The sequence below is a fragment of the Vigna unguiculata genome, chromosome 4 (assembly GCF_004118075.2).
Source record: "Vigna unguiculata cultivar IT97K-499-35 chromosome 4, ASM411807v1, whole genome shotgun sequence".
NCBI classification, from domain to species: domain Eukaryota; kingdom Viridiplantae; phylum Streptophyta; class Magnoliopsida; order Fabales; family Fabaceae; genus Vigna; species Vigna unguiculata.
This window is the reverse complement of record NC_040282.1, coordinates 28,316,012-28,388,100: the sequence shown is the minus strand read 5'-3', so window position 1 is coordinate 28,388,100 and position 72,089 is coordinate 28,316,012. Positions and strand designations below refer to the sequence as shown.

Below are 72,089 nucleotides of genomic sequence, written 5' to 3'. Positions count from 1 at the left end.
TTTTATGGTCACTAAAAACTTCAAACCTTGCTCCATACAAGTAATGTCTCCATATTTTCAATGCAAACACCACTGCAACTAATTCCAAATCATGTCTAGGATAATTAAGCTCATGTTGCTTGAGTTGTCGTGAAGCATAAGCTGCAACTTTTCTTTCTTGCATCAACACACATCCTAATCCTTGTCCACATGCATCACAATATACCTCAAAATTTTTTGTAGGGTCAGGAAGGATTAAAACAGGTGCAGATGTTAATTTTTTCTTCAACTCTTGAAAACTAAACTCACATGCTTCATTCCATTCGAAAGGTTGTCCCTTACGTGTTAACTTAGTCAAAGGCAATGCTAATTTAGAAAATCCTTCAATGAATTTTCTATAATAGCCTGCTAATCCTAAGAAACTACGTATTTCTGTGATATTCTTTGGTTGTTCCCAAAGCAATACCGCTTGAACCTTTGAGGGGTCAACTGCAATGCCATTTTGTGATATCACATGACCCAAAAATTGAACTTCTCTCAACCAGAATTCACACTTTGACCATTTTCCATACAATTGTCTTTCTCTTAGAATTTGTAACACAATCCTCAAATGTCTCTCATGTTCTTCATGATTTTTGGAATAAATTAAAATGTCGTCAATGAAAACAACCACAAATTTATCCAAAAATTCATGAAAAATACGGTTCATATAATCCATAAAAATGGCAGGAGCATTGGTCACACCAAAAGGCATTACCAAGTACTCATAATGACCGTATCTTGTCCTAAATGCTGTCTTTTGAATATCTTCCGCCTTGACTCGAATCTGATGATAGCCAGATTTTAAGTCAATTTTGGAATATACCACAGCTCCTCTCAATTGATCCATCAAATCATCAATCCTTGGTAGAGGGTATTTGTTCTTAATGGTGATTTTGTTAAGCTGACGATAATCCACACACAACCTCATTGTTCCATCCTTTTTCTTGACTAACAATACTGGTGCACCCCAGGGAGAAACACTAGGTCTAATGAATTGTTTATCCAACAATTCTTCTATTTGTTTTTTCAACTCTGCTAACTCTAGAGGTGACATCCTATAAGGGGCTATAGACACAGGTCTTGATCCTGGTACCAAGTCTATAGTGAATTCTATTTCTCTTTGTGGAGGTAACCCAGGAACATCCTCAGGGAAAACATCAAGATACTCACAAACAACAGGAAACTTATTAATGTCTGGAATTTCCTTGACTTTTAAAGAAGTTAAGATCATGTATACTTGAGATCCTTTTGGGATTTCATTGTGGTTGGTAGTACTCTCTTTTAATTCTTTTGAGTCAAAAACTTCACCTATGTGTGATTCAAAAATTAAAGTCTTATCGTGACAGTTTAGGAGAACATGGTTGGAAGATAACCAGTCCATTCCAAGAACAATATCCAAATGAGACAAGGGTAGACATATAAGATTTACAGAAAATTTTCTATTCCCTATAGAAATATGACAATTTGTGCATGTAAGTGAAGTGGTGATTGGAACATTGGTAGGAGTAGATACAGTTAAGTCATATGGCAAATAAGAGACATGTAACTTTAAATGTTGGACACATTCATGTGATATGAAAGAATGAGTAGCACCTGAATCATATAGTACATTAACGAGGTGACCATTTATGATGCATTTACCTTGGATTAGATCTTCAGATTGAACAGCTTCAGTACCATTCATCGTGAAGACTCTCCCGGTTGTCTTTGGTCTTCCAAGTTGATTATTTCCTTTGTTGTTGCTTCCCTCACTTCCTTGCTCCTTAATTAACTCTTTGCATTCATTACGATAATGACCCAACTTCCCACAATTGAAGCAAGTTATAGTCCTTGTGGTGCAGTTTCTTGACAGATGAGGTCCTCCACAGTGGAAACATTTGATATGGTTGGTTATACCTGAATTATTGGCAGCAGAGGAATGTCTTTGTCCTGAAGAATTCCACGAAGCATGAGATGGACGTTGGTAAGGTTTCTTATTATTAAAATCATTTCTTTTGTGCCTCAAAGGCCCTCCTTGTCTCCACTGAGTTTGTCTTGCCTTAGTATCATCCTCATAAATCCTACAACGATTTACAAGAGTGGGAAAAGAAGAAGTCTCTAAATAACCAACTGCTTGTTTAATATCAGGTCTTAGTCCACTTTCAAACTTGGAACAACGGGAACGTTCATCAACTCTATCATGAAAGTAAGGACAAAACTTTGACAACTCGTCAAACTTTGCTGCATATTCTCCTACAGACATGATTCCTTGACGAAGATTAAGGAATTCAACTTCTTTCCTCCTCCGAAGATCCTCTGGAAAATATTTTTCCAGAAACTTTTGTTTGAAGGCTTCCCAAGTAATTTGTCTCCCTTCATCCTCCAATTGTTGTTTTGTAAATCTCCACCAGTTTTCAGCTTCTTCAACGAGCATAAATGTAGCAAATGTGACTCTATTTGCATCTGCACACGTCATTGCGATGAAAATTTTCTCAATTTCTGCTATCCATGATTGAGCACCTTCAGGATTAAATCCCCCTTTAAATTTTTGTGGATTATTCCTGCGAAAAGTTTCTAATCCTTGATTTTCCATGGGTTCAACATTTTGTTTTTGACTCATATTTTCCAGGACAATTGTCATTCTTTCCAACAATTCATTGCTAATGTTTGGTCCGTTATCCATCTTTTCCTGAAAGAATGAACAATTTCCTTAGTTTTCTTTAGATTTTTTTTTAACTATTATTAAAACTTATCCTTACTACAAGTATTAATTGTTGTTATTACTTACTTTTATTAGTCTACTTATCTTGCATTTCTCTTTTACAAGAAAAATGTAAGAACAAACAACTTGCACCTCTACTTACTAGTAGAGACTACAAACATGGAAGACACCATACCCAAGGTCTTGACAAAAGGAACTGCTCTGATACCACTAAATGTGACACCCCGACTACTACACTAAATAATTATTATTTGATAAAAAGATATGAAATTAATTTTTTTTTCCATAAGATTATCCTTGAGAGAACGTTAATAATAACATAACTTCATATTCATATATATAGTATACATCTCTATAATTGTTCATGAAATGTTACAAAAATATGTATTTGTAAAATATTAAGAGTTCTACATCAAAATAGAAGATTTATCTATATCTTTAATATCTCCTAAAGATATTAATAGAAATTATCCATGAGTTAATCTTCAGAAGATCCACCAACAATATCCCGAACAACTCTCATTGAGCAGGTTCCTCTTCTGCTCATGCAACGGGTACATATGAAAGAAAAATATGAAAGGATTGAGGTCTTTATAAGCCTTAAATATCAATCTTAATAAACTCAACAAACAATGCAGACACCGGGGGCCTAGATTTGGACCTATAACCACCAAAATTGATCTTGTTTTACCAGACATATGGATCCATATTCCACTTCTGATGATCCAATCTGAACATCAAAAGTTGCTTTGGGAAGTGATTAGGTAGTTGAGTATTTCTCATAAAATATTGGTACAATCATAATTATTTCTTTCTCGAGAATATTAGCCATTCATCGGCTCACAAAAGAGATATATACTCACTACCTAACCTTGGCGATGCCGAGCAGGTATCGGATAGTCCCAAGTTTGGCCTATGAATATCCTAGTCCAGGGCGCTATTCTAAACTATCCAGATATTCACCTACTTGGTAAAACTTCCTTAGACCCCACCATGGTCCCTGCCTTTCATCCCGCAGTGTACCAAACTGTGACTTCCCAAATACAAACACTTTGACACTGGTTTAATCTCAACTTATTGAAACCAGACTTAACTCTTACTTAACTGACATACTCTTGGATATTTTCAAAGGTCATAAAATGTGATGACTATCAAATCATGTCATTGTATAAACTATACACAAAGAATATAAAACAACGATAAAATGTACATGCAATTTTTCTTCTATCAAAACTCACTAAAAAAAATAATAATAATATTTACTTTCACTTCACATTTTTTTTATTATAAAATAATGATAAAGTAAGAATCAAAGCAAGAACTTTAAATTAGATAAGGATTATAACGTTATAAATAAATAAAATAACAAAATATAAATTAAACGGGACCAGTGCGTAACTGGAGATATATTAATTGAAATAAATAAACAGGACCAGTGCATAACTGGAGATAAATACAATAAAATAAATAAATAGGACCAGTGCGTAACTGGAGATAAATAAAATAAAATAAATAAATAGGACTAGTGCGTAACTGGAGATAAATAAAATAAAATAAATAAATAGGATCAGTGCGTAACTGGAGATAAATAAAATAAAATAAATAAATAGGACCAGTGCGTAACTGGAGATAAATAAAATAAAATAAATAAATAGGACCAGTACGTAACTAGAGATAAATAAAATAAATAAATAAACAAGAACAGTGTATAATTTAAGATAAAATAAAATAAATATAAGAGGATAATAAATGAAAATAAGTTAATAGAATAATATATGAGTCAAAATAAATAAAAGATTAATATAAAACCCATGAGTTTATCAAGATTAATATAAAAAAAGCTTAACCTCACTCCCCCTTACCTTATTGATTGAAGAGCACACTAATAATATTTGTAGAAGACTAGGATCTCTTTGAATCTTTGCTCTAAACTTTCTTTCCTTATTTTTCTCTTTTTCTTTCTCTCTCTTCTTTCTTTCTTTCTCTCTCTTCTTTTCTTTCTTTCTTTCTTTCTCTCCTTCCTTCTCACATTTTCTCCTTTTTTTCTCTCTCTCACGTAACTTCTCATTCCTTACTTGATTTCATCTCCAAATACATGTATTTATAAGCCACACATGTGCTTATCCTTTTGTAATCATCATTACTTTAATTAATAAAGGGATAATGTTTATCTCTTCATCTTATCCTCTCTCTTTTTTCTTTTTTTTTCTTTCTTCCTATCTTCTTATCCTTTCTTCTTCTTTTCTCTTTTTTTTTTCTTTTCTATATTATTTTTTTTATCTCTTTTAGAAAATTCTTCATATATTATTATTATTTTTACACACACCTATTTAATAATATTTTTAATGCTTAAACTACATCATAATAAAATACAAAACGTTAGTAAAAATAGAAGATTTTCTAATTGTTTTATTTAAAATAAATAATATAGTTTATTAAAAAAAAAGGGATGTTACAAGAGTCACACCAGCACAACAAGAACCCTCTTGCAGACTTGGAAAACCACCAAGCATACACATAAAGCTTGAGAAAGATCAAACCTGAGTGGTAGCACAACCCAACCTACCACAAACCACTTTCTCTAAGCTTCAAACCAAGCCAAAAACCTTCAAGAATTGATCCAAGATCAATCTTCAACTGCTGCAAATTGTATGATCACGAAGGAGAGAGTTTCCAAGACAATTTCGCGCTAAAAACTGATCAAATTTTCTCTCTTTCAAAAATCACAGCTTTTATAGTCAAACTGTTACAAAATTCAACATGTTGATTTCCAAATCAATCAGTTGATTTCACTTGACTTAAGTGAAATTAGTCGATTAAAAAATAAATCAACTAATTGAATTTGTTGCAGTTTAAGACTACTGCAGCCAACCTTTTTAACCTGTTAAAAAACCATTCGACAGATTAAAAGAGACATTTTAACCTGTTGAAAAACCATTCAACAGATTAAAAGACACACCTAAGACCAAATACATCTAATTAATGCTACAAGGTCTACAATATGAATTACAAACTTCAAATACACTATCTTAATGATGTAACTATGTGGAGAACACACGTTCCAACCTTGATCAACATGAATACCATCAAATCTCATTTCCTTCATCAATATAGGCTTCATTCCAATGGTAATGGCTTCAAGATAGTTCAAAAGGGCTTCATTAAATCTTCATCAAATCTTCAAGAAACATACCACCTTTGCTTCACATGTCAACACCTTTTATGAGATATATCTTTGTGAGTCTTGAGAAAATTCTTCTCTTGCTTTGGTTCTTATCTTGCAAAGATTTTTCAAGTGGTAAATCCTCTTGCATTTATGTGAAAACACAAGAAGGATGTTTGAATTATATTTTCAATTTTCCATTTCATACTTTTTGCAAATTGTATGATAAGTGATATTTAAAATAGTTTTATGTGTTAAGTAATCAATGGATGATCGTTGCGTCTGATAAATGCAATAGACGTAACCTTATGTCTTAACTAATTTACTTGTGTAAATATTTTTGTTATACTTATTCACGCAATCATCTTCCTTTTAAGTTAGTACATATTAAAATAACATGCAATATAAAAAATATAAAAAGAAAGACAATACACATTATATTCTAATATTAGTTCGTCTAGTTCTTAATCAACTATTTTAATTCCATTAAATAGACTAATGTTACAAAGTGCAATGCAAGTATGCTCTGGGCTCGTAGTCACTTTTGGCTTACTCTTTTAGTATTGTTTGGGCTCATAGCCACTCTTAATTAACCCTTTAAGTATTTTCTTAACAAGTCACTTCTAGTTCAACTTGAGTATTCGTTCGACTCTTAACCACTCTTAGCTAACCTCGTTCAAGTATTCTTTCAACAAGCAACTTTTGGCTTAAACGAGTGTTCCTTGAACAAAAGCTACTCCTAGCTAATAATCGAGTATTCTTTTACCAAACAACCTCTCTTGTCTAAGATGACTAGGTTGTATGAAAAGTGATCAAGGGTCATAGGATTGCTCAATAGAGAGGGTAATTGTATAAGATTTAATGCTCTCTTCTAGCTTGATATGTAAGCACAAAAATAATGTTCTTCTAGGAATAAAACCAAATTTATGTCCTTATCAAAGAGATCTTTTGATGTAACTTGTCATTTGTTAATGAATTTCTTTGGTATAAAAAAGTAATAAACAATCCTTGCAACATAAAATAAACATTTATATGTTTTTCATGTGGTAAGAGGTTAGTTTGCTTCTATGTGCTTATCGTCTGAACATATGTTGTGCCATGTCAAACATAAAACAAGATCGCAGTGTTGTGTCATCTATCAGATAAGACACTTACGTCTTTTAAGACGAAGCACGATCACATTTTATTCTTAGTTGTTTTCACCACTTAATCAAAGTCATAAGATCTTGGTCTTTTGATCCAACAACTTATCCATTAAGAGTCATCTTCTTAACAAGTATGAAGTGTGAAAATTTGTTATCTTTTCTCTATCACATGTTTTTTATGATTTTTGTTTCTATGATTGAAGTTTATTTTCTTTTTTTTAATGCCCTAAAGGGTAGAATGTATGCACAGACGTGTGAAGTTGTTTTGATATTTAGAGCAAGGAGGTGTTGTCATAGCAAGGCATAGTTCCTATACTATGAGATGTTATGCTTGAACCTATGTGTTTGAAGACTAAAATGCAAACAATCACATTAAGTGTAGGTCATCATAAAATAGGGAGAGAATGTTGGACGAAGAATAAAGTCAATAAGTTATTTTTATGATGATGTTTGAATAAAATGATATATTATTTGTTATAACTTTCATTGCATGTGTTTGTAAGTCTTGCACACAAGATAATCACAAGAATTTAAGTTTAATATAACCTAATGTTAACCTTAAACATAAAAATTGTTTTTCGAATAAAATGTGTTGGAAAAGGTTTTAAGTTTGTTTTTTATTGAGTAAGGTTTTATATAATCTACTAATTTGTTCATGATGTGTTTTCAAAATAAAATAATTGATTATTAGTTTTGATAATGGATTAAAGCTAAGAACAAAAAATGTGTGTTTAACTAGTCTTAGAGAATAATCGATTAACACCTTTAATAATCAATTAATATTATTTCAAGTTCTTTTCAAAAATTATGAAGAGAAAAACTAATTGATTAAATGATTAAGTCATTGATTATAAGAGAGAGCCTTTTTACTTGATATTCATCTTGTACCGAGAATAATCGATTAACAACTTAATGTAATCGATTAAATGGATCTGAATAAGTTTTAAAGTAGTGCTTTGGAAACTCTATAAATGAAACCCTCGATTCACTGTTTAATACATTTGACCATGTTTTATATTGCATAATTGCAATCGTTTAAAGAGATATTTTGAGTTATTTTCATTGCTTCAAGAGTGCTTTCAAGATTTTTCAATATCCTTTCAACTATCTCTTGATTATCATAAAGAGTAACAAAGATTATGTATTGCTATTGAATTTCTCTTATAAGTGCTTTTGTTGTGTAACTGGTAATATGCTTTCATCTATATGTTGTTGGATTAACTCTAGTTTGTTTCTTCTTGAAATGTATTTCAAGAATCACTGACACAAAATGTCATCATTTTGACGTTTGTTCACGAAAGTTCTAACGTTAAAAATGTCTGGTGACGTTTTTGTAATTAAAAGGAAAAGATTAATGTCGACCCCTCCTTTGGAAATGACATTTTTTTTCAATTTGACATTAGTCTCCACTGGCTAGATGTCAAATGACGTCAGATTCCCCCCCCCCCCCCCTCAACGTCAAAGCACATTAGATCTCCTCGCCCCAACGTGAAAGGACGTTAGTTTTCCACTTTTTTTACGCCAAATGATGTATGTTTCTCACTCCACCGACGTCAAACGTTATAAAAAAAACCTAGTGGCAATGCGAACTACATTGTTCCTTCATGCTTTCGTTTCTAGTTGAACCAGCACCTCTGTAAGACCCGAAAAAATTAAATAAATAAATAAATATTTATTTAATAAATGCAAGGGCAGGAATCCCTAAGTTAATTAATATGGAAAGAGAAGACAAGGAGCAATGGTAGCTTAAGTGATTAAGAGTATTTGACTATTATGAGAGGACTTGGGTTCGAGTCTTGTGTATGTCATTAGCGAGGAGTGAGCTTGTCGTAGAATCGCGACGAGACGACGAACCAAAAAAGAAAACGTGTTTTAAAAGAGATTTGGAGTCGCCACCATAGTTATTTCTGGAAAACTATGGAAAACCATTAAAATAAGACAAGTCTACGAAAAACCAGATTTTTGGATCCGAGAGTCGATTACGCGTAGGCAAGGTGTACCGCGCCCATCCGAGGGCGGTACCCTTAATTAGACACGCAAGTTGATGTGGTTTTCAAAGTATTAATTTGCCCCAAAAATAATAAGACAAAAATATATAAAAGAAACAAAAATATTTTTTTTTTGTTTTTTGAGCCCAACAAGGATTGACCTTGGTCCTACGTATTCTCATTTAAAATGAGAGATTAGGGTCACGTAGTTCTTAAAAAGATATCTTTGTTTAAATCGTTGATGTTTTTATATTTTGAAATTTTATACTTTTTTGTATTTTTGAATTACTTGAAAACATGTGTCACACGACGCGAACGATCGAACAAACACTAAAAGAGAAAAAAAAACTATTTTGGTATTTTTGAAAACGAATGTCTCACGGTGCGGCGACCGGACATACACAATAAAGCAAAAGAGAACATTTTTCATTTTTTAGATTTTTTATTTTTAATTTTTGTAATTTTTTATAATTTTCAAATATATTTTAAAAATGAAAAAAAAAAAGACACGTGTACAAAAGATGAGACAAAAATAAAATGAAGATAATATATATATATATATATATATATATATATATATATATATATATATATATATATATATATATATATATATATATATATATATAAATGCATGAAAGGTGCATGCATAAAACACAACGAGGTGTAATGAGTAAAAATCTTAAAATAGAGTAAAAATATAAGAAAGGTGTAAATTCTGAATATTTGGGGTGTAGTCAGCAAACGTAATCAGACCCAAAATAAGACCAACATAAACAGAGATGCAAGGTTATCAATTATAGTGGTGCGCGAAGTAAAACATGAAAAAAGTATAGCAGGAGTGCGGAGTTAGCAATTATGGAGGTGCACGAAGAAGTAAATAATGCACCCAAAACACAAAAACAACGCGAGGGAGTGCAGGATTGTAATAAATGGAGGTGCGCAAAGTGAATAACCATCCAACCCATAATAAACTCGCGGGTGTGTAGAAATTAACATGGGGTGCACGAATAAGAAGTGGGCTGAAGTAATTATGAAAACATGAAGGGTCTTTCTTCCTGGACCTCCAAAATTTCTTCTATACCTCCAAACTTTTTTTAAATTCTCAAAAAACCCTTTGACCATTTAAGAAAATCCGCAGACACCACACCTCCAAAATTATGTTGACTTTCCAGAAGTCAAAATATATGACTTCCGGAAGTCAAAATATATCACCGGAAGTCGATTTTCGGAAGTCAAAAATGACTTTCGGAAATCAAAATGTATTACCGGAAGTCGACTTCTGGAAGTCAAAAAAAATTCCCGGAAGTCGACTTCCGGAAGTCAAAAAATATTTGACTTCCGGAAAGTCAAAGAAAAATTCTCCGACTTCCGTAAGGTAAAAAAATATTTTTTTTGAATATTTTTAATTCTTTTTAGAATTTATATTTTTTAACTTTTAATGATTTTTTTAATTTATTATTATATTTATTTTTTATGTTTTCATATTTCTTAAAATATAAAAAATATTAATATCTATATATATAATTTTATTTTTATTTAATATAATAAAAAATAAATATAAATATAAAAATAAGTAAAATTAAAATAATATTAAACTTTAAATTAAAAATAAAAAATAAAAAAAATCTGCTTCATTTAATTTTATTTAATATTTAAATTCATTTTAAAATATTAAAACTTTAAATTAAAAAAAAAAAATATATATATATATATATATATATATATACAAAAATAAATAAATAAATATATATATATATATATATTTGTTTTTTTAATTTTAAATGTTATTATTTATATATTATTTATATATATTATTTTTAATATGATTTTTTAATTGTTTTTTATTTTTATTAAATTTTTAATAAATTATATAAAAATAAATTTAAATTTAAAAATATAAAAAAATATATAATTGAAAAAAGTTTAAAATGATTAAAATAACAAAACTTTAAAGTTAAATAAAATGAAAATATATATATATATATATATATATATATATATATATATATATATATATATATATATATATATATATATATATATATATATATATAGAAGTCGACTTTCGGCAAAAACCTGAAAACGCTGATTCACGCTACCATCGCAACCATGGCCACACTACAGAGGACTACAAAGCACTTTAGGATAAAATTGAAGAACTAGTTCGTGCTGGTCACTTTTGCCGCTTCATCCGCAGAGATGATCATCCCTCTTAAACTCGTCACCCTCCTCGATCTGACCATAGACACCCTTCCCATGACTCTTGCCACGACAGACGCCCTACTCAACCCACTAACCAGGACCCTCAACCAGCTCGCAGTCAAGAAAGTCCTTGTCGACCAGGGCAGCTCCGTTGACATCCTCTATTGGGCAACATATCAAAAACTCCAACTCTCAGACACTGCCATGGTCCCGTATGATGAACCAATCAATGGATTTTCTGGAGAACAAGTTTCCACCCGCGGCTACATTGACCTTCACACTATGTTTCGTGATGGATCCCAAACTAAAATCATTCTCATCCGCTTCCTTATCGTGGACGCGCCCACATCTTATAATGTCCTCATTGGCCGTTCCTCGCTCAACACCCTCAGCGCCGTCATCTCCACCCCTCACCTGGCCATGAAATTCCCTTCCCCTTCTGGCGACATCCTTACCGTCCATTGCAACCAACGCCTGGCATGCGAATGCTACATGGCCAGCCTACGCCCACAACTCCCAATCCAGCAAACCAACCACATTGAGCGACCACCTGGCTCCGGGATCGCTCTATCGGGCGAAGATCTAGATCCCAGAGTGGGCCGAGATGTTCGTCTCGAACCTGTCGAAGAAACCTCCCCCTTGGAACTTCCGAATGGCCACTCCATCAACCTAGGCACCGGATTAAACTCTGATGAGGGTGTCATCATCACACCTGTTCTAGTCGGCAACACGAACCTTTTCGCTTGGTCAGCCGCTGACTTACCTGGAGTAGACCCTCTGGTAGCATCCCACAAGTTATCCATCTACAAAGAAGCCCGCTACATCTCTCAAAAAAAACGCAAACTCGGCGAGGAACGACGCCTAGCGGCTAAGGCCGAGGCCAATAAGTTACTGAGCGCAGGATTCATTGAAGAAGCTCAATACACCACTTGGCTTTCTAACATAGTCTTGGTGAAGAAAGCCAACGGCAAGTGGTAGATGTGTGTAGATTACACAGATCTAAACAAAGCCTGTCCTCGAGATGCTTACCCCTTACCGAACATTGACTGACTTGTTGACGGCGCAGCAGGAAATAAAGTACTCATTTTCTTGGATGCATATTCTAGTTACAATCAAATCCCCATGGCCGCATCCGACATGAACAAGACCGCCTTCATCACAGACGACGCCAATTATTTTTACAGAGTCATGCCTTTTGGTCTCAAAAACGCCGAAGCAACCTACCAACGGTTGATGGACAAAGTTTTCAGCCATCTGATGGGACAATGTGTCGAAGTATATGTCGATGACATGGTTGTCAAATCTCCAAGCCATCACCAACATGCGCAGGACCTCTCAGCAGTCTTCTCCGCATTACGTCAATACAACCTTTGCCTCAACCCCGATAAGTGTGTATTCGGCGTCGACCACGGTAAATACCTCGGTTTCATGCTAACCCAGCGTGGCATAGAGGCCAATCCTGAAAAGTGCAAAGCAATTATTGAAATGTGTAGTCCCACCAACATCAAAGAAGTCCAACGCCTCATAGGTCGCCTTACAGCCATTTCCCGCTTCCTGCCCAAACTAGATGAACAAACCCAACCCATAATACAACTTCTCAAAAACTCCGCCAGGTTCACGTGGACTGACGACTGTGAACTAATTTCCAAAAACTGAAAACCACCCTTACCTCACCACCTATCCTCCACAAGCTGGAAACTCGTCAACCCCTGCTAATTTACATCACAACCACCGACCACACCGTCAGCGCTGCGCTTGTTCAAGATGTAGGAGACACGCAACATCTTGTTTACTTTGTCAGCAGAACACTGGAAGATCCTGAAACCAGATATCAAATGGTGGAAAAGTTGGTCCTGTCCTTGGTCCACGCAGCTCGCCGCCTACACCCATACTTCCAAAACCACAACATCACCGTCAAAACCGATTACCCAATCCAGAAGATATTGCAAAAACCAGAACTAGTAGGATGGATGTCATCCTGGGCCGTTGAGTTGTCCGAATTTAACATTCGTTATGAGCCTCACGGCCCCATTAAAGCCCAATGCCTCCTAGACTTCGTCAATGACCTCCAACAGACACCCACAGAGGACCAGTGGACACTTCATATAGATGGTTTTTCAAATCCAAAAGGTGCTGGCGTTGGTATTGTGTTAGAAGGCCCCAACGATATCCTCATTGAGAAATCCCTCCACTTTGCCTTCAAAACATCCAACAACCAAGCCGAGTATGAAGCCATCCTCGCCAGCCTTTCCCTTGCCCGCGAAGTTTGCGTCAAAACTTTAACGTGCAAAACCGACTCCAAGCTTACTGTGGGCCACTTGAATGACGAATTCCAGATCAAGGACCCCACCCTTTTACAATATTACCATATGGTCTATGCGGTCATTCAATCCGCTTTTGACCAAGTTCGCATCAAACATATTCCCAGGACCGACAACATCAGAGTCGACATCCTATCCAAATTAGCCAGCACCAAATTAAAAAGTCACCACCGATCCCTATTGCAACAGACACTATCCACACCTTGATGAATGATTATCTTGTTCCTTTTAGAGTTATGAATATGGTGAAGTTGATTAAGAAAGCTAAGTGAAATCCCCACTGAACATTAAGATAGCAAGCTATCTAGATGTGAAGGTTCCTTTCACAAAGCTCAAGAGAAGAAGATGATGGATTGATTCAAAACAAAAAGGAAATGGAAAGCACATAAACCATAGAAAACCAAGAACAATTAAAGGAAGAAGAAAACATAAAATGGAAAGGAAAGAAATGGTAAAAATGTGAGAAGCACACCACTACAAGGCTAGGCTAGAAGCCATGGCAACCTTGAAGATGAGTGGATGTGTGCCGCCACTTGCTATGCAAGATAAGGCTTAAAAGTATTCACTCCCAAGGGAGGAAACTCTCACAAATGGTTGAGACACAAGAGTGTTTTTACTTCAAAATGTTCAACCCTTTTACATGTCTAGGAGCACCCCTTATATAGAAGAGTTTAGAGGCCTCTAAGCAAATAAAAGATACCTAAGGATGTCTCTACAAAAACCTAACCATAGCTTCTAGAAACTAGGTCAAATAAGGTTACAAAAATGAGAGACAAAAGAGCTAACTATGGTGTGTGCAAGGCTAATTTCGTTCTAGCACAAAAGGAGACAAAGAATGTGTCTCATATGTCTCCAAAAAGTGGCCAAAGTGTGCAAAAAACAAAGGAGACCAAAGGTACATAGGTACACTTGTTTTATGCCTTTTACTTTATGCTTTATGCCTTTGCTTTACTCTCTCCTCCACATCATTTATGCTCCCCAATCACCATGCGCCACCTAGCATTGTTTTCTTACTCCTAATTAACCTACAAAGCAAATAAACATAGATTAGCATGTTGGCTTAAGTCAAGTCAACTATAGTCAACAAGTCAAACCTAGTCAAAGGTCAACAAGTCAACTAAAGTTGATTCAACTAAGTCAACTTAGGGAATCAAAAATAACAAACACAAATGAAAGGGATGAATGATTAGTGAACTTCCTTTCTAACATGCTTAGTCTTCTTAAGCATGTGCCTGCATCCTTGGTTGGGGTCAATCCTTCATCACACCTTCCATCACAAATACTTGCCATAACCTAACCCACACCCCACCCGACAACATCACCCATCCCCAAGCTCACAACTGGACCACCCCTTATATCCAATATCTCCAAACTGGCAACCCCCCACCAGATGCTGACAAAACTTGGCTGGCTAAGGCCGCTAGATACACCATGGTAGGTGATGACCTTTACAAACGCGGATATGGCCAACCGCTTCTCAAATGTGTTGCTGTAGAACAAGCGCAATATATCATTAAGGAGTTGCATGAAGGCATTTGTGGCTACCATTCTGGCGCACGCACTATGGCCACCAGAATCCTTCGCGTCGGTTACTTCTGGCCAACTATAGAGGCAGACTGCCAGGACTACGTCAAAAAATGCAAACCATGTCAAAAACTGGCAACCTCATCATCCTTCGCTAAATGGGGAATGGATATCCTCGGCCTCTTCTCCCCCGGCAAGGGCCAAGTAAAATTCCTAATAGTAGCCGTTGATTATTTCACCAAGTGGATAGAAGCCAAACCACTGACCACTATCACAGACCAACAAGTCCATCAATTTGTCTGGAAAGATATTATATGTCTATATGGTGTTCCATACACCATCATCACCGATAATGGCCGACAATTTAAAGATAAGGAACTAGCCAAATTCTACACTGGTCTGGGCATCAAACACATAACCAGTTCCGTGGAACACCCACAAACCAATGGACAGGCAGAGGCGGCCAACAAAGTTATCCTAGTGGAACTACGCAAAAGGTTAGACAACGCCAAAGGCCGATGGCCCGAAGAACTGGTAGAAGTGTTATGGGCTTACAGGTGCACCCCTCAGTCAGCAACAAACGAGTCCCCATTCAGCCTAGTATACGGTGCAGACGCCATGATACTGTCGCAACCGAGATCGCGACGGGACGGAAAAAATAATTTAAAAAAAGCAAAAGAGTCGCCACCATAGTTTATTATGGAAAACTATAGAAAAACCTTAAAAAGAATGGTCTTCAAAACCAAATTTGGATTCGGGAGTCAGTTACGTGTGGGGAAGGTATTAGCACCACACAACGTTCGTCTTAAGACGGTTCCTTCTTTAATTAAGTGTGCAAGATAGAATTTGATGTTTAAAATATTTGTTATTCCCCAAAAAATCAAACAAAATAAAAACACCTACAAAAATATTAAAGATTAAAACAAAATTATCTTTTTATATTTTTGGCCTGACGAGGATTGTACCTCGCTCCTACGTATTTCCATTTGGAAAATCAGGGATAACGAAGTTCTTTGTACAAATATTTGTTGTTTGATATTATTATTTTTTTTTTCTAGATTTTTATGTGTATGTATATTTTATTAATATCAAGAGAATCCGAGATTCTACATGATAAAAGATTTAGTTACCAAGCAAATCTGAGATTTGACATGATATTAAAAATAATTTTGTAATTTTATAATTTTATATTTTTATTGTTATTAATTTCCTTTTAAGAACAAAAATAGCCTAAGAAGAAGTGTTTTGATTACCCAAGCAAGTCCGAGAGTTGACATGGTATGCAATACTTATATCAAAGAAGTAATATAATATTTTTATTATTTTATTATTTTTTGTTTAGAGAGAATTAAAGGCTACGAAAGAAACATTTTTATTTATCAAGATAAAAATAAAGGAAAAGAGAAAGGTTAAGCACATCAACGACAATTCCAAAATCATTTAACATGAGAACCCCGGACACATTTAATCATACAACAATTCAAACAATCATTGATGTTATAAGAGAATCATGAAAAGCATTAAGAGCAAAGAAAATTTACCTCTTAAGATGACCCCTTTTGTGTGTGTGCTATGTGATAAAAAGGAGAGGGGGTTTTCCCTTTTTTTTTCCTCCTTTTGCATTGAAGAAATTTTGTGCTTATATAGGCCTCTTGGGTACCACTGAGATCCTAGTATTTAATTATAATAAAATATATGGGGAAAGAATTGGTCTTGTTATATTGTTGCATAATATCCACGGTATTGATTATAATTATTAACGAAATATTGTCTGTAATTACTAGAATCATATTTTCTGTCACATAAAGATCGTGATCAAATGATAACATATTATTCATATAATTGATTCTAATTATTACCAGAAATACTTTCTTCTAAATATTAAAATCGTACCATTCTCTAAAAATATTATTATCGGGAATATTTGCTTTTAATTAAAATAATACCTTCCCAGACTGACAACGCACATAAGTGTAAATGCACGATATTTATTTAAATTATTATAAAAAATATTGCTCTTAATATTATACGCTTGTCTAAAAACAGAAATTACGAAACGTCCTTTTTGACATGTCATGCGAAGAGTGTAAATAGCAAACAGTGGGGGTAAAAATATGTAAAACATTTGGGCTCATGAAAAGATTGTGATAATTAACAATAAATTAGATTCTCCTGCTCTTGGGTTTTTTTTTCTTTTTTCTTCTCTTTTTTTTCTTTCTTCCCACGGTAAAATTAAAGTTTAAAAACCTACCATCAATCAAAACATATTTTTTTATTTTATTTTATTATTTATTATTATTATTATTATTATATTATATATTAGTTTCTTTTTATTATTATTATTATTATTTTTAACCAAACAAGCACATTTACCCGGACGAAATTGGGTGTTGACAAATACCCGTCGAAATTGGTGAACCATCTCTGCGTCGAGAACTATACGACCCATCCCACAATCATCAAAACATGGCCACTCACCTCGACCTCCTATCTGAGCTCAGAGAAAAAGCTCAGATACGCAACTTAGCCGCCAAACAAAGAGCCTCCAGAAAGTATAAGGCAAACCTATGCCCAAGATCGTTCATAAGAGGAGACTTAGTATGGAGAATGGCCAGCAGTGCAAGAAAAAATGATGGCAAGTTCTTCGCCAATTGGGACAGCCCACACCGAATACGCGAAGACGCTGGAGGAGGAGCATATCGCTTGGAGCATTTATCTGGGGAAGAAATACCCAATACATGGAATGTGTCCCATCTCAAGTTCTACTTTAATTAAAAAAACATGTATTGTATCACACCGAAACACTTGTAACCCTAGGTGCACTCTTTCTCCACCCTTACAACAAGTTAATGGCCTGGGTCGAACACCCTTAACTTGTTGATTGATTCGTTTAAGTTCTCCACCCTTACCACAAGTAAGCGGCCTGGGTCGAACACCCTTAATTTGATGTTCATTCGTTGAAGTTCCCCACCCTTACCACAAGTAAGCGGCTTGGGTCGAACACCCTTAACTTATTGATTGATTCGTTTAAGTTCCCCACCCTTACCACAAGTAAGCGGCCTGGGTCGAACACCATTAACTTGTTGATTGATTCGTTTAAGTTCCCCACCCTTACCATAAGTAAGCGGTCTGGGTCGAACACCCTTAACTTATTGGTTAATTCGTTTAAATTCTCCACCCTTACAACAAGTAAGTGGCCTGGGTCGAACACTCTTAACTTGTTGATTGATTCGTTTAAGTTCCCCACCCTTACCACAAGTAAGCGGCCTGGGTCGAACACCCTTAATTTGATGTTCATTCGTTTAAGTTCCCCACCCTTACCACAAGTAAGCGGCTTGGGTCGAACACCCTTAATTTGTTGATTGATTTGTTTAAGTTCCCCAACCTTACCACAAGTAAGCGGCCTAGGTCGAACACCCTTAACTTATTGGTTAATTCGTTTAAATTTCCCACCCTTACAACAAGTAAGCGGCTTGGGTCGAACACCCTTAACTTGTTGATTGATTCGTTTAAGTTCCCTACCCTTACCACAAGTAAGCGGCCTGGGTCGAACACCCTTAATTTGATGTTCATTCGTTTAAGTTCCCCACCCTTACCACAAGTAAGCGGCCTGGGTCGAACACCTTTAACATACAATCAAGTTCGCCAAACATAACATACATCACAATCATCAACGTCAGACAAACAAGATAGCAGACACAAAGCATTAATCACATTAAACGTAAAAGCAAAGCAATGTACGAACTTAGTGTACCAGTTATTACAGACATAGGCTCAATAACTGTTTTAAATCATAAAAAGTAAAATTCCTATTCTGCTGTATCATTGCCCCCCTCCACGGCATCCTCCGTCTCCTTCTCTTCCCCCCACTCCCTTCTCTGCTTCCCCATCCGGACTACTCTCGTCCTCATTGATAAGCTGCCCATCAACAACGTCCTTATTAACATCAAATCTTGAATCGGCTGCATCAACATCCTGATTAAAGAAGGTTGCCTGCCGCAATCCCTTATGAAAACCATTAATATGCTCTTGGATGATACAACCCTTCAAGTCATCAAGCTCCCCTTCAACACCATCATACTTCTCCTTCAGCTCGTCATAGTCCGCCTCTAAATCCGCTATCCTCTTGTTAAGTTTTCCCTCCGAATCCAAGCAACGGACTTTCCAGGTTCCTAACCTTTTCCTCTCCTCCTCCCAACTCTCCTTCTCCTTTTTCCAAGCGGCCTTCTCCTCCTCAAACTTATCAACTTTTCCTTGCAACTCCTCCACCTTTTCCCTACCTCCCTCCTTCACTTCTCGTCGGTACAGAGACTCAACACGGCAACTCAATATCAATGCCTTGCTTCCAAATTCGACCATGGTCCTCACGAGATGATCCGCCTCCATACCGTCAATAGAGTTGATGATTGTCTCTGGAAGATTGATAGCAATATCTTTTCTAACAGATATTTTCGGCAACTCAATCAAACCGGACTCTTGCCCTTTCGTCCCACTGATCGACCCCGCCCCAAGCAATACCGTCCTCACCTTCTTTACATATTTTCCCTTGCTGGGTTGAGCCGGCAACTCAGCCTCTCTCTTGGTCTCGCCGTGCACGTGCACCTCAACCAGCGACTCTTGCAAGTTAGGAACATCAGTATTTCCGATTGTCTTGGCCTTCGCAGCTATTTCCTTCCTCAACGCTTGGAAAAGTGCCAAGTTCTTCTTTCCGGATTGAGCCATGTGCCCTACAACAACACATCAAAACCCAGTTAAGTCAACTTAGAATCATTAACACAGTTTAAGTAATAAACAAATACCTTCAATATCAATAATTGGGTGCACCGAATTATAAACTCTAACTAGACCCTTAGTGGACAACTTATCGGTAAACTTCATCAAGACCTCCACCACCTCCTTATCCACCGCCGACAACTCGTCGGTGCCCATGTCCTTATATCGAGAAGGGCTTCCCGTCCAGCTAAATGGGAACTTCGTACTCCCATCTGCGTTAAGGAAATGGGACTTGCCCTCCTCTTTCACCATAACTTTAAAGTATCCATCTTTGAAATGCTTGAAGGACTGAGAGAACGCGTCCAATCTGTTGATGCTAGGACGACTCACCAAAGATAACCAAGTAGTTGGCTGGCGGGGCCTAGTATCATAGAAGTACAAAAATGCATGAGGAGAATGTTGTAGATATAGTGATTGGCACAAAACACGGAAGGCTTGCATATAGGCCCAACTGTTTGGATGCAGCTGTGTAGGTGCAACGTTCAACGCACGCAGCACCCCCATGGTAAAGTCGTCCAGCGGTAACCTCACATGTAGCTAGGAGAAATGGCACATGTAGATATAAAAAAACTTCTCGGTCGCCCCCTCTTGCCGGTGGCATACGCGGTCAATGGCGCTCACCCGCTCCAAGGAAACGATACCCCTGTTTACACCTTTCGCGATAACAGGGGTACAATTTAGCCAAGAATTCAGCAGACGAGACTACCGAAACAAAGACAATTGATTACGAACGTCAACAGCCACCCACCCATAGCCACCCTTGGCCGGCCAGTTACTCTCCGCTAACTCCTCTGGAAGGTCTTCTCACACCTCAATCACCGTTTGCATAGGGATTCTACATACCATACCCGCAGAACTGGTACTCTCCTCCTCAACATGTCTACCTATACTCCCCCCAGACTCCATACTCTCACTACTGGACGAAGACAACGACACATTATCACTACTAGACACCTTTTTTCTGAAAAGTTGACAGCTGGAACTATGAACTAGTCGGACAGGAATAACGCACACAAGATCTCTGATTGTGAAATTCTCGCAAATGAACGAACAAGCGTTCACCCATCGTAAAATCCACATTTATAGGCCTGAATCCCAAACGATAAAACCTCTTCCCGCCAAAATCACAACCCATACCAATCAACACAACCTTCTCAAAAGCCATGAGTATTAGAAACAACGGCGCAAAAACCCCCTTTGATTTGACCTCTGACATCCCTTCACCTGCTACCAACCCTTTCTCGCCTTTAGCCTTAACACTGTTCATCACACTTAAAGGCTAGGGGACTGGTGTGCCACACCTAACCGGTCCCACTGGCATATCAACACATATCACCCTTGACCGACATACCTATATCGACAAAGGCTGAGGGACTGGTGTACCACACCGAGCCAATTTAACAAAATAATAATAAACGATCACCATACCTACACCCCAAATCATTCAAGTAACCGGCCTGGGCTGACCTAAGCCTAACCGGCCTGAACCGGTAACATAAGACGCTAAGAGGAATAACTCGCCTAGGACAACATATGAGCAACACAAACCGCCAAAGGGAGTAGTCGGTTTATGCCGACAACCTTAAGACACTTAGCGAAATCAAAACCCTCTGATATCCAGTGAGCCCACAATAATCGAACTAAGGGCCTGGGCTAGGGCCCAGGCCCACCTACAACCCAAACAAGGGCCCAGCCCATGACGTGGCCAGACATAATTAATAATCTATAAATATGCATGGACCCCACGAATTAAAGGTACACATTCATTACTCCATTAATCACCTGATTTGACTTTTTGAGAGCTTTGGCTGACTTAAGCTTCGGAGTCCCTTCTGCAGGTAACCCCTCCCGGGTCCAAGCGGATATCTGCTAGATGGGAAGAGGCCAACCGAGGAGATAGCGGGTATATAGGTAAGGTGACACTTGTGCCTAACAGATCTTATTTGTTCTTTGCAGGAACAGTTATTATTATGGGAAGTGATAATAAAATAAAATAAAATAAAGATAAAATAAAATAGAAACCAACTTGATGGATGTTGGTTTATAAAGAGGATTGGGGTTCTGTCTCTGGCCATAAGGTTCTTTTCATAGTAACCCATCAAGAACGTGTGAGAAGAGAAAGAAAGGCAAAGAGATAGATTAGGAAACGGTGGTTGAACAACACACAAGATTACAAATTTGAAGAACGCATATTCACAAGATCTCTCATGGATCAAGGTTAGTGCTCTATTATGTTTTATCGTGTGAGAATCCTAAATTCTAAAGACCCTTAGTTTTACACCATATGCATCTGCAGTAGGGAGTTTGATGTATGATATGGTTTGCACCAGACCTGATATAGCACATGCAGTGGGAGTTATGAGCAGGTTTCTATCAAATCCCGGAAAGGAGCATTGGGAAGGCGTGAAGTGAATATTAAGATATTTGAAGGGCACTTCAAAAATGCATTTGTCTTTTAGAAGAAGTAATCTAACTTTACAGGGGTTTTCTGATGCAGATTTGGGAGGTGATTTGGATGGTAGAAAAAGCACAACAGGTTACATTTTTACGTTGGGTGGTACAACTATCAGTTGGAAGTCCAAACTTCAAGAAAGAGTCTCCCTTTCAACCACTAAAACAGAGTATGTAGTTATCTCAAAAGCAGCGAAGGAGATGATATGGTTAAAGAATCTTCTAAAAGAATTAGGAAAATAGCAAGATGACTCTCCGTTGTTCAATGACAGTCAAAGTGCCATTTGTCTTGCTAAAAATCCAATTCTTCATTCCATATGCAAGCACATTGAATTGAAGTATCATTTTATCATAAACTTGATAAATGATGGAGACTTATTTTTGTTGAAGATTCTAGGTGTAGAGAATCTAGCTGATATGTTGACCAAGACTGTCACAACAACTAAGTTGAGGCTTTGCATTGGCTCAACTAGCCTTCGAGAAAATTGATGATGAAGGCACTACACTAGGTGGTAATGTAAATCAAACCCCAAGTGGGAGAATTGTTAGTATTATGGTGCTTGATTTAGTCCCACATCACTTAGAATTGTGAGATGTGGTTCTCTATTTTACTATATAAAAGACCTTATGTAAAGCTTGAGATACACCAGAAATAAAAATACTTCCTAGTGTAGTCGTGGATGTGACATACACATTTGTACGTCAAACCACGTTAAATTTTCTATGTCTATTTTTCTCTCCTTTATTCTTTCTTTTATTGTCTTGTTCCTAACACTTCATAGATTTATGTAATAATTAATCTAGTTACAAACTCAACTTGACAAGTATAATATGGAAACACTAGAAATTTAAGGTCTTTCCTCTTCTCCGTTCGTGATAAGGTTGGTATCACCAACATTTGCACCAAAAATTTTCACTAAAACTACATAAGCACCTTGGTGCAAGTAGGGATGGGCAAAAATAACTGTACCGAACTGAACTACCAAAAACTGCACTGAACTAAAAAACAATTCGTATGAACTGCACTGTTTTTCTGAAAAATAAACTGAACTGAACTGCACTGTACTGAACTGCACTGCACTATAATATGAACTGTACTGAACTGTTATAAACTGAACTGTTTTATGAACTGCACTATATCAGAACTGAACTGCACTAATTTTTAACTGAACTGCACTATTTTTTACTGAACTGCACTATTCTTGAATTGAACTACACTAATTTTTAACTTAACTACACTATTTTTGAACCATTTTTGAATCGAATTGCACTGATTTTGAATAAACTTCACTATTTTTGAACCGAATTGTACTATTTTTGAATCGAATTGCATTGATTTTGAACTGAATTGCACTATTTTTGAACTGAATTGCACTGTTTTTGAATTGAATTGCATTATTTTGAACCGAATTGCACTAATTACATATGATTGTAATACACAATAATAATATAAAGTTTATAATTTGAAAGTGCTTAGGAAATAATACTTGAAATAAGTCTCATACTTCAATACACCAAAATCAAAATATTTATACATCTTAATACATAGGTTCTCCAGTAGGTTCTCCCATAAACAACATCAAAATGTTAATACATCTTAATACATCTTCAATCATCTAAATTAATTGCACTTGAAGGTCCCACTTCGTCTTGAGAAGTTATATCTACAAAAAAATATATATTTTAGGCTTTCATATAAAGTATCAACCAAAAAATATATAAAGTTTTCATATAAACTCACCTTGCTCAAATTCATCAAGCTCTTTAGGATCCTCATTAAAAAGTATAGAGAAAGGTGTTCCTTTTAACCAATCTTGTGTGCAAACAAGTACTTCCACTATTTTAGGCGTTAGGCAACTACGATAAGGATTAACTACCCTTCCTCCTGTACTGAATGCACACTCTGATGCTACGGTAGAGATGGGAATAGCTAACACCTCTCGAGCCATGTTTGCAAGGATAGGAAATCTAGTTGAGTTGACCTTCCACCAATGTAAAACATCAAGCTCAACTGACTTTGTATAAGGTTCAGGATCCTCTCTCAAATATTTATCAAGCTCTGATATATAATCAAATCTACGTCCTGTAACTCTTAGGTAGAAGCTCATGCCATGAGGATCATCATCTTCATCATCTAGTTGGGATTCTTGTTGGCTACTTTGAGAGCCCTCCTCAACCCCTTGATATTGATCATAAAGTGTTTTTAAAGATGACAATAATTTTGATTTCAATCCACTGGCCATGCTAGGTTCAAATAAATAGTCAATGAAGTAATTAACAAAATTCAACTTACTCCTTGGGTCAAGCACAACAGCAATCAATAATAAGATATTAATTCCATTGGGATTTCCCCAATATTTGTCATACTTACCCTTCATCCTCATTGCCATCAATCTTATGCTCACATCATTACTCTCAGAATATTGTCGAATCTTTTTACCAATTCCAAACACTTCCTTCATATACATATGACTAGTGACATAAGAAGAACCAGAAATCCGCATGGTAGACTCATAAAACATCTTTAAGAATAGTAGAACAGACCTCGCATATTCCCAATCCTCTTCTAGTGGCACACCACTACTTTTGGCCATTTCAGCACCAAATTTCTTATCTTGCATATCTAGCAAGACAAAGGCATCTTTGTACTTCAAGCTTGCCTCTAACATTAGATAAGTTGAATTCCATCTGGTTTCAACATCAAGGCAGACAAGACCTCTATAAGAAATTCCCTCTTATTCAACACATGCCTTGAATCTAGCAAATCGAGCTGGAGAAGATTTGACATACTGCACTTCGTATTTTTGAAATTGAATCTTTTATCTATTTTAACCCATCCTTCACAATCAAACTTAATATATGTGCGCAACAACGCATATGAACATATTCTCCCTTTAAGACAAGACAATTCCATGATAACATCCTTCTTTTGAGGTATTGGACCCCAACATCATTTGCTGTAGCATTATCCACAGTGACACTAAGGACTCGCTTCAACTCCCAGTTATTCAAACAAGCCTCAACATGTTTAGCAATGAGCTCCCCTGAATGACCTGTTGTTTGAGAAAAATTCAAAATTTTCTTATGAAGCTTCCAATCTTCATCAATAAAGTGAGCTGTTAAACTCATGTAGTTTAGGTTTTGGATTGAAGTCCATGTGTCTGTAGTTAAGCAAACCCTCCCACACTGCTTTGATAGAAAAAATTTTAACTTTGCTTTTTCCTCTTCATAGAGTTCCCACATTTCACGCCTCAATGTAGTGCGGGATGGGACCTCAAACCGTGGCTGCAAGGATCGTACAAAGTCACGGAAGTCTTCATCTTCCACAAATCGAAAAGGAAGCTCGGACTTCACAAACATCTTCACCAACTTCATTCGAGATGCATTTTGGTCAAACTTAGAAATTGTTGGTGAAGGGCCAACACTAGCCCCTTCTGTAGTTGATGATGACATTTTTTTCCTTTTGAATGCTTCTCTATTTGGATTTTCCTTGCATCTTATCAAATGATTCCTCATCCCACTTGTTCCAGCCAAATATTTAATCAAATCACCACAGTAATTGCACTTAGCCTTCTTCTCAGAATAAGGATCTTGTTTGGTAAAATGCCCCCACACATCTGACCGACCTTTACTATGCTCAGTTGATGATGTAGCCATACAAGGAGGTAAAGGATCAATCCCAGAAGTAGCTGGTGTGAGAGTTTCGACGGTTTCTGGCAATGTAAAATCCATCTGATCCAAGATTACAGCTTATAAACTTGAATGTTTTGTTCTCCAACCTGATTACATATTTATATCAGTAAAAAAAATATTCCAAGAGACCCATCCACTCAAGTAAAACACACAATTACTAGTGAAATCTGGGCAAGGCTATGAAACATGATATTTCTAACGGGCTAGATAGTCATCATTGCAAATAGCATATAGCACAAGCAATATAATATGTATAAACAATAGAAGAACGGTGTTTTTCAATTACTTTCACATTTTGAAATGATGCACATCATGTGAGCATGTCTTGCACTGAATGAGATAGCAAATTAGCAGAATATAAGATGTTCCTTCACACCTGCTTTACAAAAATAATCCTTGAAACATTGCTCAAATAACATCATGTGGCTTTAACATATTCGTAAAATAAAACTATGGACAATACCAACAACACTCTTTTTGTTCTTTATTACCAAAAGGGTAGAAGCAAGAGAATTTAACAAGCTTAAATATAGGGGATAAACCACAATACAGATCCTCCTATCCTTCTATAGCACCATTTGAAATGCTTAACTCAGTTTGGATGATAGAATAATCCATATTCAAACGGAAACCAAAAGTTATTCCTGCTCCAAGAAAAATACTGCAAATGAAAACCACATTCATTGACTAATGTGATGCAGACGGAAACCTTCCAAATATGATGGTCATCTGTCTCCAAAGTACAAGATTATTAACCAATAGAATACTATCCTAGCATCCTCTAGCACAAAAGAGTCAAATTGAAATGGATAGTAGATGTGAAAAAAACAATCTATATAGCTAGAATCATAAAACATGATAGAAAGAAAATAGGCACATAAGCAAGGCGTGTGGTTCGGATTGCATGATCCAGCAACACTGGTCTTGCTGTGTTTATCTCTCTTGGCAGGCCTTTTACTGGGGGTTTGAGTATTCTTCTTAACAGAAGTCTCCACGGCAAGATTAACTGGTTCAGGCTCGGGGGGTTTATGGTGAAGGTTGTTTCCTTGTTTGGATGTTAGGTTGCTTTCAGAGACAATGGAAAAGGGTTTGGTGTAGTAAAATGTTGGGTCATAACAGGAAATTGGTTCGTTTTCATAGTGAGAGGGAAACGTATCCGAAGTTTGAGATTGCATAGTGCAGTACTCTCTCCCTCACTCTTGGAGTAGTAACCCTACAACCCTTTTGGAGGAGCTAATTAATTAACATGTATGTGTATGTTGTGAGGCGTGTGGTTCGGATTGCTTGATCCAATCCAGCAACACCAATTGCACTCATTCTCAATAAAGAGATAATGAAGTCAAAACTACAGAGAATGAAAAGTAACACGAGTCTTGGAGGCAATACATGAACAATTAGACAACCTATCAAGCTTAAGCCATATAAAATCTCATTATCTATAACACTTGATTCATAACACTAAACTGAAATATTATATTTGAGAAATAATAGGTTTTCTTCAAAGTAATCTATAAATAGAAAAAACAATCATTATTTCCCTAAAACATGAAATCCAATCACTAAATAGTAATCAGAAATTATAACAGCACATGAATACAGAATAGAGGGCCCATACCCCAACCCCACAAGGCTAGCGGTAGAACAGCATAGTAGTGTAGTGTATTGTGATTTTCATAACTGAACAAAACAAAGTACACCGTGCACAATCAACCAAATCATAACTGAACAAAACATCTCCAGAACAGACACAAAGAATCACACCAAAACTTGAACAAAAGCAAAACCACGATTAGGGAACTAAACCAACAACACCAAATAAATAACAAGCCTATAATTGCAATGACAAAACAGGATAACATATCTCACCTACCCTACTTTATCTTACCTCGCCTATTATAGTAAAATATGCAAAGTTTGTTCAGGTGCAATGTTTCTAGACCTCTCAAGTGCAATCTCATAAATTTTTGGGTTTGGTTTCTCAACGCCTTCAAGACCAGAAAACACACCAAAGTCCCACTCAAATCCCTACATCATTAAACATCATCATACTAGCAATCAAGCATTCTTGTCTCTAGGTAGGTGTACAAGACAACAAAAAGACATTCTTATCCCTTTTCCATTCACATATACATAAAGTGGAATTGCTTGTAATCAATCCCTTTAATCACCATCACCCTAACATTAAACTTTCAGATCAAGCTCAATTTTTCACAACTTTTGATGCTTCACAATTCTGTGTGTACACACAAAAATCGAATTTGTTCATTGATGGGTCAAAATTATACAGAATGGTTGAAGGGAAAAATCGAATTGGAGAAAAAAGAGAAGTGAAATGAAAACCTAAAGCCAGAAAAAGATGAACAGCAACAAGAGATATCTCAGGAAGGACGACGCAACCTTCGACGGCGGCGGCACAACCTTCAACGGCGACCTTCGACGGCGGCGAGGCAAGATCTGTCTCGGTGGTGATCGAATCAATGTGTGTCACTCTGCTTGTGGACCCAATTTGATTCAAGGGACCGAATGAGATTCTAAGAGAAATGAAACCACAGTTAACTGTACTGGTCTAAACAGTTAACTGTTTTCAGTACAGTATTTTAAACTTTAACTTAAAAGTAGTACAGTTTAATTTTACTATTAATAATTCAGTTATTTTTAGTTTAAAACAGTACAGTTAACTTAAGTACAGTACAATTAAGTTATTTTTGCCCAGCCCTAGCTGCAAGCATTCTCAAGCGTGCTGGAAAAAAGAGACATTGGACGTTATGGTGACAGACATTCTTGAACATCGGAGTTTCGACCCTGACATCAAATGACATCTCCAAATGTAGCGTTAGATTTTACTCAGACGTAAAAAAAAAAAAAAAAAAAACCAAATTCAAAAGTATTTTTATTATAGTGATTAAATTTTTGTTTCCTATCATCTATATTTTGCATTTAATAAACATAACAAAAAGATAATAAATTTTGTTTGTTCTAACATTAAATGACTATAAATAATATAATTTTTTGTGTAATCTTTGTCATTCTTTATCTTTACATATCATTACTGTTGTATTAATTTTGTGTGTAATTTCTATCAATCTTAATTCAACAATTACATTCACTTATATAATAAGGCCAGTTTTCAAAAATGTTTAAGAAAAAGTAAATCTCTTAAAAAAAATTAAAAACCAATTTACTCTCTTGATTTAGTTTAGCTTAACACCATATTCTTTTCCAACATAAAACACAATCACAACCCTGAGAATGATAATTTGTTATTCTCATAGAATCCCTCACACATACTATTATATATATATATATATATATATATATATATATATATATATATATATATATATATATATATATATCATAACATTTATTTACATATACACCAGCACTACATTAAAATATTTCTAAACCAAACGAAAATAAATGTATGGATTTGATTTTCCTTTTCCTCATATTCCTCGAGTTAAATTCACGAGTAAAAAAAACCAAATCTCTTATTAATTCCCTTTATTTTCCTTTTGTGGTTGTTTTAACGATCCAAGAACACAGATTAGTGTTTTCCACTATCTTCAGAAAAGAAGATGAAAGCTGCAAACGGAACCCCCAAAGGAGTGGCTCTCATCATCGGACACAACAACGTTAGAGGTTCTCTTCAGTTTCTTCAGCACCCCAATGGTCTCTCTCTTTCTCTCTTCATGTCTCTGACTCTGCACTATACATTCAGTTTGGAAAATTGATTTGCTTATTGGTCTGGTTCATTGTGATTGTGTAGGAACCACTCATGTGACAGGGAGAATAACAGGGTTGTCACCAGGGTTTCATGGCTTCCATATTCATGCTTTTGGTGACACCACCAATGGCTGCAACTCCACCGGTTCTCTCTTCTCTTCATCATTGTTTATCATCAAACTTGTACAATTCCTCTTCCACCTACCTTTTGTAGCAAAATTAAAAGGAAGGTTTACAATTGTTAATTTGGAAGACTGAGAAAGAAGAGTTAAAAAAACAAGGGTGATAGAAATCCTGAATTCTTTTTGAATTCACTTGTTTTGTGTCTGTAGTTGGGTTATAATTCAATTGTTTAACTTGCTAGAAGAAAGAAAGAAAAAAGAGTTTAATTGGAATATGGAGAGTCTAATGATTTTTATTTTTTACATTGAAATCCAATCATGATTTGTCGTATGATTAAAAGATTTTGTAATAGTTGCTTTGCCAGTTATATATATGATTTGCTGGCGATGTAATATTGACTTAAAAACCTATGAAAATGAAGTCTTTTTTTTTTTCTTTGAAATAATCTATAAGTTAAACATGCAACTTTCTGGCAAATTTTAGCTTTGACTTCTTTGCATTAGGTCCTCATTTCAATCCGTTGAAGAAGGATCATGGGGCTCCTTCAGATGATGAGCGTCATGCTGGTGATTTGGGCAACATTGTTGCAGGGCCGGATGGTATTATCTGCTTTCTTTTTCATATTTATTTTGGTATTTCTGACTACTTTTCAAGAATTGTCTGCTGGGAAATTTCCAAAGGGCTTTCTGTTTTGCAGGAGTTGCTGAGATTTCTATTAGAGATACACAGGTAAAGAATTTAAATATGAGTGTTGTTCGGTGTTACTCAATGTTATTTTCGTAATTTGTTCTCTTTGTTCTTTTAGAGAATCATCTCATGTGATTTGATTTAATCTACCCCTCTGTAAATCAATCACATGTTCAAAGGCACTCGCATTGCGCAATATTGGTTTTCCTTTGTATTGTTTCACTTGGTTGATAATTTTATTTATGAAATTTGAATGTAATGTAATTGGGACTAGAACACTTAATTTTCCCTTTCTCACTTTCAATATGTAGATTCCACTAACTGGAGTTCACTCCATAATTGGGAGGGCTGTTGTTGTGCATGCTGATCCTGATGATCTTGGAAAGGGTAAGATTTTAAAATTTGGCCACAAAACTTGCTCACTAGGTTTCTTCTTGTTCCAACTTTGAATTCTAACTTTTCTTTTCCCCTACTTTTTGTATTGTAATTTCATTGAAGTAATCTTCCTATGATAGAAATGGGTATTCAGTACCATTCATGCTTGATATTGTAAGCTTAATGTGTGAAATACTGGTATGGCCCTGGTTGATACCATTCTATTAAAAATACACCCTAAGTAGCTCTGTAGTCTAAAACCTGTGCCTTTCTTATGTTTGTTGAATATTTGAGCTTTGGTGTAATATTCAAGGCAATTAAGTAGGCAAGTGAGGAACCAAGATCATAGCATGATATTCTACTTCTGCACTAGATATAGCTAAAACCTCAAACCTCATACTTCTCCAAGAACAAGATGGCCTCCAACAAGATTAAGATATCTCAAGGTAGAGAACATTTATCAAAAGGGAACCTAACCCAATCAACATCTGTATGACCGTTATTCTTTTATAATAAACCTTGATCAAGAACCCTTTTGCATGCCTCAAAATTCGAATGGCTGCATCCCAATGTATCATAAAAGAAATTAGAGAAACTCACTCACCATAGAAACAACAGATTAAGTATCTGGTCATGTGATGGTAACATGGTTCAGCTTACCAATTAGTCTCCAATATCTTTCAAGGATGAGAAAGGGGCTCCCCTATCCTGGAAGAACCTTTATATTTGGATCCATAGGATGGTAAGTTGGTTTGCAGTCTATTGTGCCTGCCTCTTCAAGAATATCCAATACGTACTTCCTATGATACACAACTCTATGGCTAGATTGAATTACTTTGATACCTAAAAGTATTTGAGAGAACCCAAATCTTTGATTTGAAAGGGATGGAATAAATACTGTTTCAGTTGATAATGTCAACCTGATCATCCCTGGTTATAAACCGATTAACTTCAAACCCTGCCAAAATGTTGAAGATCAATACTTAACCTTCATAACTGAGCACAAGGAGACCGCTTAAAACCACAAAGAGCTTGTCAAAGTTTGCAAACCACATTCTGACTCTTCCTAAGAAACAAAACCAGGAAATTGCTCTATATAGATCTTCTCTTTATGTTCAGAATGAAGAAACACATTTTTAATGTCTAGCTAAAATAAAGGCTGTACGACACCCGTGGCCAGCAATAGACAAACAGATATAACAGAAGCGGTATCATGATATTCTTGACCATAAACTTGAGTGAAGCCTTAAAAAATTAAGCTATCCATAAAATGATCACCCTAACCACTTGGACAAATTTTCACTGTCTAAATCCAGTGACAATCAATGGGTGATATATCTAGAAAAAGAGGAACTAGTTACTTAGTAAAGGTAGCATGAAGTGCAATAATTCTTCACCTTTGCCTGGTGAGAACTAAGAAAATTATGAACCACGGACATTAGAACTAAGTTGACACCTCCTCCATTTCCAACCAGCATTTGTATCGTGCCAAAAGTATTATTAAAGAAATACAAGGGCTACAAAGTGAAACAAGTACCTTTTCGTAATTGCTATTGCAAGGTCATCACCAAAGATGGTTATGTAGCAAATAAAGATATTAGAGCAAGTGAATTAGTAGGAGCCTTTGAGTGAAAATCATCAATATAGAGCAACGATGATAAACATGTAAAGGCAAAGAGGATGAAGATGATGAACACACCCCAGGGTAACCTTTCTTATCATCCCTCTCTAGTCTTTTTCTAATTGTTAACATGGTATCATATCATATTGAGTGTGTGGACCTCTTAAGCCTTCTTAATATCTTCCTACATTCGACAAACCTAATAAATAGGTAACAAGTTTCATAAATTCAAGGACCAACCAATACATATATCCGAAGTTTGGTAACTGACTGAAAATGAATTTCCATTTTACTAATAAAATTATGACATGTGGGCTCAATGTAATTTAAACAAAACATGTCTCAACCTATTACCCCCATTCACCCTTAAGTTTCATGTTTTTATGCAGTTGGATGCCCTTTCCACTAATAGTGATTCCGAAATTGGTCACATATTTCAAGATTCTAAATATTGTTCAATTATATTTTCAAAGTATAAAGAACCTTAGGAATTTCCTAAGTTGCCTGATATGAATCCCTATAGATCTAAGGCTTAGGACTCAATTGAAAGGATGTGATGGAGGTCCAGAAGTTTGGGCCATTCTAAATGAGAACTCAAAGTTAAATTCTTGTCTGGTTCGTGTACTGTCCATTGCTGTAGATTTTTTCCCTTGATCCACTGCATATAAAAGCTGAAGGTTTCTTTTGGAATGGTTATGTCTATATGAAATAACTTCTTGTCCTGCAAAATGAGAGTTGGAATAATTTTTATACATGTATCAGGGATGAAGAATAAAAGAACTGAGATGAAGTATACAAGAAGCATTTAAGTTTACGGGAGAGTTTTTGTTAGGTTTAGAATAAACTTAAATTAATTAGTCGGAGTCTTAATAGTAATTAAAGAGTTAGCCATTGTGGGTAGGTAGTGTACTAGCCGTTTATAGCCCTTGTGAGTACAACGGACAGAAAAATAAGTCTATAAATTGTATTGTGAATTATATGAATGAAACAACAACAAAAAGGGGTGAATATAGAGAGTTGTTGTCTACAGAAAAATGACAAGTAACATTTGTTTGAGTGATGGCTAGAGAATGGACACATGATTTTTTATTTTTTTTTCTTTTGCTTGTTTGAATTTCTGGAGTTCAGGATGGACTAAAATCTCTTGATCTAGACTATGGAATCGCTGTTTTGTTTTTGTAACTTACACCATCTTTGGAGTTTTTGACTTTTTGTTTATTATGAAACAGGTGGGCATGAACTCAGCAAAAGTACTGGGAATGCAGGTGCAAGAATTGCATGTGGTAATACTCACTTTTCTTCATATTGTTTCTGGACACTAGCCAACTATAATCTTTTCCACTATTTTAATCCATTGCATGCAAGTGGTTTGGTTCCTCTGCTATGAATTGTTTTTCATGTCAAACTGAGTTTTGAAACACATTCTTGTAGTCAGGATGATAAAAACTTCTCGGGTCATACTAAGATAAGTTACTATCTATTACATACTTGAAGTGATTATCCATAAGGTTTATAGAAGAAAGTAAAGAAAGAAATATGAAATAAGTTAAAATTAAGTTCTGCATAAGTTAAAAAACAATTTTTGGAGAAGTTAATATGAGAATGTTTCTATAAATTAGCTTATGTATATGCTAAACTTATTTTGTGGAGAAGTTTGTTTTAATTTTTAATCTTATCGGTATTTTCTAAGAAGTTTATGTAAATATACTCTAAATATGATAGGTTGAACTCATAATGCTTTTTTGCTTTGTATGCTGAAACCTGACAAAGGCTAATTGTTGATCAGGTATCATTGGGCTCCAATCATCCGTTTAGGATAATTTGTCTATAGATGATGTATTCACATATGGCTAATACAATATAATTTGATTTTTGTATGAAATTCCAGTTAAACTGTAACCATTGTTATAGCAACTCTTATGATAATATAATGTTCTGCTACATTGTTAGTTTGTTACTTGTTTAAAGATCATAGAACAAGGAAAATGGTAAGAAAGAAGAACCTAAGAATTTGATATGATGGATATGACGGTAAATGAATTTACATATAGTTTTAATTACTAAATTTTAGTGAGCATTGTTTCAATATCTTTTAATATCATATTATGAATGTTTTTCTTTCACCTATTGAAATGAAATCACAATCCTCTTAAAAGCTTGTAAAAAATATTACTAAATTATGTATAAAACTTACTACATAAAATAACAAATTAAAGTGTAAAGAAAATCAACTAAGAATTAAAAAAACATGGAAAGATATCAGTTTATATCATGGATAATCCAAAAAAAGAAGAAAAGAACAAGCGTTTATCCAAGTTATCATTCAATATCTTTAAGTCAAAATCCTCTTAGAGATTTCCGAAGCAAAACACATTTTTGCTGTTGGAGAGATATTTAAAACTATTACAAATTATTTATAATTGTGTATGACTTGTTACTTTCAAAATATATATAGTCTTTTAAATCAATATAGAACTAAAAATCTAATTGATTATTTTTAGTGATGGTCATTTCTTTTGTAGTTAATTGAATATGAAAATTTAATAAGAACAATTTAATTGATTATTTCCGGTCATAATCAATTATTCATGAAGCTTGTGTTTGAATCAAGCTCCACAGAATCGATAACTAGTTCAGCTAATTCATAATTAGTTCAAGTAATTAATTATGTCAATTATGATAATAAATCATCCGTCATAGTCAATTATTATGTTCTAAAACACTTTAAAAAAAGGGTTTAAGTTTTTGTAAATGCATAGAATGAATATTAGATGCATAAACCCAAACAACTTTAATGCATGAATTAAATCATTTACACATAAAATAAAAAAATAACTCATAATTTTGTTTAGTATCATCAAAACCAAATGTAACATTGCTCATTTCTAGAGGAAGATGTGTGCATTGAAGATTTGAAAATGAAGCTTCAATGATTCAAACATTATTTTTTAGGCAGTAGATAGAATCTTCAAAGATGGAAAATTGTTACTTCAGATAACATTAAATTGAAAATCCCATGTATTGAAAACAGAACTAATCACACTACTTTTAGTAAAGAAATATAATATCATAACTTAATGATACTAAGAACTAAAAAGGACATCTTTTATAAAGTTTCAAAATACAAATATAGTTTCATAATGATAGTAAGAACTAAAAATGACATTTTATAAACTTTTAACTTAAAAATTCACATACAAGTTAAATATAAAGACATATTTAGATTTAAGGTTCAACAATATATAATAATAACTTTTAACAATAACAAGCTTCTTGAGAAGAAAATGACAAATAATTTAGATTTTTTATTTTAAGGGAAAATTATTATAACGTTTTATTAAGAATTTTTATTAAAAAATGTGTCATTGACCTGCTGTGAACTGACTTTTTTTTTTAACAGTTGACCCATTTTCAAACCAATTCAATGAAAGATCAATTCATGTGTTTGTCTAATTCTTACAACAAAATAAAATCTAAATGTTAAATTTTTAAAAATTATTATAATAAATTTACTTTACTTATCCAAACTTTATCATTTCTTATTTTTCTTTTTTGTCGCTTTTTTTATTTGTAAGACTTTATATATTATCCAAAAATCCATGAAATCCTTTCAAACGTTATAAATCAATAAATTCTTCCATATATTTTATAAAATAACAGTTATCTAATGTTGGTTGAAAATTAATTATTACCTACATTATAATCAGAAAAATCAATAAGTGACATCAATTAAAAAAATCATAGGATATAAACAACTTCAATATTAATAAATAACCATGATTATATTTTACTTAGAAAATAATCCTACTATTATTTAAAACATCAACAAATTATGTCAAATCAACAATATTCTTATCCGAGTTAATTAACAATATCCCAACCAAAGATTTGAAAGATGATAAAATAAAATAATTTAAAATTCCTAAAATAATTTATTTATTTTCATAAATTTCTAAATTTGAAATTATTTAAAAAATCACCTAAACATATTTCGTTATAAAACAATTCCTTTCTTGTATGAAAATAAATAACCATTTAATTTTTCTCTTCCAGACACTTAAGCCATACTATTCTCCTTCACATTCTTTTATAATCTATGAAGACTTTGTTTATATCCCAATATTTGAAACCACAATCAAATACACCTAAATTCAATTTAGTCAAATACATTGTTTTAATATGAAACCACAAAATCATTTTAATATTATTATTATAAATTCAATAAATAAAAGTACAAGCAATTGGTAATGCAGAAGGAGCATATAGCACTTCTAGAATTTCAAAAAACAATCGAGTGTATCACCCTCTAAAGAGTTCAGGATTGAAACGTTATGCAACATTTCTAATGGAGATAGTAGAAGCCCCTGCAACACTTCAGTTTAAAGGATTAAGGCCTTTATGTAGAAATGCACTACAGGAGTACCCTATCATCTATCAGATGGAAGAGGCCATGATTCTGTCTATAAGCACGGTGAAAAGCAACACAAACAAGTTTATTTACAGAAACTAGGAGACACATTGCACAGAATTAGGGTTAACCCCAAGTAACCAAATGAAACTCTATTAAAGTAGCAATGTAGTTGTACATTGAATTCAAAAGACAAACCAGTCCTGGAACAACCACCATCATTGACTGTAGTCAATGATGTCACTGGCTGAATGGAAGCTACAAGAGTATGCAATATAGCTTCCACTGCAGGGATTCTGGCGAGAACACGGTTCTACATCTATCTACCCTCTCAACCAAGTGTTCCTGTAGGATGAATTGTCTCGCAGAGAGGCGTCATGGGGTTTGTACTCCATAACATAGCTGTGAGGAAGCTTCAAGTGACGTTTGATTGAATCTCTCAGGGCCATTACAGCCTGTAATGAGAAAGCAGGAACAATACTAAGAACATGCATGAATGTATAAAGTATAAACAAATAGGTTCAGTTAAAATGCCAACCTGATGGTCTGAAGCATTGCGATTCCAGACACTCAATATATCCTCATTGAAACGAATGCTTAGCACTGCACCGCATATGTTATCCCCATAGTCCAATTGGTCACCCACTAAGGCAAGAACCTGCACTTAGCCATGTGTAATAATACTATTAAAAATTAAGTCTCCAATTATGCAAGAAAAATATAATTTGCATCAATGGTGTAGATCACGAAATCAATTCCTCCAACAGATTCCACATGGTAATTTAGCTGGTCAAAGTCATCACTAAAATTTACAAAAATGTAAGGAAAGACCTAAGCAATAAAATGATATGTAAACCAAATAAAGGGCATACGTTTGTTAAGTTGTCACTACATACTGTTTATATCAATGGGGTGAAAAAAATACAAAGTGTAGTTTGGGCAAATTCAAGTAACAAGTAGAATTAATCCAGGCCTAGCTACTCAACATTATTCCACAATAAGAAACACGAATGAAAATTATAAGACCAACGAACCAGGTACCCCCACTCCCTGATCCTTCTAAAAGGATTAGGATTCAATGTTTCTATTAAGTCCAAAAATGAATTGGTTGCCTTCTATTGGATCTCAATTTGCACATAGGGTAGGCTGAATATCTATAAACCTCCAGAAAAATTGAAGAGCTTAACAGTTATATCACTCAACAAAGTAAGGGGACAAACAAAGCAAAAGAAAATTATTGAGGGCAGCCATTTTGGTAAATGATTCTTTGAAGATGAAAGCAGAAATTGGTTAACACTACATTCAATATATCAAATCTTCCCCACAAGAAATACATAGGTCTACTGGATCCAATATGTAGTCCATACTGGTGTCATTCCCAGAGCTGCAGAAACTAGAGGACCCACTCTTCGAACTTAGAAAAACAAGTATTCCTTTTCATTTTCATTATTCAATTTTTAAAAAACAAACTGCTGACAGAGGCTTCAGAAACATTTCCCTATCCCCAAACAAATTTGTTGAGCTTAAATCTTGAAAACCTCAAATGAATGCACTATGAACAACCCTGTGGAATCATGCTTTACAAATGAAGAAAATTTAAGTCATAAATTGGAATCAAAACCTAGGTTTCTGTTTTCAGTTTCAGAGGTTAAAATCAACAAAAACAATTGAGGTCCATAAATCATTTCAATGAGCAGAATACTTTATAATTTTAAGAGAAATGCTAGCAAGACATAGTCTATTATAGGCTGATATTTATAGGAAATCACAGTTTTGGTACGTCCTCACTTCTTATCTAATGAGTCTCACCCATACTTTTGTAGTTTTCAATAAAATTTAATCAAGTGTTAAAACGAGTGTTACTAGCTTGTCACTGACATCCCCCTAATTTCAATGGAAAATTTAGTCACCAATAACCACAACCAAGAGTTATAGAATTGAGTGGGATCAAGTACATATATCAAACCATGCCATGAGGATCTATCAAAAACCAAATTTCAGTGAAACTATTTGATGCAAGCACGAAGATAAATAATCACTCAATAAATAAATATCGGAGATGAAAATATTTGCACTTACCAGGTCCTCCCAAAAACGACCCGAGACAACCTTTTTGAACCGTATAATCCATTTACCACCATTGCAGTTAGCAGAGTCCTGCAGAAAAAGAAAATGTTGTGTCAGTGAAAATTAAAACAAATCTAACACACATTTATCCCTGGTTCCCTTTCTAAAGAATGGAACAGCTTGTAAATTCTCAATCAGACAGAAAATGCAACTTCAGCTACGAATTTTAAGTATATACCTCCCATAGAGGGCGAATCCCTTCCTTGAAAAGGTGCAAATCTGTGGGACTAGGCAAAGAAGCAGGACGGGCAAGATGGCAATAGCAGACCCAAAATCCTTCAACCTATTAACATACAATCATAGAATCACAAAAGTAAGGATATATGTTACGAAGTATGAACTAATATTTAACTATAACTCTAAACAAAGCAAAGACCTCACCGTACTAAATTCAACAATTTTCTTTATGTTGTCCTCATATGATGTCTGGTTTCGAACCCCAGGTGTTCGACGAGTGTACCAAAAGACAAATTTGTTCTGCTCACAGAAATCACCACAAACATAAACTATATCAACAACCAAAAATGTCTAGTAGCACAAACAGGCTCTCCAAGAAGGAGAAAGGATAGAGCCAAACAAACATAACTTTGACACATAATCAACAAGCATGTAAAATTAAGACCCTGAATCAAATTCAAAGTGCATCTCTGATATATCTACTTCAAAGAAGAAGCATCCAACACAGCAGCCATTCAACTCTTCCATATTTAGAACACTCCTAACATCAAATTGAAAGATCCTTGAGACAGGGATAAATCAAAGCATGCTACCCTTACACAACCAACAAAAATCAATCCAGAACTTCAAATCCGTTATCCTGTTCTTCGGAAAAAAATAAATAACCACAATCCAAAACCTTTAATTAAGCCATTACACTGCACCTCAACATGTATACGACTTAATGCAAGCTTTGGTTACACCCTTAACTCTCCAATAAATCCCAAAAACTAAAAAAATCCTAGAAATCAATCAATTACCAAACTTCTCATTGCAAACCACGGATGAGGCTATGAGTCAAAATTAACCTAATTCATGGAACAATCGCATTATAACAGACAAAACTTAGATGCAGTTCTCCATATACTTTTGATCTCATTCTCTACGCAAAATTGAAGTTTCACCTTATCGTTCTGATAGGAGTAAAAGACCATAACTGCCTCAGAGTTAAAAGTGCTACTACTCCTACAACTGATAATAGTACTAATAATAAGATTTTTGATAGCGCTAAGAGCGATTCAGTTGCAAAGAAACAAAAATGAAAGTGAGGAAGAAAAACCTTCAGAGGGTGAAGACCAGCTTTGAGTTCACGCGATTGTCGTTCTTCGGTTTCTTTGCTGTTTGAATCAATTGCCGACGCCAATTGAGAAGAAGAATCTAACGTTTGATGAGCGTTTTCGGGGTTATTGGCGCTGTTGTTCTCTGATTCTTTCTTCTCCGCTGTGAAATCCATAATCGCTCGCTGCTTCCCAAACCCTAATCCCCTTTTCCCCCTTTCTGCGTTCAACGTTAAGGTTTTTAGATCAGAGAAATGAACTTCACTTGGGTTTTTTAAGCTTTATATGTAGCTTCAGTTCAGAAATAATTTAACCTTTTTTATTTATTTTTACTCAGTTTTGTTTTACTGGATAAAAAATTTGTATGTCATAGATTTTATCGTGTTTTTGTTTGTATGTGTCATGTTTTTTTATTTTTGTGATATTTTTACAAGTTACTAGTAATTTATTGGCAAGGACAATAATAGATTTTTATTCATTTTTCTGCTGTACTGAATAAATAATTATATGGTATATTTTTAAGAAAAAGAAAAAAAATATTTACTATTTATTTATTTTTGAAAAAAAGTTACTTTGTAATTTTCTGTTTGTCTGCAGAAATCATTTGGAACAAATCAATAGAATAAAAAGGTTTAATCAATCGTATAATATCCAGTTTGGAGCTAGTGTATTAAATAGGTGCCCGGTTTTAAAAAAGTGTCAATTGCATCTCAATTTTTGAAAATTGCTTCAATTAGGTCTCTTTCAGACAGAGTTGACTAACGCCGTTAGTCAACGTGCCACGTGTCAATATGTGGTTTTTTTGATTTTTTTTTTTAAAAAAATTTAAATTTTAAATTTTTAAAAAAAAATAAATAAATATGCCACGTGTCAAGTCCCTGTGTGTGACACGTGGCATTGTCAGTGCCACGTGGCATTGTAATGCCACATGTTAGTGTCACTATCACATATGTCATTGTGATGATTTCGATTTAGTCCCCATATATGTTTTTTGTTTCAATTTAGTACCTAAGTATGTGTATCTGATTCAATGTTGTACCAATTTTTTTTTAATAATTAAAATATTTTTGTAATCCATTTTTTATATGATTAAAATTAATTAAGTATAAATATATTTACAAAATTAAGTACTAATATTTATAATGTTTCTCTCAATTTCAGACCAAATTTATCATTTGTATAAATGTTATACTAATATTTTTTATTAAAAACGACTTTTTAACATATTACTTTATTAATTACTTTTTTATTAAGTACTCATGTTTTGTTAATTTTTTTTTTTCAAAATAGAACAATATTGTCTCTTACTAATTTTAAATCAAGATTTTTATTGGAATGAATGTTATACTAATTTTTTTTATTAAAAATGACTTAATAAAATGACTTTTACCACTAAATTTTAATATAAATATCAAATACTTAATTTTTGTAAAACTTTTATACTTAATTACTTTTAATTTTATAAAAAAATATTTTAATTATTAAAAATTATTAGGTCAAAATTGAATCAAATACACATAAGTAGGTACTAAATTGAAACGAAAAAACATAAATGGGGACTAAATCAAAATCAACACAATGACATCTGACACGTGGTATTACAATACCACGTGGCACTGACAATGCCATGTGTCACACACAAGGACTTGACACGTGGCATTTTTATTTTATTTTTTTAAAAAAATTTTAAAAAAAATTAAAAATTAAAAAAAAATAATAATTTTTTTAAAAAAAAATCAAAAAAAACACAGATTGACACGTGGCACGTTGACTAACGGCGTTAGTCAACTTTGTCTGAAAGGGACCTAATTGAAGCAATTTTCAAAAGTTGGGATGCAATTGATACTTTTTAAAATCGGGTACCTATATGACACACTAGTCCCAAACTGGGTACTATACGATTAGTTAAACCAATAAAAAATTACATTATTATTCATTCCAATATTTATGCAAAGTTAATTTGTGTAATTTTATAATAGTTAATTTAAAACGGGTAATTCGGCTCGATTCGGCTTGATCCACTACGGGTTGATGATTTAGTGAGTCAACCCAATCCGGCTCACTTCTTAGTGAGTTAAAATAATTTGAACCCGCTCACCACGGGTTGGATGGTTAAACGGATTGGTTCACGAGTTCACTCAATTAAAAAAAATAGTATTTTTTTATTTTTTTATTTTTTCAGTCAAAACTAAATTGTAATTCTAATTAAAATCTAAATAAACTTAAATACAATCCAAATACACAAAAAAAAATACAAATCATTTATGTGTTAGATAAAAAAACAACCTAACATGACTCAAATGTAAAACTCAACTAAATAAAAATAAATAAAAAACACTTGTGTGACCCTTCTATCTGCAAGTTGGTGAACCAACCCGACTCACCACGGATTCAACCCGGATGAGTCGAGTTGTAGATGAGCCGGATCAAAAATCAACCTGTATTGAAATTTGTAAAAAAATAAAAATTTATGTTCCAACCCATTTTGACAACTTTAAAGACATATATGAGATATTTACGTTGCTTTTATTTATAACACCTAAATTAAAAATAATATTTATTTTTCATTAGACCAGGTCATAACGTTCATTTTATTAATTATTTTTAGACCAAAATACTTTAGTTAAAATTGGTTGGAATTATATTAAAAATATTTAGAAGGATATAAATATTCATGACAGTAGTAGTTCTAAAATCAAAATTTGGGTATATAAAGAAAAATGTTAACCCTTTGAAACTAGCGAAGGAATTAAAAGATTTTTTATTAAAATGGATAGAAATACATTCTTCTATGTTTTTTCAATACGTCTCTAAATATGTCTTTTTAAAATTCTTGATAGTGTCATGGTTTACAAAATTCTAAATTAAATTAACTATTTTTTAATTACAAGGAATTAGGTAATTGACCTTTACAAATAGAAATGAAAAAATTGACCTTTAATTAGTTAAGAGCTGGAATGTACACATCGTATAAGAGATATGATACGTATTTAATATATTCATAAATTTATTTCAAAAATAATAAAATATGACATTGTTATTTGAGTGCTTGTGTCTTTTGCTAAAATCTGTCCAGGTAAGGGAAGTTAGGTCCTTTTCGCATTTTTTTTCCAAAGTTTAAGGTTCTATTACATTGTTTGTGTTGGAATTGCATTTGGTTGGTATGTGTTTGTGTATTATACTCATTGTCGCAACAGAAATCGCAATGGGACGACGAACCGAAAAGAAATTAGTTTAAAAGAGATTTTGAGTTGTCATCATAGTTATTTTGGAAAAATATGGAAAACCATAAAGATAAAGCAAGTCTACGAAAAATCCAGATCTTTGGATCCGGAAGTCGGTGACATGTAGGGAAGGTATTAGCACCCTATAATGCCCGCTCGAGAACAGTACCTTTAATTAAACATGCAAGTTAATGTCATTTTCAAAAAATTAATCTTTCCCAAAAATAATAAGACAAATAATATTTAAAATAAAAAAATATTTTTTTGTTTTCTTGGGTCCGACAAAGATTGACCTTAGTCCTACGTATTCTCATTTAAAATGAGAAATCAAAGTTACATAATTCTTTAAAAAATAATTCTTGGCAGGAAATGTTGATATTTTTAAATTTTGAAAATTTTATATATTTTTTGTATTTTTGAATTATTTGAAAATCAGTGTCACACGACGCAAATAGCCAGACATACACTAGAAGAGAAAGAAAATTATTTTTTGTATTTCTTGAATTTTCTATTTTTGTAAATTTTTATGATTTTCAAATTTTTTATCTTTTTAGAAAAAAAATGTGTATAAAAAGAAGGCGAGATTTAATAAATAAGTAAATAAAAACTTGTTGAAAAGTGAAACAAGATGCATGGGAGGGTGTAGGTTGTAAACGGTGGGGTGCAATGAGTAAAAGATGGCCTAATTGAAACAAACATATTTTAGTCACACCTTTTTCTCCTTGCAGGACACACACATGCTCTATGTCGCAGAGAATGAAAGAAGGAAAAGTCCTTTTTGCGAGATTAGAGAGAAGTAAGGTATTTTATTAAACTTTCATGGATGTAGTTTCTTCAACAACATTTACAGAAAGAAAACTGTAGTATTTATACATGTTTTCAGGCTACTCCTATTTCTATTCCTAAGACAACAATGCATAACTGATTGCATTTATTGTTTACAACTGATTCAGTTTTTTATTAACCAAGTCAACACCCCCCTTAATCCAAAAACTCTAGGCTAGTCATCCCAAGATCCTTCCTCATCTTGGCGAACCTTGCTTGCTTCAGAGGCTTGGTGAAAATGTCTGTTGTTTGCTCTTCTATGTGACAGTACGTCAATGTCAACTTCCCTTTGCTCACTTGATCACAAAGAAAATGGAACTTCGTGTCAATGTGTTTGCTCCTTCCATGTAGTGTAGGGTTCTTTGATAGGTTGATTGCATATTTGTTATCTATATTGAGCTAAATTGGTTTCATGTATTCCAGCTTCAACTCCTTCAAAACTTCTTCCAGCCATATACTCTGAAAAGTTGCTTCTGAGACAGCTATGTACTCTGCTTCGCATGATGACAAGGCCACAACATTTTGCTTCTTTGAGCACTAAGAGATTGGTGCACCCAAATATCTTAATAAGTACCCATATGTACTTCTTCTCTCAACTATATCTCCACACCAGTCTGAGTTTGAAAATGCCTCAAGCATTGCTCCATTATGGTCATCAACCTTTGGGAAGAAAATTCCCAATCTATAGTGCCTTTTAGGTACCTTAGGATGTGTTTAGCAACTGCCATAGCCTGGATACGCCACATTACAACTGTTAAAAATCAGTCGCTTAGTCAAACAAAACCACACAAATCTTTTCACATTTAACACACAACATGCCACAAACAAACACATCGATAAGCTCACTCTCCACTAGCCCCAAAATATTTTCAAAATATTTTCAAAACTTTTGCTCTGATACCAATTGTAACATCCCTAAGGAATATTACTGATATTAAATAAATAAAATTCAAAATACAATAAATACCGCATTGAATAAAACTATTTCCCAAAACAAAGGAAATTTAAAACTTTAATATGTAATAAGCTATAAAATCAGGAGTCCATAATTTCATAAAACTAAAATAAAAGTCAGTGGCTCCCGCCAGATTTACATGATATTCTCAAAGCTAAAATGATAAAACATAGAATATATGTATATATAAAAACATCCCCTACTAGCCCTCGCTCCGAGTCTAAGCATCTCCTGGCCCACCTGTCACATCATCTGCTCCCGGATAACAAGTTATCCAATCATCGCCACACACACACAAAAAGGGTGAGCTATGCACAATATATATAAACAAACATGAATATAAATATGTTTCCCAACCCAAAATAACATAACTAAATTCTCATACTTTTCAAATCATCCCACCATGACCTCATAGTCCTTCATGAGTCATATGCATGAACTAGATCTTGGGACTTCACTGTGCTCCCACGAAACTAACTCATTCGTGGTCCAACCCTATGAGCCTATCCCGCTCATAGTCCTGCCCTACAGACTCTTCGTCTGTAGTAAAACATCCAAGTCTCACACTTGGACCCTGGCACGCACGCAATCACCATACTATGGACTCCTCGCCCAATAGTAGCCGACGGGAACATAACAGTTCCTTGCCCATCGTGCGCCCGACACATGCAATCACCATACTAAGGACTCCTCACCCAATAGTAGTCGACGGGAACTCAACCAGTTCCATGCCCATCATGTGTCCAACCACCGAGCACATCCCAGACCCCTATTGGACTTAGTCCTTCAAGCCCAAACATCACACCACATGCATAAACATCCAATACCTAAGATAAATTAGCCAAATCATACATACAAGCACACACAAACATGGAATTTCACATAAGCTCGCTTAAGCTAGGGACCCTCGCCCAAGCTAAGCTCTCAGCCTCACTTAGGCTAACCCACCTTGCCTGAGCGAGCTTAAAACAACAACCACGTCACGTTATCTTGCTTAGGCGAGATCCTCTCGCCTGGGCGAGTCACACCTTCGCCCAAAACAACACATAGACCTCGCCTAGACGAGGTTTCTACAAAAATAACCCTACTGCACTTCGAGGACTCGCTTAGGCGAGCCACTCTCGCCTAGGTGAGAGTGTCCCTCGCTCGAAACTCAAAACCTCTCGCCTGGGCGAGATATCGCGCTCAAAGTTACCAAACCCCTTCGCGACCTCGCTTAGACGAGTCACTCTTGCCTGAGCAAGAAGCAAGTCGCTCAACACTGATGCCGGGTCGCCTAGGCGAGAAAGGCGAACCAACACCTAACCACGAGACCCTGCAACTCTCGCCTAGGCGAGGAGGAGTCGCTTGGGCGAAACATGCAGAGTTTCGCCACTGCTCGTGCCACAGAAACACTCAACCATTACCAATTTGCGATACATTCATAGTCTTTATCTCTAATTCATCAATCAAACCATAAAACGCATTGCAAACACAATTTGGACCCTCAAGATGCAATGTGAGTATAACCCAATTTATCAGTACCCAAAACCCCTCGTTCAATTCACACAACTGCATAACATGCCTTTACCTACAATCCCAATCAACCAAATTCTGGACCACAACACATACCACACGAATCTCAATCAAACAGAAACCAATTGGGCAAAACACAACAACATACAGTATTGAGAACGCACAAGTTTAGCACCCCCTAACCTGGAATCAATGATTAAAGAATTAAGAAAGATAGAACCCTTGATTCACAATTTCCTTCTTGCTTCAGCCCTTGCACACCCAACTCAACCTCTCACTCTCCAATTTCGCTCTCCTCTCAAGCTGCCATAGAACAATTTCAGAAACCCTTCTTTTTACCTAAAATTTGCCTTTTATATGTGTGTTAAAAATGGGTTTTAAAAATAAAACAAAATTGGGCTTTATTATGGTTTTCCCAACCCTCTTGGCTGCCCACAAGAACAAAGCATAACCACCATGCCAAATCACATTCGGTGATAACCTTTATAATCATAGGATTATACTATCACTCACCATTCACAATTGCATTTCCAAAACAAAATAATAAACCATACAACACATAATTGGCATACATAGGACTCAAACCCAAGTCCTCTTATACAAACAAAGTACTCTCAACCACTTGAACTAATACTTTTCCACATCACACCAAACAAGAATTAATGCCATAAAGGCTCTTTCTACTCTTATTTATTAATTAATTAATTATTTAATTTAATTAATTTCACGGGTCTTACAGGCAGCACTAGAATTATAGCCTCATTGCACTCTTCCATCTTGAATCTCTTCAGAATCTCCTGTGCATACTTCTTCTGGTGTAGAAACACTCCATATGGAGTGTGTACAAACTCCAGCCCAAGAAAATAATTCAGTGTTCCTAAATCTGTCATCTCACACTCAGCCTTCATCTTTTCTTTAAATTTTGCATCTTTATTTCCTGTAATGATTAAGACATCAACATACAAGCACACAATGAGTGTATTTGTATGACTCATGTTTTTCACATACACACCAAGTTCAACTGTGCATTTCATAAATCCTAGTTTGGCTAGAACTGCATCAATCAACTTGTTCCAGGCTCTAGGGGCTTGCTTGAGCCCATACAAAGCCTTTCTTAATCTGTACACAAGGTGCTTTCTCCCTTGCTTCTGAAAACCAGATGGTTGTACAATGTATACCTCCTTTTCTAGTGGGCCATTAAGGAAGGCTGACTTCACATCCATTTGAGCCATCTTCCAGCCTTTAGAACTTGCTACTACTGTAACTAGCCTCACAGTATCTATCCTAGCTACAAGGGCAAATACCTCTGTGTAGTCAATTCCTTCTTGTTGTAGGAAGCCCTTTGGTACCAATCTGGCCTTATACTTGGCCACACTCCCATCAGGTTTCAACTTTAGCTTGGAAACCCATTTCACATCAATAGGTAGTTTATCTTATGGCAGTGTAACTAATTCCCATGTTCTATTTTTCTTAATTGCCTCCAACTCCTCTTTTATAGCATTCCTGCATTCTCTCACCTTTAGAGCTTCCTTCTAAGTTATGGGTTCTATGTCAGCCACCAAAGCTTGGTGAACTAGATCACCGATTCCTATAATTACACCATCTCCATAAACTTCATGTCTAGCAAGCCTAGTGGAGGGAAACTTCATCCTCTGAGTTTTTCTGTTGTCTGAAACAACAACTGAATGCTCAATTTTATCCTCAAGAACACATGGAATATGTATTACTGTATTCTCCTTCTCTTCCCAACTCCAGCTGGCTGTCTCATCTACTACCACATCCCTACTAATCACCATTGTTTGCCTTTCTGGGTCATACAACTTGTATGCACCTGTTGGATGGTACCCAATCAAGATCAGGGGCTCACTCTTGTCATCTAGTTTCCTCCTCTTCTAATATGGAATATGTCTATTACATATTGACCAAAAAATCTTCAAGTGTTGCACGTGTGGCTTGACATCAAACCAAGCCTCTTCTGGTGTCACAAACTTTAGTCTTTTGGTTGGGCACCTGTTAAGAATGTAGGCAGCAATAGTTACTGCCTCTCCCCAATAGTCATGTGGCAGACCTTTTCCTTTCAACATACACCTTGTCATATCAACCAACATCCTATTTCTTCTCTCAGCCAGCTCGTTGTGTTATGGTGTATAGGGGGCAGTCACCTTATGCACTATCCCCTTTTCTTCACAAAACTTATTGAACTCTCTGGACTTGTATTCACCACCTCCATCAGTCCTCAAAATTTTTAACCTACTGTTAGCCTATCTTTCAACACTGGCACAAAACTTTTCAAAGACAAAAAACACCTCTCCTTTCTCCTTAATCAAGTACACCCATATTTTCCTCGAAAACTCATCTACAAATGTGAGGAAGTATTTATTTCCTCCTAGTGATGGTGTGTCTAGGTGACCACACACATCAGAATGCACCATGTCCAATACTTGTTTGGCTCTTTTTGGTGCAGAGTCTGTAAATGCCTTCCTAGGCTGTTTGCCAATCATACACCCTTCACAAATTTTGGCTTGTACCTCGATCTGTGGTAGCCCTTCCACCATTTTCTTGCTACTGAGTTGGTTCAGACTTTTAAAATCCAGGTGACCATATCTGTAATGCCACAACCAACTCTCATCCTCCACATTAGCAGTTGCTAGGCACTGTATTTTAGTACTGTCTAGATTCACCTTAAATGTCCTGTTCTTGGATAGTGGTGCCCTAATCACGAGCCTCTACTGTGAGTCATAAATCTCAATCAATTTTTGCTGCATGTTCATGGTGTAGCCCTTCTCTAAAAGTTGTCCAAGGGTGAGTAAATTATTCTTCATGCTTGGAACGTATAGAACATCATTCATGTAGGCCACCTTGTCATCCTTCCTTGTGATCATCACCTTTCCAATTCCTTCTACCATAATGGAGCTATTATCTACAAATTTAACATTGTTTCTCATACATGGATTAAGATCAATAAACCAATTCCTGTTTCCAGTCATGTGATTGGAGCACTCTGTATCCAAGTACCAAGACATGCTATCCTCTTCATTGCCTATTGTTGCCATCAGTAGTACTTGGTCTGAATCAGACCCATTTCCTTCTTTCTGTGTCATATTTGCTTCTTCTCCTTTTTGTCCCTTTTTTGATGTGTCTTCATGCCAACACTCATAAGAATAGTGTCCATATTTTTCACAATTATAGCACTGAACTCTTCTTTTATCATATGGTCTCTTGCCACCTTTTCCTCTTCCTCTGTTTTGATATTCTCCTCTACCTTCAGACCCATTGTTCTTAGATTTTTCCTGGGCCTCTGTTTCACTGTTTCTGCCACCACTTCTACCTCTAGATCTGCCTCTAGACCTTCCTCTACCTCTGCCTCTCCAACCACTTATGCCTCTGCCTCTGACTCCACAACTCACCTTGGCCTATAGAGCCTGTTCAGTCACCTTCTCACCATTCTTCCTTTCATTCACTCTCTGTTCATGTGCTTCAAAAGAGTTCTGCAGTTCTTCTATTGTCATAACATCAAGATCCCTTGACTCTTCTATTGCCACCACAACGTGGTCAAACCGTGGAGTTAAAGTCCTCAAAACTTTCTCTACAATTCTGTTGTCTTCTATGTTCTCATCACACACTCTCATGGCATTGGTGATCACTTGCAATCTGCAAAAATACTCTGCCACAATCTCCTTTTCTGTCATAGAGAGAAGTTCATATTGCCTTCTCAAGGATTGTAGTTTCACCTTCTTCATTTTCCCAGAATTTCCATACCCATTTTGCAAGATCTCTCAAACCTCTTTTGTTGTAACAACTTTTGAGATTTTTTGAAAGATAGGGGCAACAACAGATTGATGCAACAATACACGAGCCTTGCAGTCCAACTTTTTCATCTCCTTGTATGTTTTCTTGACTTCTTCATCAGCATTCTTGGGTGGTTCTTTGAAACCCACTTTCACAATCTCATCAATTTCTTGAAATCCAAGAATAGCGTCCATTTTTACACACCAATCATCATAGCCCTTTCCATCAAATATGGGTAAGCTTCCCGGGATCAAACCTCCACTAGCCATGAGTAGAGCACACAACAATATTCCAAAGATTCCCTTTCTTGAACCTTGCTCTGATACCATTTTGTTGGGCCTCAATTGGAGCCCACGTACAAGCCCACTTTCAATTGTCACAGACTCTCTCTCTCACACAAAAGATAAAAATATATTTCTCTGTAGATTATCTCTCAAAGCTTCTGCACTCATTGAACCTCCATTGCCACACAGCTGCTTCTTCTTTAATCGCGTCAACTACGTTTTCTTATCTTCCTCTTTTACTGTAAGCCACGTTTATGCTCACAGGTTACTCATCCACACCTTTTCTCTTTGCAAGACACACACCTGCTCTATGCCGCAGAGAATGAAAGAAGGAAAAACCCTTTTTGCGAGATTAGAGAGAAAGTATTTTATTAAACTTTCATGGATGTAGTTTCTTCAACAACATTTACAAAAATAAAACTATAGTATTTATACATGTTTTCATGCTACTCCTATTTCTATTCCTAAGACAACAATGCATAACTAATTGTAACTAATTGCATTTATTGTTTATAACTTATTCAGTTTTTGATTAACCAAGTCAACAATTAAAACCAGATATATATAAAAAATATATAAATAAATAGATTAATTACAAATCCTCTCAAAACAACAATTTCAAACTATAAGTTGTCGCTAAAAACTTCAAATTTAAAAGTAAACTTTAATATTATTATAGTGTTCTATATTTATAACTATTTTAAATTTATATATGTGACTACTAAATCTAAATTATATAATATTATATAATATTCTTTTTATAGTCATTTTAAAAACCATATTTATATTTATTATAAAAATTATATTCCATAATATAACTATGATATTCAATATTATACTAAAAAATAGTTATTTAGATTCATTAACTTGCACCAATTTAATTATGGTTTTACATTTTACTAGTCACAAATTTATTTAAATTAATTAATTATTTAAGTATTTTTCATATATCAAACCCTCCATTTAAGTAGTTTATCTATTCTCATAAATAATTACAACATTTAAATATAATTATATAAATAAATTATTTATTTAAATATAATAATTATTACATTAATACGCTTAATAAAGATTTAAGAACTAAGTACAGAAACATCGAAACACTGTTCTCAAACTAGTTTTACAGCAAACAATACGGAATCAAGATCAAAATCTTATCACATCAACAAACTTTTTTAACATAGTTTATGGCCGGCACCTTGAAACAATATTTCGTTGGTAACGTGATTAAAGTTTGTTCTAACCCTAACTTTCTACGCGGCTCTGACGCATCTCTGCGATAAATCGCGTGTGTTCTGCACATAACAAAGCACCCGTTACACCAAATAAAGCACTTATTTACCCGTTTTGTAAGATTTCGTTAACAATTTGACTTACATAACAAAAATATTATTTTCACATTGAATTAAAAAATTTAAAGATAAACAGTCAACTTTAAACGATAAATTCTAAAATTTTATTGACCATACAAATGTATATTCAAGAGAAATAAAAATAACCACAGTGGAATTTGTCTTTCACGTTGAAAATTTGATTTATCTGAAACCGAATTTTAGAAATATATAAAATTTTGAAATTGAAATAAAATATGTTTAACTGGGTAATTTTTTTTAAATAGATTTATTTTAGAAAAAAAATTCTCAGAGGAATAGTAAATGGAATTTAATTCGAAAATAAATAAAAAAATATGATGTGTGGAAACAGGAAAAAGTCTATTGCGTGGAAACTACACAATTCGGTCAAAGCTTCCGCAGATCTTTATATATTCTCCAATTATATTTTATTAATTAAAAAAAGAATTTAGAATTTTAATTTAAATATATAAGAAATCTTAAATGAAAAAAAAGCTTAAATTAAGTTAAATATAATTAATTAGTAAAATTAAGAAGAAGTGTGGAATTTCCACTCTTGAAAAAACAATGGCTGTTGAAAATACACACGAGGTATAATCGGGGTAGGAGAGAGAAAGCGATATTTAAGAAAGAAGAAGAAGAAGAGAGAGAGAGAAAAAGTGAAGAATGATAGCCATAAATAAATATACACATAATTTCAATTATTAGCTCAAAGCCTTTCCTTCTTTGTACCAAACGCTCAAAATATCACCACCCACTCCACCACCGTCACCGTCGCACCCTCACCGCCTTCTCACCCTATCAACGCCCTCACACATAACAGAACAAAACAAAATTCCCTCACAAACACGAGACCCTAAAACCTTTCTTTTCTCTTCCTTCTTTTTTCTTCTTCGTTCTTTCTTTCTTTCTATCTTTCTTTCTTTCTTTTTTTTCCCGTTTTGCCCTTTCGGTTCTATTCTATCTAGTCTCTCGTTTTTCTATGGCTTCTTCGCTTCTTCTTCTTCTCCTTCTCCTTTGCGTTTCTGTGATTCAATTCGCGTCTGCGTTTTCTTTTTCTTCTTCTTCTTTGTGCCTTCCTCAGCCACCTTCGTTTCTCTATAATCTCCAATCGCAGTGTCCAATCTCGATCCCGTCGAATCCGCCTCTCCAGGTACCTCGGTTTTCAGATTTTGTTTTAATTTTCCGCGTGTTGAGGTTGTTTGCTGTGTGTGTGTTTGTGAATTGTTGGATTTTGTTTCGAGGATTGGATTGTTTGATCTTTAACCTAGCTGCCAAATACTTTGTGTCAATTTTTCGTGGTGTGTTGTCATCGAGAATCTTTAAGTTTCTTTGTGAAAGAGGCCGTGGAATCTTATAAGATAGATATGGAATCTGATAAGTGAGATGCGGAGTAATTGTTTGCATAGTTTTCTTCTGTCTGAAGAAATTCATCGAGATTGTGATATTGACGCACCAGAGATCGTTACATAGTCAGGAATAATGGCGATGTGTCGATTGATTCATGTAATTGACCTCACCTGATTGGATAAGGTGTTTTTGTTGCTGTGGTTGTTTGGATGGTTTGATGAACCTGGGTTCTGAATTAAACACATGGGAATGAAGATTCGGTTTTCGCATCTTATAAATGTCCATCGATAGGGATAATTTCATACCTGTGAATGATTTTGAAGTTCTTGATTTGTAGGCTTTATGAAGATAGTTTCTCATAATTTCCTTGTTTTGGCTAATTGTTTGATTTTTTTAAAAATATTTATGAGAAACAACTGAATTTATTGTGTTGCCTTGGACCTTGAAGATATTTTTGTTAGGTGAAAGATTGTTGTGCTTAATTACTTATAAACAATTGGCTATTATACTGTTTGTGATTTTGTTGGATCATTTGGCATCGACCCGAGATGTGGGATCAGCTAGTTAAAAGCAACCAAATTGAGGACTATTTTGTGTTTAGGATGGGGGATTTAAAGCCTTCCTTGGGATCATTTGGGATCTTTTACCAAGCATGTAGACAAGTTTAAAATATGTATTTTATGTAGCTGGTAAGAACTAGTTGACTTGATTGTTTTTATTTTGGTGTCGTGGTCGCATTGGTATAACAATAAAATATGTCCATTTGATATCCTTTAATAACCTCTAGGGAGTGATCCTTAAGTATCCATATCTAGTAATAAAAATACACATGGAATATTGCTTTATTTTATGAGCAGATTGCATAAACTTCTCGTTTTTAACTCAGCATTAAATTTCTTACAGATGGTAGCTTGGCAATACATTGTTAACTTTGATGATGCTCTCTAGCATATTCTGAACCACTTGATGGGACTACTTTCGTTGTATTTCTCTTCATTGGGGGGAGGGGATTTCCTGTGAATCTCTTGAATGATTATATTTTGCTCAGGAAAATTGATTACGTTTTTAGGATTTCAATCAAATCATTCACACTGAAGCTTTAATCCAAATCCATATTAATTTCCTCATTTTGCACATACTTGTTAATCCTTTAATCAGATAACCTGTCAACACATTCAAAAATTGTTTAAAGTGAAGCAAACAGATGATGTTGTAAAACTTGTCCTTATTTCACCATGAAGAATTGCCCATATCTATTAAGTCCGTTATTCCTCCAGCTCTCCCCTGAAATAATTTTGTTCAATTTATTTTGCATTTTATGAACCTTTATATGATGCACTGTCATTTGCTTGGAATTCTGTTAAGCATTTTTAACTAAATTTTGATCTAGTGCAAAAGCTATTTTTTTACTCATATTTTCTTCATTGCTTAAAGCTAGTCAAGTACCAGAAGCTCAAAGTGTCTAAAATACAAAATCAGAATTATGAGTATTAATATTACATTCGATAATAGTATTTTCTTTTTCTTATTAGTGAAATTACTTCAGTCGGGCCTTGATCACCTTGGACTTTGAATTTCTAGTTTATTATACTCTTCTTTCCTTTTAACTGCATTCTAGCTAATTGATTGATCATCACTTTTTTATATATTTCTTCTAACATTTAAATCCATTTTGCATCAAAGAGAACATTTAGATCAATGTTAATGAACTACCATCATTGATTGTGCAACTAAGTGCCATTACTTTTTGTAAACTTTGTTGTATTAAATGACTATTTATCTGTAATGACTAGTTAAAGGAAGCACAAATTCCTTGGATATTTGAGAGCTATGAAGCTCGAACACCAGAAACAACACTGACACTATGACACCTATAATCTCCAACATGTAGGACACATAGACATGTGTGTATAGTAGCATCATTATGAATTATTTAAATTGATAATCAACATTTATATATTCAAAATCATTTCACAAAAGTTAGTTGAATATAACATTTTGAACAATAGGCTGCTCTTATTCCAACTTGAAAAAAACATTAGAAAAGGAACTTGTGATATCTTAACTTGGACTGCTCTTCAGATTCGTATTCAAACCAGTATTTGCTTAAAAAATAATATAAACCATTATGTAATCTTGAAAAAATGTATAATTAAAAAAGTTATATAGTTAATCTCCTTGGATTTAAGGAGTGCGCTAGATAATGAAGGGGGCTGCTAGTTGTAGTCCATTGATCAATTAATATGGAATTAATCACTTCACAAAAGGTTGAACCTTCACTTTCATCCTTTCTACCAGTCATATATGGCCTTTCCAGCTTTTCAATCATTGAATCCCACATTTCTTAGACTAGGTGAAGATAAGAAGCTTTCTTATGGATTCTTCTAAGAACATTATAGATTGGTAAAGTATGTAATCTTTCTTATCCCACCAATTATAGGTTTTACTCTTATATATGAGTGATTATATTTTTATATGGATTAAAAGCTATCCATGTTTAGGGTTTTGACAAGTTTTATGATGGTTATTGAGGACCTAACATAAATCATCTTCCTTTGTTTGGACTGACTATAAGATCACATGTGAATTTTCTAGCCTATAAATATAAAAGGGTAGTTGTAAGCTGTCAAATGTAAACAGAGACTGAGCTCTAATTTACACACCATGACCCAAAAAAAGAGATGTGACATTTGGGTAATCTGTCGTTGGTTGGAAATATCAGGGCTGGCCAAACAAACTACTGCAAACACTGGGTTTGACATATTTTGAAGAAAAAAGGTTAAGTTTTTGTCTGAACAACTGTGACAGAAGGGTTTTGAATTAATTAAACCATTAGAAAATGGAGGGAATTCACAATATATGTTTTTTCTATGGTAATTTCTCATTATCATGGTGCTATAGACGCTGCCACAACTGATATTGAAACGGCTCTACTAAATATATGATATTAAAGATTACAATGAGTAGCTATTTGTACTATAATTCTCTCCGCAACAGACCCAATGGCCTGCCATTATAGAAATAATATCATTAACGTAACTATTGAATTAACACAGACGTGTATAAACTTCTTGTTAGGTGACCCAACTGGTTTGTTGGGCCAGGTCACATACTGGTCAACCCAATGCCAGGGAGTCTCCATTTTACGTACTCATCATAAAACAACAGTTGTTGGTTTAACATTGCATTTTGAGTTTGCAATTGCTCATCTTGCAAATTTATTTGGCTGGATATAAATGACTTTATTACATTGATAATGGTAATAAGTTTCCTATTTTAAAGTCCGTTGCTTGAATTTTCATACCGTCAAGAAATTACTCTCATTATGGACTGAAGTGTGCACGTTATGGCAGTAAGGGGACAGATTGGCTTTGGGGATATATATGCTTTTGGCGTTGGGGATAACAGTTTCTTTTCTTTCCATTCACCATGCTAGGCATTTCTATCATTTTCAAAGTTTTTAAGCCCAACGTAATTCCTTCTGACTGAATAAGTGCATGTGCCCAAGCAATAATATTTAGACAAAATATACTGATTTTGTCATTACTATGCCGTATAGCTTTGCTTATGTAGATTTGAATAAATAATTATTTAATTTTAGGATTTAATTATGTTTATCCTGACGTTATTAAATTGCATATTCTGATGACGTTTATTATATTTTTCATTTTGATTTGTAGGTGGATGGAAATTTTTTAGACGGAGTTCTGTCTGCCAGAAAGAGTGTAGAGTATATTTCTATACTCTTCTATGCCTCCTGGTGCCCATTTTCTCAAAAAATGCTTCCGCAATTTGAAACTCTCAGTTCGATGTTTCCTCAAATAGAACATTTGATTATCGAGCAATCATCAGCTTTGCCAAGGTTTTGAAGCTATCCCTGCTCTTATTTTTAAATTTCTGAATAAGGATGAAACTAATTTCTTTTGCTGTATGCTGTTTGCTGGGTCTGGTGATGGCCTACAATTTGATCTAGTTAATTATTCCTGGTTCTGCAGTAACTAATTTCCTATTGAGGAATGCTAGTGCTACACTCAATGACACTCTCTTTACCAAATTCTAAATATTAATAGATGAAGTCCATGTGCATTTCATTGAATATGAATATGACCCGCAAAGTATAGAGTAAAAACCTATATCATTAGTACTACATGGATTTCACCCAATGATAGTATGTCAGACATTGTGTTGTTAGCATTGATCAATTTTCTATTATTTAAGCTAATGCCATAATTAATAGATATATTCTTTCCTTTTCTATCTGCAATGTATTTAATTCATATTTTTAGATTAAATTATTTCACACACAACAGACTACCTTTATAATTGTCTGTTGATGTCTGCATTTGTTTTGCTTTGCAGCTTGTTTTCACGATATGGAATCCATAACTTGCCTGCAATATTACTAGTGAACCAGACATCAGTATTGAGATATCATGGACCAAACAATCTCCTTCCCGTTTCAGAATTTTACGAAAGAAACACGGGTAAGCATATCCCCGTTCTTGTTTGTAAATAATAAGCTATGATGTATTGAAGGAAGAGAATCAATTTTCCTCCCCAATTAATAGCTAACACAAAGCTTTAGAAACTTCAACGACTGAGTTTTATTTTACCTAATTTACCTCCATTGACTGATCTCTCTGCATGTTCAGGGATAGCGGCAATTATTAATGTTGTTGATCAACCTAGCAGCATGACGATGACGAGTGATGAGAATTCGGCTATGAACCTGTTTGGTCTGTCTCTGAACGAAACATGGAGCAGGGATCCCTACTTGGTATTCTCTGTATTGTTTCTTTGTTTGAGGCTACTTCTCTTTGTGTTCCCCAAGATCGTCTCACGTCTCCGAGCATTCTGGGTTTCCTGCATTCCTCATCTGAACCTGCAAATATTTGGTGAGACGAGCCAAGTGATGGGACGTGTGCTTCAGGTGATAGATGTCAGGAGGATTTGGAACAGGTTAAGACTGTGCAAGATTAGGATTTTTCAAGAAAGGGCAAGGAGTGCCCGAGCTTGGGCTTCATCTTTGGCTTCTGTTTCTCTTGGTGAGTCATCATCAGCTAGGTCATCCACACAAGGTTTGAATTAACAGCCTTTCTTACTATGTCATTTTTTGAGGGTAGTTTATCTTTATCAGTTATATTGTATCCTCAGGCTTGCAGTGAAGCTTGGCAGCTCATAGTCTTCTTCTCTCGCTAATTTTGTTGTAGTACTAATAGCCAAATGTTGATTTATGTTTTAAGCTGGGTTTTGAGAGGAAGCGAACAGGCATGTAAATTTGAGAAGTGTTTCCTTTCGTGTAAATTAGTTGTTTCTGAATGAAATCATACACGTTACTGTAGAATAAGCATCTTAACTACCCTTCCCCAACATACTTATTAGCCCCACTTAAGCAATCTGAAGTACAACCTACTTCATTATTTTCCAATGGAAGATAGAGAAAGCTGCCGCAGGTATTTATCTATCAACTCATTTTTTCACTAATCTCGTGTATGGCCAAGTGGCAATAAGGATCATCCCATCTTTATAATAATATATTTTATAATACTCTCCTTTAAACAATTCATATTGTTTGAAATAGGTAAGAATCTACCAAATATTGTAGGTTCTACATTTTATTTAACCACTTTTACTGGTGATTATTGTTATACCGGCATCCTTATGCTTCCGAAACACGGTTCATGTGTTTAGTTGGGTAGGGAACTAAAGTGAACATTCGAGAAATTGCTTTTAGAATTTTGGTTGTCTAAGCCGGGCAATCTTTTGCAATCGAAACCAGTTCATCGATGTTTAAATTTCGGGCTTTGGCTGGTGGAATTACAAGGAAGAGTCGTGCAATAGAAATCAGTTCCATGAATGAAGGAGTTTGTCTCTAAATTACAAAAGATGCCATTTTAGAATGCGAGAATAAAATTACAACTAGTCTTTATTTTTTGTAATTTTAAAGGATGAAAGGATGGTGGAACAGTAGCTTTAAAACCACTTAAAGAAATAGTTTGAAATTATCTGCCATTTAAATTGTATTTCTGTTTTTCTAAAGTCTAATCTGACCAGTTTTCGTGATTGATTTGAAGGATAGATCTGATTTATTTACCTTTTCTGTGTAAAATGGTAACCACCTCTTGTAAAATTTGGGGACAACACAAAAAAGGAAAAACATGGCAGAAAATTTGGACTTTATAATTGAAAAAAATGGCCACGAATAATTCCTCGGAATTTATTCCTTGAGTTTCTAACCTGTGTCCACGAAAAAAGGGGACAACACAGTAAGTTTACAAAGTTAAAAGGCTTAGCTAACTTTAATTATACAAAATTATTTGATTTAATGTAACATGCTGATAGATCATACATTGATCTCTCCTAGACTTTTAGGAAATGTAATCTTTTATTATAAAACATCAGCAGTGATTATGTGGAAACAAAAGCCTTTAAAATTAAATTGCTTAAATAATACAAATATTTTGACACTTTGGATGTTACAGAAAACGAAAAATTAACTTCCAGTAAGATGTACAATTATAGATTTTCTGTAGCAGTTCCTCAGGGGGGGACTTTTAACACAATTACCAATGATTGAACGAGAATGCATAGTAGCAGAAGCAATATTAAATTGCTTAAATAATACAAATATTTTGACACTTTGGATGTTACAAAAAATTAACTTCCAGTAAGATGTACAATTATAGATCTTCTGCAGCAGTTCCTCAGGGGATTTTTAACACAAGCTACCCCATTACCAATGATTGAACGAGAATGCATAGTGACAGAAGCAATATAGAATTGCATAACAGTATGGAAACAAAAGCAAAAGGAGAAAGAGATAGAGAGTCATAATGAAGAAAGACAGAATAGAATTATATTCCTTGATGATTTACAAAAGGGCAAGGATAAGAGCCTTATATACAAGAAATGAAAGAGGCAACTAACGGAAAAACGGTTAAAATTAAAGAGGGGAGAAACTTAAGAGGAAACATTGAGTGCAGCAGAACAAAACTTTATCACCCCCTCAAGTTGGGAATAGATGTTTTTCATTCCCCAACTTGGAATGGAGGTAAGTGAATGTTGGGGGAGGCAAAGGTTTCATGAATATGTAGCTGCTTGCTCTGTAGATGAGATAGGGAGAAGCTTTAGAAGCTCATGTTGAATTTTTTCTCGTACAATGTGGCAATCGATGTCAATATGCTTTGTGCGCTCGTGGAAGACATGGTTGGATCCGATTTGAATAGCGGACTGGTTATCACAGTAGAGAAGAGCTGGTTGTGTGAAGTTGATGCCGAAGTCACGAAGGAGGTAGGTCAACTATTGGAGTTGCATGTGGTTGAAGTTAGTGCTCGATACTCAGCTTCAGAGGAGCTCTGCGAGACGGTCTGCTGCTCTTTGGATCTCCAAGAGATGATGGAATTACAAGATAGATGGAGAAGCCAGTAATGGAGCGACAGGTATCAGGATAGGTGGCCTAGTCAAAGTCACTAAATCCCTTCAATTGATGTGTGTTAGCTGTTTGAAAAAAGATACCGTGGCCAGGGGCGCCTTTCAGGTAACGAAGGATGCGAGTGACAACTTGTTGGTGAAGGTCAGTTAGGTAGAGATGAACTGGCTAAGGTGGTTAATAGAAAAGGCTATATTAGGGGGTGTGTTTGTCAGATAAATGAGACGACCAATGAGACGTCTGTATGAGGCAGATTGGTCTTCATTGAGGGGTTGTCCTTGCAAAAGGAGTTTAGGTGATTGAGACATAGGTGTTAAAACAGATCTGTCTGACAACTTAACCCAGAAGGGGATCTGAATTGATTAATGAGTCTTTCACTTAGTTAAATTGAATCTTGAAAGTATCTTTAAGTCTTATAACCCAATTAACCAATTTTGCAGTTCTGTGTTAATGGACTGTGTAAAGCAATCAAGAAAGATTGTAAGAGAAGAGAGAAACCAAGACACAACAGTTTATACTGGTTCGATTCAAGATGAATCTACGTTTAGTCTTCTCCTGAGTAAACCCACTCAGGAGGATTCCACTAACTCAATGGAGATCCAAGAATTACAAGAGCATCTATATAATTCAAGACCCTAAAGACTAAGGAGCTTGATCTACAAATCAAGAACTCCCCCTAAGAGCAATGCATCCACACAGTTGCACCTAGGCCTTCACTTCACACAGTGAATCAACTGTAACCAAAAATACAATAAAAAAGAATCAAGAAACGAATACACCTATTGTTGTGCATATTTGTCAATTTGCTCCTAGATTCAAGCTAGACCCATCAAGGTTGAATCAACCATCAATCTCCTTGAATCTTCACTTGAATGATCTCTCAAGAATGCTTAAGAACTCTTTAAATCTCAGAGGACAATTTCTCATAATGTTTCTTAGGGATCTTGTAATTTTTTCACACTTAAAACTGATTTCAGAAACGACTTTTATATAAAGTTCTCTACTGTCATTAATGGATTAGGAATTTACCTAATAGATTATCGTGAATGTGTTTTAACGGCCTTAGTGCAGTACCCTCAATTAATCTATTAGTTAAATAGCCAATCGATTTATGAATGCACAAGCAAGAGTTTGATGGTTAATACAACTTAATGCAAGCTTGTTTTACATATGATATTTTCACTCTAACACCCTAATACACAACCCAACAAAAACAGGACTAATTCTAAACTGGTAGGCATCATCAAAACCATCTTCATATAGGTTGAAGTAGCTCCCTCTTTCAACAATCTCCCCCTTTTTGATGATGGCCAAAATTTGTCTTGTAATCACAACAACATTGGGTGTCCTGCAATACATAAAAAACAGCTTTCTCCCCCTTTGGACATTAGCAAAAAACAAGGGTGTGGTCAAGATAGCAGAAGACAATAAATGGGTATAAGTAGTGAGATCAATTGAGAATTAACATTATAGGGTGGATAGCAGATGGCAGATAAGCACAAAGTAATACATCAGAATAGCATTGAAATAGCACAAAGGTAATGGAGATATATATATGCAGCAAGTAACAATGTCAAGCATTAAGCATTCATCAAGTAAACATATTAAGCGAGTTAAACAGAGTGCATATGCAGTACACGCCAAACGAAAGGAATCCCAATCTAAAGGAACTATGTGAGGATAACCAAAATTAACACGCACACCTCCTCACGAAAGACTAAAGGAAAACTAAGGCTAAAAGGCACAAAATGGAAGCCTAAAGGGTGGTTAGACAAAAATGGGTGTGTGTGAGGATCAGACTGAGTTATTCATCATCAGTGGCATCTTCAAACTGCTCGCTCTCGCTTCCTTCTACAGAGTCTACAACAGCTTCTGGGTTGGGAGTATCACGACCAATATTGAGCAGGGCAAGTTGTTCTTGAACAGAGGAGAGTTGATGCTCAATAGAATCCAGCTTGGACATCCAGGTGTGATGATGATCGAGAAGCGTAGTGACCATGCGCAACATTTCTTGCTCATATGGAGTTTGGGAGGCAGTAGAGGAGAGTTCGACAGTATCAACAGGTTCTGCATCAGGTTCATCCTTGAAGCACCAGATATTTCCCCAAAACGCCATTCCCATGTGATGAAGAGCATTTGCACCAATCAGACTAGTATGATTCTGAGTATAGGAAGCTTCTCCAGAGAAAATCAACCTTATAATGTTCAATGACTTTGCACAGGAACACAACATATGGTAGGGGTAGTTGGGTAGCTTGATAGCTTTTTGCATCGTATCAAAGACGACTTCAGACCAATCGATGAGAATGTTGGATTTGAAGGCGTGGATGAGGAAGACATCCTCAGTTGTGAGTTGAGCATGATTACCATTGCGTGGAACCAGAATCCAAGCGATGATGAACGCGAGCACCCTTTCGTCCTTCTTCATCCCACCAGCTCGAAAGATGTTGTAATCGCGTTTGGCAATGGGATCCCTCAAACAAGATTGGTAGATGTCCAGGCGATTTGCCCCAGGAAACCCTCGATGTGCCAGAATGCCAGCTATCCGGAAACCAGCAATAGAGGTCCAAATTTCTGGGGTTAAAACTATATTTACCTCTTTGACTCGCGAAGTAAGAAGATCCTCTTCACACTGTAAGTTGGCATAGAAAACCCTAATCAGATCTGGGTAGACATTACCTTTGAGTTGGACAAAGGTCTCCAAATTTTGGAAGGAAAGAAACTCGGGAAAGGCAAAACCATGAGTGCGGAAGAAGGGAAGTTTGACGTGCTTATGGTTGATGATTTTGCGGTTGCGAAAGGAACTGCTAAAGTTATCCTGGGCTTTGGGGTCACTGATCCAACCATCAATGTCGGGATCTTGTTGCTTGGTTGCCATCCGCTTAATGCGTTTGTGACAGGAGGAAGAAGATGCCATGACAGATGGGTGATTGGTGCTAACGAGTAAAGGAGCAGAGATGGAAAAGGAAAGGTGGAAGCCTAGGGTTTTAGAGAGGTTGGTCAAGATAGGGGGCCTGGGTTCAGGAAGTAAGAGAAGCATTAGGTGTAGAGAGGTACTAACCTAATGGATTAGCGGGGTCCTCTTTAGAAATTAGAAAGCAAGTAAATGGTGAGAAGCCTTACTGAATGGGGCACAATATTGGATTAAGGCCAGAGTTAGGCTAGCAACTATGCAGACTGCACACAAGATGCAGGCCAGCAGATGCAGAAACAAAATGAACCAGGTATGTACGAGTTTATGCTAGTTATATATGCAATATGCATGTGACTGGAAATGAAACATAACAACATACATAGTAAGTAATTGACAGGCAAAACACATAAAACAAAGCAATAAAGAGAAAATTAAAACAGAATAGAAGTTGCTAAGTATGTTTAATGAGAGCAAGTGATGTCTAAAATACTCAAGTCATTTCTAAGAGTGTAAAACCTTTCTTTGTTGAGGGGTTTGGTAAAGATATCTGCTAGTTGATTTTGTGTGTCAATGTACTCAACCTTGCAGTCTCCCTTTGACACATGATCTGCAATAAAATGGTGTCGGATCTCAATGTGCTTGGTCTTAGAGTGCAAAACCGGATTTTTAGTATAGCACTTGTATTGTCACATTTAAGAGGAATGTGATCAAGGTAGATGCCATAATCCTTAATTTGATTTTTAATCCAGATGGACTGGGCACAGCAGCTGCCAGCAGTTATATATTCTGCCTCAGTAGTGGAAAGAGCAAACAGGCTTGCTTCTTGGAGTGCCATGAGATCAGGGAGCAACCTAAGAGATGGTAGGTTCCACTAACTCTTCCTATCAGTTTTACAACCCCCAAAGTCTGAATCACTATATCCTACCAGAGATATAGTGGAACCATGAGGATACCACAGACCTAGGTTTCTAGTGCCTTTTATATATTTGAGGATGCCTTTAACAACACTTAAGTGAGACTCTTTGGGGCAGGACTGAAATCTGGCACATACACACGCTGTGCATAATGTCTGGACGACTTGCAATGAGATAGAGTAGTGATCTGATCATTCCTCGATATTTAGTTTGGTCCACTGTAGAGCCTGCCTCATCAGTATCTAGATAATAATTTGTAGCCATAGGAGTTGAAGATTCCTTGCAGGTTTTCATGTTGAACTTTTTTAACAGTTTAGTACAATATTTAGATTGATGAATGAAGATACCATGCTTTCCTTGTTTGATTTGGAGACCAAGAAAGAAATGTAATTCTCCCATCATGGACATTTCAAACTCATCTTTCATGCTCTTGGAGAATTCTTAACATAGGAGACTGTTAGTGGAGCCAAAGAAGATGTCATCCACATAGATTTGAACAAACAGTAGATCATTTTTAGCTTTCTTGATGAAGAGAGTAGAGTCTACTTTACCCTTGCGAAAATCACTTTGTATAAAGAATTCACTTAATCTTTCATACCACGATCGAGGTGCTTGCTTAAGTCCGTAGAGTTCCTTTTTTAGTTTATACACATGGTCTGGAAACTCATAGTCTGTGAGTCCAGGTGGCTGTGCTACATAGACTTCTTCCTTGATGAAGCCATTTAGAAAGGCACTTTTCATATCCATTTGGAAAAGCTTGAATTGTAGTAAGGAAGAAATAGCAAGGAGAATTCGGATGGCCTCAAGTCGTGCTACAGGGGTATAGGTCTCATCATAGTCAATCCCTTATTCTTGACAGTACCCTTTGGCTACCAATCTAGCTTTATTTTTGATAATCATACCAGAATCATCCAACTTGTTACGAAAGACCCACTTGGTGCCTATAATTTGTTGAGTTTTAGTTCTTGGAACTAGATCCCAAACATCATTTCTCTTGAATTGATCCAACTCGTCCTGCATTGCTAGGAACCAATGGTCATCCTTGAGAGCATCACTCACTGATTTTAGCTCAAGTTGAGAAACAAATGCCACGTTCAGGCAAAATTGGCTCAGCTGGCTTCGAGTGGAAACACCTTTAGAGATATCTCTTATAATGTTGTCAAGAGACATATTTTTAGGCACAGTCCAATCAGTAGGCAGCTCTATTGCAGAAGATGAGGTTGCAGCTGCACCAGATGATGGATCTGCTGCTGTTTTAGATTCAGGTTGTTGCAACTGCACCAGATGATGGATCTGCTGCTGTTTCAGATTCAGGTTGTGTCAGATCTGCACCTGTACTAATTAAATTTGCATTATTTCTTGGACCAGAGGAGTTAGCTTGACTTTCAATAAACTCATCAAATGCAACATGAATGGATTCCTCTATGGTTAATGTTCGTTTATTATAGACTCGATAAGCTTTACTAGTCAAGGAATAACCTAGGAAGATGCCTTCATCAGCTTTAGAATCAAACTTGCCAAGATTTGATTTACCATTATTTAGTATGAAATACTTGCAACCAAAGGATTTAAAATAAGATACATTTGGTTTTCTACCTTTGAAGATTTCATATGGTGTGAGTTTCAAAACAGGTTTGATTAATACCCTGTTCAGCACATAGCAAGTTGTGCTTACAACATGTGCCCAAAAATATTTTGGCAAAAAGTTGTCATTGAGCATTGTTCTTGCCAACTCTTCTAAAGATTGAATTTTCTTTCTAGAACACCATTTTGCTGTGGTGTTCTAGGGGCTGAGAAATTATGAGATGCCGTGATCTTCACAAAACTTTTCAAAGGATTCATTTTGAAACTCACCCCATGATCACTTCTAATAGACTTGATTTTCAAATCTTTCTCATTTTGAACAATTTTGGCAAATTTTCTAAATACTTGGAAGGTGTCACTCTTAGATGAGATAAAAAAGGTCCAGGTAAAACGATAATAATCATCAACAAGTACAAGTGCATAGTAATTTCCACCTAAGCTTCTGGTCCTGGATGGCCCAAACAGATCCATATGTATTAGTTCTAATGGATTAGAAGTGGAAATATGCTATTTTGACTTGAAGGATGTCTTTACTTGTTTACCTTTTTGGCATGCATCACACAATTTATCTGGTTTAAATTTTATGTCAGGCAAACCAGTGACTAAATTCTTTGACACGAGCTTATTTAGGTGCCCCATGTGTATGTGTGCAAATCTTTTATGCCAAATCCAAGGTTCAACATTTTTAGCAAATAGGCAAGCAATAAAATCAAATGAAGTATTTTCAAAATCTACTATGTATATGTTCTGAATCCTTTTTCCAACAAACACCAGTTCATTTGTGGATGCATGACAAATTAAACAGTGATTAGCTTCAAAGGTTACTTTTAGATTCTTATCACACAGTTGGCTAATACTAAGCAAGTTGTGCTTAAGTCCATCAACTAGCAATACATCCTCAATTTCTACAACTGATGAGGACCTTACTTTACCTGTACCCAGAATCTTACCTCTGTTATTGTCACCATATGTAACATGTCCACTTACCTTGTGAGAGATTTTGCTGAATTTTTTGCTACCACTTGTCATGTGTCTTGAACAACCGATGTCCAGATACCACATTGACTGCTTAGCTTTAGCATGTTCCTACAAAACAGATTATTTTGATGAAATAGGTACCCAGGTAAACTTGGGTCCTTTTATGTTAGACTGTTTTGCAGTGCCTTTGGGTACCCGTTTAAATTTCCCTTTAGGAACCCCATTATTTTTCAAGTAGCAGGAATTAGAAAAATGGCCAGGTTCAGAACAGTAGGTGCAAATGATAAAGGATGGTTTACTGATGTTAAGGAAATTTCTGGGGCCTAATCGATTAGAGTCGCCATTGTAACCAATTTCCTCTTTATTAAGCACACTTCTTTAAGATCCTAGTACAACATCTAGGTTTTATCTTCCTAGGGTGAATTTTGAGAGGGTTTTCATTAAATACTCTATCTTTTCTAGCTGTCCTAGGCAGTGCTCACATCTGGACCTAGGATACTTTTAAGATTTTTCTAGTTTCTCCAAGCAAGTTATCAAATTCTCATTTTCCTCTTCTAACTGTTTTACTCTACCTTCAAGCCATTTAATTTCTCCTCTACGCTTACTATTTGAATTTTACAATTTCGTAGCTTCCTTATGCAATTCATTAAAAGCATCAAGCAGTTCATAGTAATTATTTTCTTCATGTTCAGATTTGAAGCTACTCACGCTGCTTTTGGATGATCCTGTTTTAGCCATCAGACACTGATTATTTTCTTCCTCAGTGTTGTCATCAGATTCACTGGATGTGCTAGAATCGTTTTCTTCCCAGGCAATGTATGCTTTCTTTTTCTTCATGTGCTTTTCTACCTCATTTTTCTCTTCCAGTTTCTACTTCATCTTTAGCACAGGGCAGTCTACCTTGATGTGTCCTGTCTTGCCACACTCATAACAGGTTTGAGTGCCAAAGCGTTCCTGTTTTCTAGACTGCTTCTTGTTTCCTGCATAGCTGTTGTTAGTTTTATTCTTAAACTTCAAGAATTTAGAGAACTTTTTCACCATTACACTCAAGGCTTCACTGTTAGAGTTTCCATCATTAGAGTCATCTGCAGAATCTGCTTTCTTCAGTTTTGTTGCAGATTTTACAACACTCTTCAAGGCTATTGTGTGCCTCTTTTCTCCATCATCTTCTGCCTTGAGTCTTCCAAGCTCTAATTCGTGTTCTCTTAGCTTCCCAAAGAGTGTAGCTATGTTCATGCTAGTGAGGTCTTTGGATTCTGAAATTGCAGTGACTTTGGGCTGCCATGTCCTGTTTAAGCTCTTCAAGATCTTGATATTCAGTGCTTTCCCCAACCTTCATTCTGAACATCTCATACTCCTGAATGAGAGTATTCTTCCTTGCTCTTTTAACCCTATCCGTGCCCTCATGGGTGACTTCCAAGATATCCCACATCTCTTTGGCTGATTCACACACAGATACCCTGTAAAATTCATCCAATGTTAACGCAGAGGATATAATATTTTTGGCTCTAACATCATAGTGTGCCCTCTTATTCTCATCAGGGGTCCATTGTGAGAATTCTTTGGGAAAAGTTTCTCCTTCCACTATTTTAATTGGTTTAAAGGGTCCATTCACCACAACATTCCATACCCCTTTGTCCACTGATTCAAGAAAAAAATTTCATTCTAATTTTCCAAAAAGGATAGTTTTCACCAACAAACATAGGGGGCCTGTTAATGGATGCCCCTTCAGCAAAGGTTTGAGATGTATTAGACATATCACGATCTTTCTAATCGATTATCGTGCGATTAACCAGCTCTAGTGCCAATTGTTAAAACATATATGTCTAACAGCTTAACCTAGAAGGGGATCTGAATTGATTAATGAGTCTTTTACTTAGTTAAATTGAATCTTGAAAGTATCTTTAAGTCTTATAACCTAATTAACCAATTTTGCAGTTCTGTGTTAATGGACTGTGTAAAGCAATCAAGAAAGATTGTAAGAGAAGAGAGAAACCAAGACACAACAGTTTATACTGGTTCGATTTAAGATGAATCTACGTCCAGTCTTCTCCTAAGTAAACCCACTTAGGAGGATTCCACTAACTCAATAGAGATCCAAGAATTACAAGAGCATCTATATAATTCAAGACCCTAAAGACTAAGGAACTTGATCTACAAATCAAGAACTCCTCCTAGGAGCAATGCATCCACACAATTGCACTTAGGCCTTCACTACACACAGTGAATCAACTGTAACCAAAAATACAATAAAAAAGAATCAAGAAACGAATACACCTATTGTTGTGCAGATTTGTCAATTTGCTCCTAGATTCAAGCTAGACCCAACAAGGTTGAATCAACCATCAATCTCCTTGAATCTTCACTTGAATGATCTCTCAAGAATGCTTAAGAACTCTTTAAATCTCAGAGGACAGTTTCTCATCATGTTTCTCATGGATCTTGTAATTTTTCCACACTTAAAACTAATTTTAGAAACGACTTTTATATAGAGTTCTCTACTGTCATTAATGGATTAGGAATTTACCTAATAGATTATCGTGAGTGTGTTTTAACTGCCTTAGTGTAGTACCCTCAATTAATCTATTAGTTAAATAGCCAATCGATTTATGAATGCACAAGCAAGAGTTTGATGGTTAATACAACTTAATGCAAGCTTGTTTTACATATGATATTTTCACTCTAACACCCTAATGCACAACCTAACAAAAATAAGACTAATTCTAAACTGGTAGGCATCATCAAAACCATCTTCATATAGGTTGAAGTAGCTCCCCCTTTCTAAAATAGGAGTTGGCACGGGTACAAAATCAAGCACACCTGTTTCGGTCAAAAGATCAAGAGTGTATTTGCATTGCGATAGGTGAATGCTTGAAGGATTTCGAGCTACTTCCAGACCAAGAAAATAGGTGAGGTCGCCAAGGTTCTTAATGCAAAAGTTGGTGTGGAGAAGATGAGTTATATGTTGTATTTCCTCATTGTTTGTTCTAGTAAGGATGATGTCGTCCACATAGACAAGAATGGTAGTGGTGTGAGATTCAACATGTTTGATAAAAAGTGAATGGTAAGAAGGAGAAGATGTGTAGTCATGAGATAGGAGAAACTGAAATAGCTTATCATACCACTGTCTTCCTGTTGCTTTAAGCCATAAAGAGAGCGTTGCAACCTGCACACTTTGTTGGTTTTGGGGTTGGAAAGACCTAGGGGCAGCTTCATGTATACTTCTTCGTGTAAATCACGAGGCAAAAAGGTGTTGTTTACATCTAATTGGCGCAGGAACTAGTTGTTGGAGGCAGCTAAGGCAAGAAGGAGGCAAAGAGTGGTTAGTTTAACAATGAGAGTAAAAACATCAATGAAATCTAACCCTTGAATTTGGTTGTAGCCTTTTGCTACCAAGCGGGCCTTGTAATGCTCAATGGAACCATCAGATTTGTACTTTGTTTTGTAGATCCAACGACAGCCAATGACAAATTTGCCTGGTGGAAGATCCGTGGTGATAGAACATGGGGGCCATATATCAATGTGTAGTAAGTCAAAGGGTTGAACAGTTTTGGATATACTTGAAGGAAAAGGCAGTTTGCGTTGTTTAGCAAGATGACAGGCATCACAAATATAATAATGATCAAAATTGATATAGTTATACTTTGCAGACATAAGACAAAGTCTATAATTTGAGAGATGACCTAGTTTAGAATGCCATAGATTTATGTTCTTGACATTACAATTGTTTAAAGAAAGCAAAGAAATGTTGTTGTCATGAGTTTGGATAGGTTTATAGAAATATAAGCCACCAGCGTGATTAGCTAAACCAATCATGGCGTTGCTTTGTGAGTCCTGTATATCACAGCCAAGAGAAGAGAAAATGTGTTTGCAATTAAGCGTTTTGATTAGTTGTGAAACAGAAATGAGATTGAAGGAGAAATTAGGAACATAAAGAACATTAGTTAAATAAAAGGTAGGGGAGTAGTGGATAGTTCCTGGGTGTTCAGCAGTCACGGTTTCACCATTAAGTAGAGTAATTTGAATATGCTTGATTATGTTGTGATGAGAAAAAAAAATGTAGGGAAACACAAACGTGATACGTGGCACCAGAGTCAAGTATCCAAATACTTTTATGGTGTGAAGAAGCAATAATTGAATTGATATTACCTGATGAAGAAGTGCTTGAAGTAATGGAGCCAATTTGATTGGCATTTGTCGATGTATGATTCTTGAACAGATTGGCCAAGAGTTGGTACTGTTGGGGTGTTAGACGAATGTCTCCCATGGTGTCATCAGGTTCGGATTTGGCATATTTGTCTTCTTGTATGGACACTTGATGAACTTGTGGTGTTTTATTGTGTAGTTTATGACCAGGTGGATAACCATGCATCTTATATCATATATCCACTGTATGGCCATTTCTACAGCAATGAGTATAGAGTTTCTTGGAAGAAGAAAGTTGAGGAGGGATGCTTTTATTGTTGGCTTGGTTGGGAAAGCCATGCTTGCGATAGCAGACACTTTCGGTGTGACCAGTTTTGTCGCAATGAGTGCAAGAATAAGTGGAGACAACATTGACAGACCCGTTGTTAGGAGTGTGATTGGAAGCGATGGATTATTGAGTGGTGTTGTTGATGTTGCGGATGTTGACAACAGGAGTGCCATGTG

At 35.4% G+C, this 72,089-nt stretch overlaps 4 protein-coding genes across 4 annotated transcripts; 2 read left to right on the top strand and 2 right to left on the bottom strand.

Moving 5' to 3' along the window:
• Positions 1 to 29,428: 29,428 nt before the first annotated feature.
• Positions 29,429 to 34,469, top strand: LOC114181385 (superoxide dismutase [Cu-Zn] 2). The gene is made up of 7 exons (XM_028067824.1): positions 29,429 to 29,657; positions 29,755 to 29,856; positions 30,338 to 30,433; positions 30,532 to 30,563; positions 30,833 to 30,908; positions 33,747 to 33,800; positions 34,304 to 34,469. The coding sequence occupies exons 1-7, from the start codon at positions 29,564 to 29,566 to the stop codon at positions 34,330 to 34,332; spliced, it is 483 nt and encodes a 160-aa protein (XP_027923625.1). The 5' UTR covers positions 29,429 to 29,563; the 3' UTR covers positions 34,333 to 34,469.
• Positions 34,470 to 36,895: 2,426 nt separating this feature from the next.
• Positions 36,896 to 40,597, bottom strand: LOC114180281 (eukaryotic translation initiation factor NCBP). Its single transcript, XM_028066573.1, has 6 exons — positions 40,329 to 40,597; positions 39,434 to 39,529; positions 39,231 to 39,335; positions 39,005 to 39,082; positions 37,464 to 37,583; positions 36,896 to 37,380 (listed from the first exon to the last, which is right to left on the bottom strand). The coding sequence occupies exons 1-6, from the start codon at positions 40,500 to 40,502 to the stop codon at positions 37,249 to 37,251; spliced, it is 705 nt and encodes a 234-aa protein (XP_027922374.1). The 5' UTR covers positions 40,503 to 40,597; the 3' UTR covers positions 36,896 to 37,248.
• Positions 40,598 to 50,258: 9,661 nt separating this feature from the next.
• LOC114180673 lies at positions 50,259 to 50,585 on the bottom strand. The gene has a single exon (XM_028066974.1). It carries the CDS (start codon positions 50,583 to 50,585, stop codon positions 50,259 to 50,261), a length of 327 nt encoding a protein of 108 aa, XP_027922775.1.
• A 2,343-nt stretch (positions 50,586 to 52,928) lies between these two features.
• LOC114181956 (5'-adenylylsulfate reductase-like 5) lies at positions 52,929 to 58,964 on the top strand. Its single transcript, XM_028068650.1, has 5 exons — positions 52,929 to 53,423; positions 57,301 to 57,482; positions 57,980 to 58,104; positions 58,273 to 58,698; positions 58,775 to 58,964. The coding sequence occupies exons 1-5, from the start codon at positions 53,253 to 53,255 to the stop codon at positions 58,783 to 58,785; spliced, it is 915 nt and encodes a 304-aa protein (XP_027924451.1). The 5' UTR covers positions 52,929 to 53,252; the 3' UTR covers positions 58,786 to 58,964.
• The last annotated feature ends 13,125 nt before the right edge of the window (positions 58,965 to 72,089 follow it).

What these genes read in the sequence shown, in the direction of transcription:
- LOC114180281 (XM_028066573.1), bottom strand. Translation starts at nt 40,502, where the DNA reads ATGGATTTCACAGCGGAGAAGAAAGAATCAGAGAACAACAGCGCCAAT. An exon ending in CTGGTCTTCACCCTCTGAAG is followed by an intron (nt 39,530 to 40,328) that starts GTTTTTCTTCCT and finishes TTCTGTGAGCAG; the next exon opens with AACAAATTTGTCTTTTGGTA. An exon ending in GCAATGCTTCAGACCATCAG is followed by an intron (nt 37,381 to 37,463) that starts GTTGGCATTTTA and finishes TTCTCATTACAG; the next exon opens with GCTGTAATGGCCCTGAGAGA.
- LOC114180673 (XM_028066974.1), bottom strand. Translation starts at nt 50,585, where the DNA reads ATGAAGAAGGTGAAACTACAATCCTTGAGAAGGCAATATGAACTTCTC.
- LOC114181385 (XM_028067824.1), top strand. Translation starts at nt 29,564, where the DNA reads ATGAAAGCTGCAAACGGAACCCCCAAAGGAGTGGCTCTCATCATCGGA. An exon ending in GTTTCTTCAGCACCCCAATG is followed by an intron (nt 29,658 to 29,754) that starts GTCTCTCTCTTT and finishes GTGATTGTGTAG; the next exon opens with GAACCACTCATGTGACAGGG. An exon ending in TTTCTATTAGAGATACACAG is followed by an intron (nt 30,564 to 30,832) that starts GTAAAGAATTTA and finishes TTCAATATGTAG; the next exon opens with ATTCCACTAACTGGAGTTCA.
- LOC114181956 (XM_028068650.1), top strand. Translation starts at nt 53,253, where the DNA reads ATGGCTTCTTCGCTTCTTCTTCTTCTCCTTCTCCTTTGCGTTTCTGTG. An exon ending in CGTCGAATCCGCCTCTCCAG is followed by an intron (nt 53,424 to 57,300) that starts GTACCTCGGTTT and finishes TTTGATTTGTAG; the next exon opens with GTGGATGGAAATTTTTTAGA. An exon ending in CAATCATCAGCTTTGCCAAG is followed by an intron (nt 57,483 to 57,979) that starts GTTTTGAAGCTA and finishes TTTGCTTTGCAG; the next exon opens with CTTGTTTTCACGATATGGAA.